The sequence below is a fragment of the Prosopis cineraria genome, unplaced genomic scaffold (assembly GCF_029017545.1).
Source record: "Prosopis cineraria cultivar Desert tree isolate PC_DT_omini unplaced genomic scaffold, ASM2901754v1 PC5, whole genome shotgun sequence".
Classification (NCBI taxonomy): Eukaryota; Viridiplantae; Streptophyta; class Magnoliopsida; order Fabales; family Fabaceae; genus Prosopis; species Prosopis cineraria.
This window is the reverse complement of record NW_026555336.1, coordinates 40,541,038-40,606,249: the sequence shown is the minus strand read 5'-3', so window position 1 is coordinate 40,606,249 and position 65,212 is coordinate 40,541,038. Positions and strand designations below refer to the sequence as shown.

General features: G+C 34.2%; 6 protein-coding genes across 9 annotated transcripts; 1 reads left to right on the top strand and 5 right to left on the bottom strand.

Moving 5' to 3' along the window:
* Positions 1–6,198: 6,198 nt before the first annotated feature.
* On the bottom strand, positions 6,199–8,696 carry LOC129311646 (oxoglutarate-dependent flavonoid 7-O-demethylase 1-like). The gene is made up of 4 exons (XM_054954034.1): positions 8,286–8,696; positions 7,929–8,175; positions 6,885–7,228; positions 6,199–6,672 (listed from the first exon to the last, which is right to left on the bottom strand). The coding sequence occupies exons 1-4, from the start codon at positions 8,532–8,534 to the stop codon at positions 6,421–6,423; spliced, it is 1,092 nt and encodes a 363-aa protein (XP_054810009.1). The 5' UTR covers positions 8,535–8,696; the 3' UTR covers positions 6,199–6,420.
* Positions 8,697–15,835: 7,139 nt separating this feature from the next.
* On the top strand, positions 15,836–18,705 carry LOC129311746 (oxoglutarate-dependent flavonoid 7-O-demethylase 1-like). Of its 2 annotated transcripts, none has more exons than XM_054954183.1 (4): positions 15,836–16,149; positions 16,534–16,778; positions 16,878–17,202; positions 18,183–18,705. In XM_054954183.1, the coding sequence occupies exons 1-4, from the start codon at positions 15,898–15,900 to the stop codon at positions 18,435–18,437; spliced, it is 1,077 nt and encodes a 358-aa protein (XP_054810158.1). In that variant the 5' UTR covers positions 15,836–15,897; the 3' UTR covers positions 18,438–18,705. The 2 variants fall into 2 exon arrangements, with proteins under 2 accessions (XP_054810158.1, XP_054810159.1); XM_054954184.1 differs by having other exon boundaries at positions 16,878–17,291; positions 18,183–18,269.
* Positions 18,706–20,963: 2,258 nt separating this feature from the next.
* LOC129311242 (65-kDa microtubule-associated protein 6-like) lies at positions 20,964–27,400 on the bottom strand. Its single transcript, XM_054953390.1, has 12 exons — positions 26,667–27,400; positions 25,602–25,805; positions 24,584–24,838; positions 23,984–24,199; positions 23,699–23,854; positions 23,448–23,607; positions 23,203–23,354; positions 22,850–22,937; positions 22,705–22,778; positions 22,545–22,619; positions 21,696–22,044; positions 20,964–21,603 (listed from the first exon to the last, which is right to left on the bottom strand). The coding sequence occupies exons 1-11, from the start codon at positions 26,739–26,741 to the stop codon at positions 21,712–21,714; spliced, it is 1,788 nt and encodes a 595-aa protein (XP_054809365.1). The 5' UTR covers positions 26,742–27,400; the 3' UTR covers positions 20,964–21,603; positions 21,696–21,711.
* A 9,449-nt stretch (positions 27,401–36,849) lies between these two features.
* On the bottom strand, positions 36,850–41,066 carry LOC129311227 (cyclin-J18-like). 3 transcript variants are annotated; one of them, XM_054953364.1, is made up of 10 exons: positions 40,902–41,066; positions 40,752–40,828; positions 40,531–40,630; positions 40,337–40,435; positions 40,226–40,243; positions 40,084–40,154; positions 39,873–39,999; positions 39,711–39,771; positions 39,067–39,159; positions 36,850–37,097 (listed from the first exon to the last, which is right to left on the bottom strand). In XM_054953364.1, exons 1-10 carry the CDS (start codon positions 41,010–41,012, stop codon positions 37,069–37,071), a joined length of 786 nt encoding a protein of 261 aa, XP_054809339.1. In that variant the 5' UTR covers positions 41,013–41,066; the 3' UTR covers positions 36,850–37,068. The 3 variants fall into 3 exon arrangements, with proteins under 3 accessions (XP_054809339.1, XP_054809337.1, XP_054809338.1); XM_054953362.1 differs by lacking the exon at positions 36,850–37,097 and adding an exon at positions 38,789–38,948 and having other exon boundaries at positions 39,702–39,771; XM_054953363.1 differs by lacking the exon at positions 36,850–37,097 and adding an exon at positions 38,789–38,948.
* A 4,967-nt stretch (positions 41,067–46,033) lies between these two features.
* Positions 46,034–49,005, bottom strand: LOC129311226 (receptor-like protein kinase FERONIA). The gene has a single exon (XM_054953361.1). The coding sequence runs from the start codon at positions 48,874–48,876 to the stop codon at positions 46,267–46,269; it is 2,610 nt and encodes an 869-aa protein (XP_054809336.1). The 5' UTR covers positions 48,877–49,005; the 3' UTR covers positions 46,034–46,266.
* A 4,338-nt stretch (positions 49,006–53,343) lies between these two features.
* Positions 53,344–57,062, bottom strand: LOC129311894 (type IV inositol polyphosphate 5-phosphatase 9-like). The gene is made up of 8 exons (XM_054954380.1): positions 56,802–57,062; positions 56,476–56,654; positions 56,034–56,141; positions 55,543–55,897; positions 55,059–55,243; positions 54,304–54,412; positions 53,923–54,077; positions 53,344–53,829 (listed from the first exon to the last, which is right to left on the bottom strand). The coding sequence occupies exons 1-8, from the start codon at positions 56,820–56,822 to the stop codon at positions 53,586–53,588; spliced, it is 1,356 nt and encodes a 451-aa protein (XP_054810355.1). The 5' UTR covers positions 56,823–57,062; the 3' UTR covers positions 53,344–53,585.
* Between the last annotated feature and the right edge of the window lie 8,150 nt (positions 57,063–65,212).

The following is a 65,212-nucleotide window of genomic DNA, read 5'->3' as shown; positions in this document are numbered from 1 at the left end:
AAGATTGTGGTGGGAGAGAAATTGTAAGGAATAATTTATTTAAAAAGCCACGAAGTAACCATGCTTTTAATTTTGATTAGTGTTACTTCATGTTAATTGGGTAATTATTGAAAAAATTATGAATTTTGTAATATTATATAATTGTGCAATATTATTATGAATTGTTTGATTATTGTGGGAGGTGTTGGGAGACTTGCTACTGTTGTTATATTTATGTGTCATGTGGTACGCCCCTATTGGAGCTTAATAGGTGGCTTGTAAGGGTTTGGGCTAATCTACCTTTAGCCGAATAATTTAGCACCGAGTGAGGGCTACGGCTTGAGGTTAATGGAGGGATATAAGGATGGTTATTTGTGTGTATTATAATATTTCTTATATTTTGTTGGAATTATATTATTTTTGGTTCCCACTTAACAAGCACACACTTAACTATTTGTACACACTATCATAAATTGGTATTGGTTACTGGGACTTTTAAGTCTCATTATGTGGTTAACAATTTTCAGGAGAAGAGCCACGAGTGACACGTGGAGGAGTCCCAAAGGCTTAGTGGCATAGATCCACTATCTCTTTTGGGTATTTGATTTATGATTTATAATGTTTTATATTGCCAATATTAAGGCTTTTATTTATTGATAATTATATGAATATATAAATGTAATTATGCCTTTCAAACTATTTATATTTTGGTATACTTTGGATGACTGTAATTTTAATATTTGATTTACTTTGGATCTATTAAAATGGCATGATTATGAGACCAAATAACTGGCTTGTTTTGAAAATTGACTAAATTATTTATTTTACTTGTTGGGAGTATAAGGATGGACAAATGTGATTTAACCTAATGGCATGTGGGAGGTAAAAATTTATCTGAAATGTTGTATTGTGCAAGTTTAAGTCAATTATAAAATATTTTTATATTGAATTTATTGATATAAAATGTGTTGGGTGGCTGTAACCCAACTATGGTTGAGTTAAATTATTTAAAAAAAATTTGGTGTGTTACAATAATAATGTTAAAATGTTAATGGCTACAAATACTTTAATTATTGGACCAATATTAAACTACAACACATATTAAGACAGGGACCGAGAAAATAAGTAAAAGAGAGATAATTGTTGGCAAAAAAAAAGTAAGAGAGAGATAAACGGAGACCTGTTTTTGAAGGAAGCTAGTAGAAATTAGTTTACAGTGTTTAGTGAGTGATCCTCATTTTGAATGCGCATAATATCGATTCATGATTTTGTAAGACCTTTCTTTGTAATGAAGCCCTTGTAGCCGTCGACCACACTAACTGTCTTGAACAATGCGATCATTTCAAGGCCTACAAGGCCAATATAACCTTCCCTTCCTAGCCTATAAAATGTTGCTATCAAAATTCTCCCCATTTTTGAGTTTATCGTTGCTTGATACTCCACATTTTTGTACACCCCACTTGTTACTATCTATTCCATCAATTCTCGAGTACTTTTTTATATGCGCAGTCAAATAAAAAAAAAATGCAAAAAGAACATAAAATATAACACTGAAAAGTTGGCCAAAAAAAATCTAAAAACAAGCGCTAGTGACAAGATTTACACGTGGCTTAATAATTTGAATAAATAATTTGAATAGGAACAGTATAAATTCAGTTTGCTTATAAATTATAATAGTTAGGCACGAGTGGAGTGTGTTCAAGCATACATTAGATTAATGAAAAGAAGCAAAGCAATATTGGCTATAGAATGAAAAGCAATTTAAAGCTTACATATGCCTTCATTAATTGGAATGAGTACTTTTACTGATATTGATGATGGAGTGGGGAAGTGAATAATGATAAATGTTTTTTTAAAATGAAATGAAATCTTGAATCTTGAATTTAATCAAAAAGTGAAAGTCGACAAACTGAAACTTTTGCCAAACATATTTCATTGATCAAATTGCATCAGCAAATATATATAAATACTTAATGTAATGTTAATTTAACCTTATTAATTGCAGGCTAGTGTTTTTTTTAGAATTATTCGACAATACAATTTATTAGGAATTTAATATTTTATATCAACAATATATAGCAAGGCACTTATGAATTGTAGATTAGATTGTATATAGCTTAATTTCTAGACTTGATAGTTGATATTATATGCAAAAGCTATATATGAATAACTAATATGACTGAATAATAAAGAAGGGCTAAATAGTAAAAGCAAGGCGAAGAGTAACATGAGCACATGAGAGAAGCTAAGTCAAAAGTGGGAGAGTGGATGTGACCAAAAAGAATAGGAGTACCTGGAGAACATCACCAATGTTGATGATGAAGGAGTGAGGAAAAGGAGTAATAGGAACATAGATGCCGTGGTGTTTGATTTGAAGGCTCTTCATATCGTCAACTTAAAGAAGGAAGGTAAAGGCAGTGCTATCGATATAGCCATCGATGCTAATCTCATCCTACGCCTGAGGACATAGAGGATAGTAATTTATTCTCATTGATTGCCCTCTATCCCTAAATGACCCCTTCAAGTCCTCCTCCTTCATCTCTAGTGCATCTGTCATCCCTCCTAAAATCTTTGTCACCACTTCTTCACTTCCACATTATATTCCTCTAGATCCTCTCTACATGTATCACATTAAATACTCCTCTCCATGTCTATTATACCATGTCATGTAAGTAATCGTGCTCACATACCTGAATGGCAGGGGAATATTGGGGAATATGTGCTTATTTCTCAAGTGCGATGGAAGTATGAAGACATAGAACACATATACCCAATTCAGGTTCTGCTGCTTCAACACTTTGAACATTGGACCAAACCCCTCCATCTCTCTTACTCTCTGCCACAGCTTGTTCTTCTCTTGCATCAAAAGATTGAATGGTTCTCTCACCCCTCTCTTCATCTTCTTTACCAGTTCCTTGCTCACTCCATGATTAACCACTTGTCATGTCACAATAATCCATACATGCACAATACATGAACCCCCATAAAATTAAGATGAAAGTTGTCTGATAATTAATTAATTACTTAGAAAAAGCCCTATTATTGGGGAGCAAGGTGTAATCTGCATAACTCAACTACGTTCATATAATCGTCATGAGATAACAACTCAGAGAGGTCGATGATAGGGACCTGGGGTAAAGAGGGTGTATTGCAAGTGAGAGAGTCAATATCTGCAAGAATGTATCTATTCAGAACTCTGCTTAATGCCTCCTTTTCTAGGGCTTTCAGGTAAGCCATTTTCATCACCTTGTTGCCCTCTGCTACTTCCATGGATGTTTTGTTTACTCGTTCTCTTTTAGACCCATCTTTTGTATATGCATGTCTGTGTGTAGATTCATCTACTAATTCTCTATTATGTGTGGAGGCATTATTGGAATCCATTGACAAAGGGATTATTAAAAGTAAATAAGCACATTATGAAGATCTCGAGAACATGTGGCTGAGCTTGAGAGGCAGCTACTTAATTTCTAGTGTCAAATTTTCTTATTTCCATTAAATTCCAATTAGGTACCACCAAACTTGCTGCCATGTCCTCTAGATTCTTTATTTCATTTTAGTTGTCATCTTGCTTGATCGTTTCCGATACATGCCATTATGAAATGGATTTTTTTCTTTGGAGTGTTCATCTTAATAGAGTTTTAATTTAGATATAACGCTATGTTTTTAAATGAAGTTATTAATTATACTTTATTTTAAGGGGAGCATGGCAGAGACATGAGACTATCTGGTAAATATTAAATGTGGCTTGATGATGACAACCTTATATATATATATCCATCCAACATAGCTGTTACTGTTACTATATGCTCCTCTAGGCTGACTCGGAGAAGTACTCTACTCAATCCTAATGGGTTAGGCTTTCGTCTTAATTGGAATACCAAGCAAGTGCTCTGATTTGGATCCAATTTTAAGAGCGCCAACTATGAGAGTAATAGAACTCTTTGGCTTAGTTATGCCTTGTTAGGTTGTCCAAGTGTGAGTGGACTAGTTACAAGGTCTTGTTATTGAACTTCGAGTTACTTAAGGAGTTACTAGTTTTTTCTGTGATAATCAAAGTGCTATTTATTTGACTAAAAATGACAAGCATCACTCAAAGACTAAGCACATAGACATCAGACATCACTTTATTAGAGATATTGTTATAATTGGTGAAATTGTTGTGAAGAAAATTCATACATCTCAAAATCTAGCAAACATGTTTCCTGATGTTAAGTTCGAGCATTGCTTGCACTTAGTCAGTATTCGCAGCACTTGATTACTCTTTGGGGCTACCTGGCAATTATAAACAATACTAAATTTAAGTCAAAGGAAAGTTTGTTGAGATTTTAACTTAAATCTCTATAATCCTCTATAATTATTTTTATATATTATCTTGGTGTAAATTTATCATATCTCTATTTGATATTTTTAGAAGATATTTATTATTATCCAAGATAATATTTTTAGTTGATAAGAAACTTTTTATATATTTTGTCTCTATCTCCCACAGAAGAAACAATTATTGTAATTCTCATTTTCTATAATGAAATTACTCGCTCATTGCTCGTAGGTTTTTTTGTACATCAAATTGAGGGGTTTTCCCACATTATATTTCTTGTGTCATATTTTATCACTTTCTTTAACTTCTCTATAATTTTCAATTATTTTATCTCGTTTACTTCTGCTAACTGTTTGTGGCCTTCTTAACAAGTGGTATCAGAGACTAGTTTCACCTGGGACCTGTAAGACTGTTAATGCTCATACGGTTGAAGCCTAAAATGGGACTGGCCTTGCTCTAGTAGGGACTTGTGTGCACCAAACCGTGTGAAGCCTAAAAAACTAGGCTGGCCTTAAAAAATAAGAAATTGATGTTTGGGGCATCTTTGATTTGGGGAGCTTATGGACTCATACTTACAGGGGAGATTGTTAGGTTACCAAGTGTGAATTGACTAAAAATGATGTGGGAAGTCCCATATTAGATAAAGTTAGACTTAGTAACTAATATATAATAAAAAGGAAGGATTCATGAACTGGAACCTTGAAATTTTAAATTAAAATATGGCATCCTTCCATTACTCTTGTCTGTCTCTCTTCTATCTTATTTGGAAGAAGAGCAAGTTTTTATGTTTTAGCTAACGGAATAGGACAAGTGTTAGGTGCAACATAAATATCAAAAGGTGGACATAAATAGCTTTTTTTAAGGAAAACTTAATCAAATAGATTTCGTGAGATTACACACACATGAAAATTAAAATATTAAAAAATAGAAGTAGATAAAAAGAGTGAATCTAATGTTCTTTAATTGGAGTTTAGTGTCTGGTATAAAGGGACCACTACTTTAAAAAATAGGAATAAAATAATTAAAAGCACTATAAGTTTCCCCTCACAATGGTTTGTATTTATTTGCATGTCATGAAGCAAAGCCTCCAGCCTCTCCTCTTATTATTTGTTATTGTTAGTCTCATAGCTAATTAATTGGGTATTGAGAGTGGAAAAGCCCATATATTGAAAGTGACAGAACTAATAGGTTAAATCTTAGTCTGAATGATGCTCGAAAACACTGTCTTTAAGAGCTATTCTGCTATACTAAGCTGATCACGTAGCAGCTCTCCAAAATTAAACAGACTCTTTTTGCAAAATGAACAAGAACAAAAGAATGAAAATTCTTAGAATAAACTCAAATAACACCAAGAATGAGATGAAGGAGGAGAAAAACCCCATCTTAAAAGTTCATCCAGAACATGTGGTAAGCACTACTTTTTATAGGCAAAGGCCTCAAAACACTGAGTAATAAAACTAATATAATCACAATTAAAAGTCAGTTATGAAAAATAAAGAGATTAAATAAATATATTTAAGTAGAGGTTATAATAATTAATATTAATTTATTATAATTTATTTTAAGATGCTAGAGATATTTTACATATAATATCCAACAGAAAGTGGGTTTATTATTTTTCCCACCCCCGATCGCGTCAAGACTCAAGAGGATCAGCATTTTCGACCATTAACCACGGCCCAACTTGCCATTATTAATAATTGAGCCAGTTGGTCAAAAATAAAAAAGAACACCTGAGCTAAAAGCTAAGAATCTGTTATGTTTTTAATTCAACATGCTTGGTTGAGCAATTCAAAACAGAAACTAGCTTTCTCTAAAAGCACGTTTCAGAAAGTGTCAATTTTTTTTTTTTTTTTGCAGTAGATAAAGTATCATAGAGTTATACTTGATATTTCCATGGCTTTTGATGAAATCGACAAACCATATGCCTCGCTAGGTTGATTGGGTTGAATAGTATTTGCTTATTCTTGATACATACAAGTTCACACACACGCACACACTACACACGAGTATTGTTTGCTTATTCTAATTAACCACAGGCACATCCTCATGGTGTTTTTTAGGCAATACATATATAGCGTATATAAATCTAACCGCTAGCACGCATCTCAGCCTAGTCTGGATTAATTGTTTTGGATCCTTATGGTATCAAGATAAGACTTTCCAACGAGCTCACGCGAGACAAAACCTTTGAAAAATTCAGTCACACCAATTCTTCTACATAGAGGCAGTCTTTCTGGAGTGACAAGGCTGGGTGCTGGACTTAAATCTCCATCCAACTTGGGACTGTAAAATGTGGCCATAGAGATCCTCTCTTTCTTTGAGCTCACTGTTGCTCTATGTTCTATGCTCTTGTAAATCCCATTCGTCACAACCTGCGTCGCAATTCATCACCTCAGTGTCTACATATGCTTGTGTGTACAGTGGACGTACTTTCCTTCAATTTCTCGCACAAATGAATCCAACAACAATTTGCCAGATTTGTTAGTTGTTATCATTCAGCCCTTAAGTAGATATCTGAGCCGACTTGGATGTTATACTAATAAAAGGCTGAAGTTATTATTTTAAGAAGAAAAATATAAATTACCTCCAACATATCTCCAATGTTGACAATGAAAGCATTAGGGAGAAAAGTAACAGGGATCCATGAGCCATCCTTTCTGATCTGAAGACCTTGGTCTGCTTCATTGACTTGGAGGAGAATGGTGAGACCACTCCCATCAGAATGAGGACTGAGCCCGTTTACAAGCTCTGGTTCGGGGCATGGCGGATAATAGTTCATCCTCATCGATTGCCACCCTTCTTCGAATAATTCTCTCATTTCTTTTTCCTCCAGTCCAAGTGCTTCCACCATTGCCCCTAGTATATTTAATGCTAGCTTTCTCATTTCTGCACTGTATGCCTCTAAGTCATCCCTGCAGTTATTTGTCACTCTCCATATTATCACACTATCCGATTTTTTAGTGTCAATCATTGTTTGACTGATTTGTCCGTGATAATTTAATTAGTATCATTATTCTTCTATTCTTCTCCAAGTATAATCATGCCATTCAAAAGTACGACTAGCTACTTGGTAGGCCGGCATCAAACTAATTATTGTCACTTCCATGCTAACTTCAGTTATTAGCTAGATGTTTTACGTTTCAACCGTACGTGGCCTCCATTTGTGCCCAAACAAACGCTGGCCTCCATAGCACAAACTCTTCTTTCAGGTGAGGAATGAAAGACAATTACTAATCAAGAAAATATCATTTTTCATACTTCATTTTTTGATGATTTAATTTTGATGTATTTCTAATATGAGCTTCGTATGTAGAGATGCAAAAATATCAGCACATGGCATTAATGATTTCGCTTTTATGAAGTGAATGATGCATGTTACCTCCACCAACCGATTGCACTAGTTGCTGCAGCTATAAGACGTAGCACTCATAAGATCTTAAACTTGTATGTAGCAAAACTATATACATTTAGATTGTGGGTTTTCCTCTCCTTCAATGGCTTGAGCGACTTACAAAAGTTAAGATCAAATCAATATGTAGTTATGGATTTTAAAGGTAACATAACACACGTAATAAATTTAATTTGAGGTAATTAAAGATTAGAGAGTAAAGCTAAGGTACTTAATTACTTGAAGGAAGAGGAAGATTGGGAAAGAGGTGGGGCTTTCTGAGAGAAGGAGGATGAGTGAGCATGTAGAACATGTCAGCCCAGTCCAGCTTCTGCTCCTCACTGACCACAAAGCCCTGACCAAACCCTTCCACATCTTCTGCAGTCTGCCAAAATTTCTTCTTCTGTTCCATTGGTAGATTCAAGAATTCTCGGATTCCGTTCTTCACTCTCTCCACCAGAGACTCTTCCACTCCATGATTTATGACCTGTATATATGTATTGATTATATACATATATTTACATTACGCATGTTCAGTGGAAAGACACACACACACTCATGCATGATCGATGTTGAGGGAAGAAGTACAAGAGAGACCTGGAAGAAACCCCAGTGTTGGCATGCGGAGTGGAATTTGTGGAGCTCAGAGGCCTTCAAATCAGGAGATAAATCAGAGAAGTCGATTATGGGAACTTGAACTGAGAAGTTGACGGTGGATGAGAATGGATCTGCATCTTCTTGCTGTGCATCATGATGAGAACGCACATATCTTGGAGGAACTCTGCTTAAGGACTCCTTTGCCAACTCCTGAACTGAAGGCACCGGAAGCGAGCTTCCTAATTTCATTATTTCTCTCCTCAACTTAATCGGCCGCTATCTCAATCTTCCCTTTCCTTATATGTGTGTGTGTGTGTGTGTGTGTGTGTGTTAAGGTACCAGGAGAGGAAGGAACTTTTGTTTTCGAATTTTCATGATCGATGGCGGATGCGAGGCTGCGAGCGAGCACAGAATGTAATGTGAGTTGGCGCCTTAGCGGTGATCATTTAGTTCACGCAATGCAGATTTTTTCTTTTTTTCTTTTCTTTTTTTTTTTTTGTGGACACCTGAAAATTAGTTCAGATGAAATGTCTCGTTGCTATGAATTTCAGCAAGTGTTCGGTGTTTTCTGGCAAATGTGATGTCATGTCGGCTCCAGGAAAAATCACGTTATAATCCGAAATATTGGAAAATATAATAGAAGACTAAGTCGGTCTTTATCTAGAACAAAAAGATAGCGATAATGCGGCTCTTCTCTTTGGGGTCAGGATCGAGAAGAGTGGATAGGCCAAGATGGAGAGGCCTTGGATGTCCCACGACAGAGCATGCATGAGCGCAAGGGCAATTGTCCCCATTTTGGGTCTTCTTTCTCAAGAGACCATTGGGCCAGACTATGGTTTTGACACTTGGAGTTGGGTCCATATGGACTACGACCAGCTGAAGAAATTAGCTGAAAAGAATAAAGCTGTGAATGGAAATTTTAACCCCAAAAAAAAAAAATTGTGAATGGAAAGTGATAAGTTGATTTGTGAATTACAGATGGGTGTGACAAAGACAGCACGAGGCAGTGGTGAAAGGATTCCTAACATTATTATGAGAGTATGCGTGAAGTTTGACCGAGTGTGGTTCATGTGCTGGAAAAGCACTTAATTTGTTTGCTATGTGTCTTTATCACAAACGTGACTTGCCTGCTTCATTATCTTGTTTCCGGTTTTAAAAACTCAAATAAAGCAAGCACGTTTTTTAGTTTGTGGTTCTATGATTCATTTAGGGAGAATGGTTGGCAAAATTCTGTTGGACTCCAGTTTTGCCATATTTTCATGGCCAAGAAAAAGGGCTGGTTCACTCAGCGCTCCAGAAATTAATATTTTCGTTCTAGAATATTCACGTGTTCTAGTTTATGAGCACTAGAATCGGTAATTTAAGCAGGCCGAATTTATTTAGATGACTTGACTAAGCCTAAATTTATAAAAGTCTGAATAGCTAAGCTCCAGTCATAATTTTTTTGGGCCCTTGGTGCATTCATCCTGTCCCAAATACACCAAATTCTTGAATTACTTTTAAATTATTTTTTCAAAAAATTTCAGTTTTTATTTGAAACTTATATTTTATTTTATAAAATACTTTAAAAATTAGAAGACTCAAATTTTTTTTTAAAAAAATTGGTGGGTCTTAAAGTTAAAAAAATATGAAAATATATTTTAAATATTATTTCAAGAAAATTTATGAATTAAAAATAATAAAAATATAACAATATGGACATTTTTTATTTTTAAAGAAAATATCTCTAATAATATATTCAAATATTTCCTCTGTTAAAAAATGTAAGGCATTTTTAACCAAATCTCACCCCCATAAAGTAATTATCTACTTTCAAACTAACTCTATCTTTTTATATTTACATTTATTAAACACCCTACAATGAATATAAAGTCATTCATCAACAGGGGTACGTTTAAAAAAAGACAATGATTACACCTCAAACGACTAAAAATGCCTTACATTTTTTAATATCTAACTTTTTAAAAAATGTATTATATTTTTAAATGGAGGGAGTATATGATATATTCGTATAAAATGAATTAAAATATAAATGATTAATTAATATTTAAAATATATTTTTAAAAAATAAAATTCTGTTCGAGTATCCAAGCCCTAAAAAATTTTACTATGTTACTAAATTCGGCTCTGAATTTTCTTTGGCTTATTATGATGACCTAGTGGGCATCAATATGGTCTCGATCCTGGTTCAGTCGGTCGTTATCAGTGGTCCTATCCCAATTAACATTAACATTTCAGTCTTAATTGTCGCCTATGGTCTCGATAAATGTCAGCTAAAAGCAGAGATGTTGAAGTCAAGAAGGTAGCGAAGTTGATGAACGAATGTGATGGAAAAGAGAAGCTTTTATTGAGATTTAAAATAATATAAATTTAAAAAAATTAAAATTATAAAAGAATTGAGGTAGGATTCTAAATTCACATGTTTTTAATTACTAAAACAATAAACTTTGCTCATATCCAAATTCAAATGCAAATCTACGTGCATTCAAATATAATATTATGTTATGTTTGAATACATATAAATTTGAATTTGGCTTAAATTTTTTATTTAGACATTTAAAAATTTATGAATTTGGATTTTATCCAAATCCAAAATTTATTTTAATTCTGTTATAATTTAAAATCCTTTATAAGCTCTTATTATTTTAAATCTTTAAATATACTCTCAAAATATTACCTAATAATAATAATAATAATAATAATAATCTTTGTTATTTAAATTATCCAAACAATGAATTTTAAATACATCAATTTGAAATCCAAATCCACCCAAACAAACACTACATGAGAACATTTAATATTCATTAGTCACAATTCTCATAAGTGTTCTGAGTGAGAGAGTGCATTCAATTTCCTCACAAATATTATGGGTCTATTTAAAATTATTTTTATTTTATTATTTTAAGAACTGGTATTTTGTAGAACATATTGTAAGAACAAAAAAAGTGTTTTTCTCATCCTCTCTTATTCTCTAGAACAATAATCCTATAATACTTAAAAGATGTTTTTATTTTTTTATTTTTCAGAATAATATTTTATTTTTTACTCTTCAAAATATTTTTTAAAAATAAATTACCAAATAGATTTTTTTAAAAAAATAAAAAATTATTTTTAAAACAAGTTGTCAAACTGGCCTATATGATTTTGGTGGTCAGAAATATTAATGTATATTTATAGTTAATTAGCTCATATTATTCCATGCCCGGAGGGCAAAGCTAGTGATTCTAACCAGTCAAATTATAATTATGATGGTCTTATTAATCCGAAGCAAGAGCAAACAATGATAACACGTGTTAATTTGTTACAACAATCAACAATGCGTGAATCCATTTGTGCGCTTCAGATAAACTTTGTAAGATATTCTCACAAATATTTCATTAACAATTACACACGCAATCATTGACAAAATTCCAGCAATTGATGAAGCAAGGATCTTAGATATTTCAACTTTAATTATTATTTATTGGAATTCAAAATGATTATGATCAGCGCATATGGTAAATTGACGCTCCAGCTTAGGGAAGGGAGTTTATATATAAATAAAAAGTCACAGACGAACCAAAATGTGTGGCGTAACTTCCCCTTTTCTTTTGTTTAATTTTTTATTGCTGCCACTCGTAACAGTGGAATTGGAAAATGGGCTGCCCTAACTTTAGTTGGAAGAATTACGTTAAAATTTTACATAAAAAAATTAATTACTGTTCATTAATTACTGAACTAAACTGCATTCACAATACAACCAGTTGTCAATACAGTTTAGTTTAATTGTCAATAAATTTTACAGTAATTAATTTTTTGCATGGGACCTGATTATAATTCTCTCTATCTTTTATTGGCTGAATTCTTATGGGCATAATTTATTAGATCAAGTTTAAAAGTTTTGTTTTCTTTAAAATATGTCTTTTTTTAGGGTTAAGGGATAACAAAGTTTTAGAAGTTTTCTAAAAAAGGGTGATGAGAATCATTTACCTTGAGAAAGAGCAATGTTGCCTTGTAAATATTAAAAGTGGGCTAACATCACCCTTTTTCCAACCTCAAACTAACATTGACTAATGGAATTTTGAGAAACTCACCACACTGGCAATCATGCTTCAGTCCACACTGGCAAGCATGAGAGGTTAAGATGTAATTTAGAGGAAATTGTAACTTTTGGCCCAAAGGTTTGAATAATTAAATTCAAACCTATAGTTTTTTTTAATATAATTTTAGGACTCACAATCCCATTTTTATATTATTTTTCTCTCTTCCTCTCACGTTGATCAGCGTTTTCTCGCAAGGGGAGATTATTTTCTTTTTCTTCAGGTATGTTCTAACTTTCCTGTTTAGATTAGCATTTAAAAATTTATTTAATTATAAAATTAATTTTATAATTATTTTCTAAATAATATTAGCTTTCTAGTGATATGATTATTTTGTAGGATAGAGTAAATATTTTGATTAGGATTTTTCTATAGGATAGTTAATCTGATGATATGATGGATTAAAAATATAGGTTAAAACTCTTAAGGATATAATAAATATTATAGAATATTTTCTTGAGGTTGAAACTCATGTTTAAGAATTTTTGAGTTAAAATCTAGATCTATATGGTTGAATTTATGTGCAATCTGAGATGTAGGGATAAACCTATGATTATTAAATATTTATTTAAGTATGAATAGGTATTTTTGAGGTTATAGAAAGGTGATTTGAGGCTTCAGGATAATTTTAAAATTTTTAATTTATTTTTGAATAAATTTTTAGAATATAGAAGGATGAAATTGTGATACTAGAAGTGATTTGAGGATAAAAAAATAGTTTATTAGGGTATGAGAATTTTAAAAAAGAATTTGGGAAGTTAAATGAGGCATAAATCTTAAATTAGTGTTAATATGGATTATAGATCTAAGACTTTCTAACTATTTAAATTAGAGTTATTTATTTTAATGTAAAATTAATATATAGTATTGTGAAATAATTATGTAGATTATATTGACAAAGATAGTGGTGAAAAAGGAGTTGTGAAGGGGAACTTGTTATTCAAGATACAAGGTAACCATTATTAATGTGTTGTGATGGGTGTGTTTGTGAATGGTTATGTGTTGTTTTGTTGTTTGGAAAAATTATGAATTATTGAAAATAAATACTGTTATATACTTCTGTGAAATCATTGCCAAGTGGGTTAAAAATTTTTTTTGTTTATCATGATGAGATATTATTGTTCGGATATATTTCTATTTGGATATTTGAATGATACATGACTTGTCAGGGTATTTTAATATATGGTGTTAATGGAAATTTCTGTTCGGTTAATTATTACCACGTGGTAAGCCCTCATTGGACCCAATGAGTGGCGTGTCGCTTGGTCCAACTCACCTTTGGCCGGGTGATTTGGCGTCTGAGCATGGCGAAAGGAGGATATAAGGTTCAGTCATGCAAATTAAACACTTGTTCGGTTTGTTTGAAAGTATTGTTCGGTTAAATGTTTTGTGTGTCCACTTAGCAATCACATGATTAGTTACATCCGCATGCATCATTACATATTAATTTCTGGTTACTAGGACTTTTAAGTCTCATTCCCCGTGGTTAATATTTTTATAGGAGCGAGTCCGGCCGAGAAAGCATCAGAGGTGTAACTATAGTGTATGAAACACCATCTTTTACGTTGCCTCTTATTTTGGATTATACAATATATCTTGTGCCAACTTAGGACATATCTTCTTTGTGAAGCATGTAAACTCTAATCCTTTTTATTAAAAGTATTTATTTGACCAAGAGGATTATGTTTGTCTCTCTTGATTCATGACCTAATTTAAATATCATGCCATGAGGATCCTGACTGTCCCTCATGGTTCTAATTGCTTTTTTGAGATATTTTAAGACCTGTGGTATATTGTCTTGGATGTATCATGGTAAGAAAATTTTCTACCATGATAATGGTTTTAATAATTTGCGAAAAATCGGTTTGTATTTTTGAAGGTGTTACAATTAGCTGGTATTAACAGCACTTGATTGCCCTTTGGGGCTATTTGACAATGATAAACATGATTAAATTTAAATTAAGGAGAAATTTATTAAGATTATGATTCAAATCTTATAATCCTTTATGATTATTTTTATATATTATCTTAATATAAATCTATCATATCTCCATTTGAGATTTTAAAATATATTTATTATTATCCAAGATAATATTTTTAACTAATGAAAAGCTTTACATACATGCATACATATTTTCTCTCCATCACCCATATCAAAGATAATTATTGTAATTCTCATTTTCTATATATTGAAATTTCTTACTCATTGCCTGTAGGTTTTTTGTCCCTCACAACATTGAGAGTTTTTTCATGTTAAATATTTTACATCATCTTTTATCATTTTCTCTATTATATAATTTTTAATTATTTTATCTTGTTTACTTTCACTTGCATGCTTATTCCTAACAATTGCAAGGCTTGTTTGGATTTCAATTACATATAATTGATTATAAAAATAATTAATTAATATAATTAATTTTAATTATAATTGATTATATTATAATGTAATTTGTTTAGATACTTTTTTTTAAATTAATTTTAGATGTGCAAATTATCATAAAAGACATTACTTTTCAAAATTAAATTATTGATAAAGTTATATTTCACATTATTAAATTTGTTAAATTTTATGTAAGAAGTAAAATATATTATTTAACGGTAATATTGAATCTATAAGCACAAGTTTTTTTGACTGTTTGGATAATTTTTGGTTAAAATTGATTATTTGGCTGAAAAAATTGACCTATGCAATCCAAACAGGCTGGCAATTGAGTTTTTTTTCGTAGGAAAGAAGGTTACTTATGAAGATTCTAAAGCTAGGAGATCTAGACTATCAGTACATAGTATGACCAAATCAGAATTAATCTCTCTGCGATTGTCTCTCTTCAATCTTGTCTCCTATTGTGCTTTCTGAAGTTTTAAATTTTTAGCCAGCTAATTAAGCTTTGATAAAAGTCAATTATTTGTCATTTTATGATTTATTATTTAAAAATTATTATTATTTCAATGCATTGCATAATCACCCCTCTCTATCCTATCTTTACGGTCAAATTACATGTATACGAATGAGTATTGCCAATCTTGATCGTAAAAGTTAACCAAAATGTCATATAGAATAAAGTAAAATTAAAGTTGAAAAGCCTATATATCAACTTTTGAAGATAGATTAAATTATACACCTACCTTACGTTGAAGCGCAGTTGCATCTCGAGTTTCATTAGACAACTACATACGTTAAACATTAAAGAGTTCAAATGCAAATTCTCCATAAACTTGGCTATCCATGGAATGAACCATCTGCTGCATTTGTACATTCATTTATTATGCAAACTCGACAAAGTTCACATGGTTCTATTCTGCTACATTAAATATCCTTTATTGGTCAAAATTAGTCAATGCACGAGTTCCTTTACTAATTTTTAACCTTAAATATTTGGCCGGGTAGTCCGAAAAGAACACTCCACCTGCGCGCGCGCACTGCATAAATAGCAATACCATTACCTATACCATCTGCTATACCTATATCGATCTTATATATACATGTGGCGGCTAGAGCTTGCTTCACTAAGTAGCTTATTGCTTTGCTTTTACCAATGGCCAACGTTTTCAGGAGCACCGGTTCAGTTCTAGGGGTCATGGACGACATGGCAAGGATGCCCTTTAATACAATACCACAAAAGTATATTCGCCCTGAACGAGAACCTCTAATTCAAACCCATCGTCACTCCATTCCTTTGCCAACCATTCCCGTATTTGACTGGAAAAGCTTCCTGGATCCTGCAAATGACAGAGACACTCAACTTCACAACTTGTTCTCAACCTGCAAGGACTGGGGTTTCTTTCAGGTTCTGTTAATCCGGTGATTCTTTCCCGTTTCTTTTCTGCAAGCAGTCTGCATGTTAACTTAATCATTTTCAAAATCTAAAATTACGCGTTCGGTGTCCAAGTCTGTCTTCCATTTTCCCTGGTCACTTCAAATTATTAGTTGATTCCGATCCACACAAAATAAAAGGATGGGTCATTATATTATTGATGACTGTCCATGGCCAGTCACCCATTTTGCAATATTCTTTTGTCGATGCATCTTACAGTCACTAAGGCACAGTGGATCTCTCAAGAGAGAGAAGTTTCCGTACATAAATTTGCAAGCCTCTTGATTGCTTCGAAGAGACGCCTTTCCCGTTATAAACGTTCAGGAACTGTGTGCCTGCTGTTTTGCATGTATGCAGGTGGTAAACCATGGAGTGAGCACTGAGCTCCTAGGGAAACTGAAGATCGAGATCGAGAAATTCTTCCAGCTCCCCAACGAAGAGAAGAAGAAGTACCAAATCAGACCAGGCGATGTTCAAGGTTATGGAACTGTCATCAGATGCAAAGATCAAAAGCTGGACTGGGGAGACAGATTCTACGCCGTGATCAACCCTCTTCGTAGAAGAAAACCATATCTGGTCCCAGAACTACCTCCGTCACTCAGGTCTGTCAGTTCAGCACAACATCTCCAACTCTACCTCAACACGTACACCTAATAAATATACATACATACATATATATATATATATATAAACAAGCACAGGGATACCCTGGAGACATACTTCAAGGAGGTGAGGAAACTTGCAATGGGACTTTTTGGACTACTGGCAGAAGCAATAAAGATAGAGATGAAGGAGATGGGGGAACTGTTCGAGGACGGGATGCAGTCGGTAAGGATGACATACTATCCTCCATGTCCAGAGCCAGAGTTAGTAGTAGGGCTCACACCACACTCAGACGCGACAGGGATAACGATACTTCATCAGGTGAATGGAGTGGAAGGTCTGGAGATAAAGAAAGATGGGGTTTGGATCCCAGTGAGGTTTCTGGCAGATGCCTTTGTAGTTAACGTTGGAGACATCATGGAGGTCTGTCATCGTGTCCGTCAATCTCTTTCCACTTCCTCGCTATAATTTTAAAAAATGAATTGCACGTGGTTTATTGCATCTGGCCACAGGTTTGATTTTTCTTGCTTTCAGTCCTCCACTTTTTTAATTTCCACGATCCCCACTTAATCCTGATTCTCAATCATGACCTCTCCTTGTTTCTTTCGAAAGCCATCAAGTTTCATTGAATATATTTCCCACAAGGCCACGACTTGCATGTTAAATATATAAAATATGAAGTGACCACTAATTCATATTTCTGAGTATTTCCCTACATAACAATTCAAGAGATTATTTCTTTCGAAAGCCATCAAGTTTCGTTGAATATATTTCCCACAAGGCCACGACTTACATGTTAAATATATAAAATATGAAGTGACACTAATTCATATTTCTGAGTATTTCCATACGTAACAATTCAAGAGATTAAGTTTATACTAATCATGCCGAGTTTTAATAACCGGCCCACCACGATAGAGCATTCCCCCCTATAGTTAATATATATACATATATATACACACACACGACAATATTGCACCTAGCTCAGATAGTTGAGTGAAGTTTGATTTTTTTTTTTTCATATAAAAAGTTTAACAAACAAAAGACAACATTTCCACCCATTTTCACATTTTTTTTAATCCAGTAAGTGTTCATATAAACAAGCCACCGAATAATAGCTCAGGTAATATGGAATCTGGCTGATGGGGAAAAAGGTAGTTTTCATCACTGGCTGAAAACAAGATATTCACGTATAGATACTCTAAGGAAGATAAACATCACCACTTCAACTATGAAGGCAGAAAAGAACCAAATGAAGCATGTTTCCTCCGCTGCTTGTATTTGTATCTGATTAATTTTGAACTACACTTTTTTAATATGGTTCATGACCTATCCTTGCTTATTCACCTAGCTAGCTATATGATTGTGATGATGATGATGCTCTTGGGTACGTGAATGTGCAGATTCTCAGCAACGGGGCATACAGCAGCATAGAGCACAGAGCAGCGGTGAACAAAGAAAAAGAGAGAATCTCCATTGCCATGTTTTTCAACCCCAAGTTTGAGGCCGAGATCGGGCCTTTCAAAAGCTTGATAACTCCCGAGAACCCGGCTCTGTTCAGGAGGATTCTAATGGAAGATTACTTCAAAGACTTCTTCTCCCAGAATCTAAACGGCAAGTCCCACTTGGAGAGGATGAAAATCAAAAGCGGAGAATAATCAAACACTTGATGATCGGTGCCCTCATTTTTAGGATGAAAGATTTAGCTTTAAATCTACTACATCTGATCTCTGCCACTTTATTGTAAAGCATTAATAATTTTAAGTTTGATGAGCGTATTTAGTGGGCCTTAATTTCCTAGTAAGGATGATAACCGTCTGCTGGCTAGTTGATGTTACGTCGGCGAAAGTGCATCCATTTGTTGAATTAATCACCTGATGAATGTAATTTCACTATTTGGGATCACATGCTTAATTATTTCTGATTGATGCTTTGTGGCGCCGCACTTTATTAATGAGTGCATTTCAAATGCTCTCTCTATTCTTATATATATAAGATATTTTTAATTAAATCATACAAACCAATACAAATTAATTATCTAATTAAAAGTATAATAATATTTTGCTTTTTCCCTTAATTATTATAAATAAAAAATGAATTTTTTTTACAGTAAATTAATGAGAGTATTTATTTATTTTTATTTAATAAAGATATAATGATTCATTCATTAAAAAAAATACTAATAACCCTTTAAATTTTGAGAGAAAAAAAGTTTAAAGGACTTCTTATATATAGAGATGGAGAGGGTATAGGAGAAGTTAACTATTAAGCGTGCTGGTTGTGACCTGTGGAGATCTCGTCCTTGATTAGTGATTACAGTAAAAGGCAATGAAATCCTGGCAAGCGAACCAAAGCATGAGAATCAGAACCCGAAAGAGAGAGAGAAAAGAAATCAATTATCCTTGTCCATCATCTTCTTGTTTTTCAGTGCAGTTCTGGTTTCTTGAGAGGGAGAGGATACGCTTGTCGAAGGAGCATCCAAGTTAACGCAGATTCTCACATAATTGTTGAGAATATCCTTCGTATTGGAAGAAATCAGTTTTTATTTTCCAGACCTGTACGGAAGCAAAAAAAACTACTATTTTAATATATTGATCATCATTATTCTAATATGAGTGTCTCTATCTCTATCTCTTTCTCCCCTCCTAGCTAATACTTTCACATATCCGTTACTCTCATGGTGCCCGCGCCTATTGTGGTTTTTGTCTGTTTTTCCTTTCTTCTTACTGTTACAGTCTTATTTCTTCATTCTTATTAATTACTCAGATTAGAATATATAAAACTCCCCTCAATTTTAAGGCAATCTCTCATAACCTCCCTCACTTTTAAAAATTTAGAAGCATCTTCCTTAAACTTTTTAATGTCTTGACACAAACAAAACTCCAACTGTTAATAACTCCGTTATTTTATTAACAGAATTTGCCATGTCATAGTAATGAAACACATGCACATGGCATTTGATAGGGAAAAATAATTTATTAATTTTTTCAACAGCTCACAATGGCTGAGGAATTTCAACAGTTGCTTCGAAGAGCTAAGCAATTTTTTATATGATCGGCGAGGAACTCCACTCGACGTTGATTGAAAGGGAGGGAAAAAAGCCCCAATGCTTGTGATACTATTTCAGATTGGATGAAGCAAATCACGATTTCAACCATTCTAAGCTATTAAAAAATATTAAATTTTTTTTTTAATCCATGATGCTATGTGTGTTTTATTAATCTAACATGGCAAACTATATTAATAAAATAATAGTTATTAGTAGTTGGGGGTTTTGTGCCAAAAAATAAAAATTTAAGAAGGTTAATTTTATTTTTAAAGATAAAGGAGGTTATTTGTAATTGTCTTAATGTTTAGAGAAATTATATATATTTTAGCCTAATTACTCCCAAGAACCATTATTATAAGGATCTACTGGTGACTTCATATAGATTAAGTAATTTGGTTAAATCATTAAATGCATTTTAAAATGTTAAAATTACTCTCCATGAAATCCATTAATTAAAAGATGTTTAGTTAGGTAAAAGTCGTTGTTTCTTACCAACTAGGTAAAAGTTGTTTAATTAGTTAAAAAAACATATAAAGCATTTAGGGGGAAAATTGTTGCATTAAACAAAGGAGTGAATGGAGTGCTTAGCTAAAATCGTGGCTTAACTGACATGGATAGTTGGAGCATGTCAAAAGCTGAGAGCATATTGTCAAAGGTTCAAACCCGAAACCCTATTGATCAACAAGCATCTATTCCACGTGGCAACCAGTAATAGGGTACCGCTTATTCCTAAATATCTCTCAGTTAACAGCTGCAGTGATCTCGTAAAAGTGAGGACATGACGGAGCGCCCACGCGGGAAAACCGTGAAACATCCGGAACCAATCCATTATTTTGTCACCTTTCTTGCCCCAGGAGATCCTTTACCCATACTTTATGATGGGAAATCATACTGTTCTTTTTCCGGCTCTGCTCACCGCGTGGCAGCGTAAGATATATCATACTAAGAAGACGACAGAGCCATTTATTCAACATCAACCTCAGTTGTCCTCACATCCCATTCCGGCATTCCCAGTATCGGAGGATTCGGTGATACCAACAAATATGGCATTTACCTTCTTTTTTACTCCAAAAACAAAAAATAAAAAACCCACCGCTCATCTTTTTAAAAATATTAACATATCAGAGACAGGTCCTACTAAAGCTTCTAACATGCTTACCATTATTGACTTGTTAGTCTATGATTAGCTCAATAAACCGAGCCTGTTCTGTGATCTATCCAAGTTATGCTTGGCCACACAAGCAGAAATCGTAATGCTTCCACCCAAACAAACTTCCAATTTCCCGGACCAGGAAACCCGGGGCAAGGCGGAATCATCGATAAGGTTACTCTGGGAAGCATAGCTTTGGGTGATCCAACATAACAACACTTTGCATGAGGTATGTAACATGACTTCCCCTACAATATGAATCCTGCTAATAAATCTCAGCTCCTACATAAAATTCTTACCATCACACGGGAAAAGCATATATACAGGTCGTTACATAGATGATGGAACGCAAACAATAAAACCCACAACATACACGGTCAGTAAAGCTATCCTATCTCAGATGACGCGACCACCTGTGAACTGTCCCTCCGAGCATCAATCAATGATTCCCACAAAGCTTGATCATGTTCTTCAAACCATAAACATCCATATATGTGTCCTCAATTGTCAGTGATCATCGCTTGCGTATATCTCCGTTTATTCCAAACACATAACTGTATACAATCCTTCTCATATTCACAAGGTTACGCTGGGCACGGCCAAGAAGATATATAGCAGGCGATCCCTGAACAAGCAAAAATAGTTTCGATATTAAATTTCACGTTTATCTTTGGATTCTCAAGGATTTCAAACAACGAAGGCCGAAGCCTGTAATACCTTCTGTTTTCTTAAGTTAACCCTGGGGAGGGGATCCAGGCTCTGAACCACAGAGAGATGCGTAAGACATTGTATCTTCTTTAGAGATAGCCACAAAGTTCAGAGGAGCAGTAGACAATCTTCTCATCTCAAAATATCCATTTTGGCGTCCAGAGTATGAACGGGGTGTAAGAATTTCAGATGATCCGCTTCCTACTGAGTTACGTCGAGGTGTAGGAGTCATTGATCCATTGCCATTGGACCGGTACCCATTTGTCTTCCTAAAGCTGTTACTTTTTCTTGGACTAGGCTTGGACCCATACATGGCTTCCTTCTGGTTATTGTGTAGATCTTGCAGCTTCTTTTGGTCCTACAAGATTCGAGATCATTCACAAAAATCAACTATATACTGGGGAATGACATATATTAAACACAAATGTCACATAAAATTTAAGGTAAACATAACTTTTGATTCCTGTACTTTACTCGCATTTTGCTTTTGGTCCCCATACTTTTTTTCCCTAATGTTTTAGGTCCCTACACTTTTATTTTCCATTATTTTTGATCCTTCTATGAGCAAAATATATGGACCTTGGAAAGACCCAAAATAATGAAAAACAAAAGTGTATGGACCTAAAACACTAAAAAAAAATTATACAAACCAAAAGCAAAACGCAACTAAAGTACAAGGATCAAAAGTTATGTTTACCTAGAATTTAATAATATGTCATTTATTATCATCTATGAGTGAGTTAAGTCAATCTAAAATACATCCCAACTCGCCAACTGATCACTATGTTCAGAGATCAATTTGTGGAAATGAACAAACGTTCATGTGAAACATCCAGTGTTCAACAATTAGTAACTTACCCTCGATCTTCTCTTTTCTTCTTCTTTCTGTTGTCTGGTCAACTTGTAATCCTCCAGTATAGACACCAATCGCACCTAAATATATTATCGACATTCATGTTCCTTATCATGAAAGAAGTACCACAGGGAAAATAATAATTATTTACATTTCAGGACTCACCCCATCATAAAGAAAATGCGCCTTCTTTTCATCTTCCCAGGCTAGAGTCTTGTAGATTAGATTGTCAACCATGGCTGGGAACAGAATACATAATTACCATTGCTCCAAAATATTGTCAACAGCAAATAGCCTAATGAAAGCTTACCTGGTATTTTGCTTACAGTCACTCTTGCTCGTTCTGCGCGTTTAAGATTAATGTGAGCGCCTCTTCCAGCATTGTACCGATTATCATCCTGAAATTCATTGACATCCTTAAGATAACAAGCTAGATGATCTGACAGTAGCTTTGCTTCATAAAGTGTATCATTCATTCATTAATAATATTTATTTGAACTGCAATACTTATAATGTATCATAAAATTTTAAAAAAATAAATGTGATTTGGCAGAGAGAGAAGGCAAACACAGAAGAAAGATGGCAAAAAAAAAAAAAAAAAAACTGACGGCCTAACTCCCAGCAATGCACTTGTAAGTTAAACAAAATGGAATTTCGGCTTACACGATTATAGTCTTCAAGCCAATTCTCCTCCTCACAGGCAGAAAGCCACTTATCTATCCTATCTGTTACTTCTTTTCTGCTCAAGGCCTCATCTTTTACCTTTGTAATCTGTTCTTCAATATTTGCTAATAGTTCAGAAGGATCAACTAGGCCTGTGAAAAACAAAAACAAAAAAAAAAACTTCAAAAAGGTCTATTCTTTTCAAATTAATGTGCAATAATCATGGGAGGAACCGAGAAACAAACCAGAATCTATTAATGCACTAGATTTCTCAGCAGCGGTGCTTGTATCAGGTTGAATATGAGTCAATCTACATATTTCTTCTAACTCCGACCTCCTTTTCAAAACAAGTTCCTTCATTCGGCTTGCTTTCAGTTTTGCTAGCCTCTCCACTTCTGCTGCTGCCTGTAAAATTGCATATCAATCTTGGTTCTCTACATCTAGGGATCAAATGCCAAAAATATGAATTAAAGGGAATGGAGAGAAGCATTGAAACCTTTTCTATCATTTCTGTGGAAAGAGCTCCTCGATCTGTGATTTCTGATTCTGAAGATCCAAGAATAGAAGTAACACTTGAGAAACCATTCCTCTCTTCTTTTGATGAATCCATCAAATTCCAAAGTTCAAACAGTTTAGCAACAATATCCTTCAGCTGCATTTTCAAAGATACTTGCTTCAAAAATCAAAGATATAGGAGAAAAGGGGGGAAAAGTAAAAAGAAATGGGAAGAAAAAGTTAGAAAGAAATGAAAAAACAATCAAGAGCGGTGTGTATAAAATACCTTCTGGATCCGAGCTTTCCTTTCTGTTTTTAACCTCATGATGGTATGCTCCAGACCTTCCAACGTGCTATTACTAATATTAGTTGATTGTTCCACATCAGTCCCATGCAAGCTTGGATGCACATCACCCACTGTCTGGCCAAAAGCTAATCCAAGCACACCACATAGAGAATGCACCTCATTCACATATTGCAAGACCTTATTAAGGCGGTCAGCCTGCAAAGAACAAGTACAGTTAATGCATAAGTATGTTAAAAGCGGAACACATAGTAATTCATAAGTTTGATCTTCAAATAAAAGATTCCACCCACTCCAAACCGAAGATAACTCACTTGTATATACTGTCAAAGGGACTGTTACGACAAAATGAGAGGTATCATAAAAATTTTCAGCTGCCATTGTGTCCAATGGCTATTCTATAAATCAAAGCATATCAATTCACATGAGACACCCCTAGTAATGAAGTGTAATGGTAAGGGGGTAAAAAAAAGAAAGAAAGAAAGAAATAGCAGATGGTATTGACTATTAACACCATCAGAGACGATTTCTTTGAATCGTGATTAGTAGAAACTACCTTAAAGAATCTCTAGTCTATTATACCTTCTCTTTTTGAAGAGCACGAAGATGTGTTTGAAATTCATTAAGTCTTCTAAGTGACAGATCCTGTTCATCAAGAGCTAATGCGCTGATTGCAGGATGGTATCCAGAAATTTCACCACTTATCTTTTCTATTTGAGCCTTCACATCAGCAAATTGTTTTGATCTTTCCTCATGTTTCATCTTCAAATCTTCAACCAATGGTGTGACTGATGCAAGTTTTTCCTTCAGGGATGAAGATCTCTTCTCCATCTTCATCTGTAAATTTCATCAGATGACCAGATAAGGCAGTCGGATCATACCAAGGACATTTTGTACCCTCTCAAGTAAAATTCAAGAAAACTTGTACCTAAAACAATGTTCTAAAATGCATCCCTGATGATTTATACTTTAAATCACGGTAAAATTAACTCTTGACATGCAACCCAGCCAAGCGTCTATTTTTTAAGTATGGGCATGCACGAAGCATGCAATATGAAACAATAATCACATCACTGCATTAATATATAAAATCTATGACAAACCACGATAGCGCAGCTAATTTTTGAAACTTCGCACAATGCACAAGGAGCCCACCTATTTATTAAAGAAAAAAAAAACAGACTTACTTTTATGTCCAGTTTTATTCTGTTTCTCCCTACAAGGTGACCTTGAAAGGAAAAATGTCGAGAGAATACTAACTGCTACAAAGATCTACTTGCTCAACATATATGGACCTTGATGCATGAAAGCAATTATATGCCTATGCTATATTCACAATAAAAAAATATGATCGAAGCATATTTTGTGACTAATGCACTCGATGCTACCTCGTTCTTTTAAATTTTTTTTCCCTCCAGAATACGCAATTCCTGAAAGTTTACTTTTTGAAACACCATCTTTTGCTAGACACCGTATTCTGGTACTTTTTCCTTCCATGAACATGTTTTTTTGACAGCCAGACAACCGATTACTAAAATGCCAGACATTAAGAGGATTTTTTTAATGGGTAGGATAGAGTCATGGATGGCCATTCTTTTACCGGTGATTGAATATTAAGTTCTCCAAGAGCAGCCATTAGTGTTGCAAGCTCTGCTTCCTTGGCTGCAACAGTCTGGTGAAGGCGTGCTTTGGTGTTAGCAGCCTCGTCAACTTTTCTCCTGTAAACTTCTAAGCATTCTCTCTCAAGTTCCAACAACATCCGGTCTCTATCCACTTCAGTCTCTCCAATATCATTCCATATTTGCTGCAAACACGATGCAATCAATCAACCCAAATAAGGTGAGAAAATAAAAAAGAAAACAAAAGGAAAAGGGTAAAAGAATAACAGAGAAAATGAAAACAAAAGGAACTTTTAAGATCCTATTCATTAATCTCTCTACGTGCGCGCGCGCATTTTAATTTATTTTCGGCTAGGCGCAGGAAGAAATGTTCTAGAAATCCCAAGGCCTGACTTCCCACTTATTCTATAACCCACTAATTACATTTAGTAAAAATGACAAGGCCACAAAAAAGAACAAACAGAGCTCTTCAAACTCAATATTAACTCCAATATAAATCTTTCTAGTCATCATCTTAGAAAGAGGATCACAACATGCACAAATGTAGAAAAGAAAACATCTTATAAAACGCGAACTGCAAACGAGGAGAGCAAAACCAAGAATTAAGATGGAACCCAATGATCTACATCAAATCCATTTAAATTAAACGAAGATATTTCACACAAGAAACCATTAATCATCGAAACAAGTATAACAAAAAATTTGGGAGGGGGGGAGAAGCGTTCTTAATCTAGTTTGTCTCAAGAGTAGAAAAACAGGACAAAGCCTCATGTCCCCTGTATAAAAATGACCAACAGAGACCCAAATGTATGCCTCCTCTATGAGAAATTATGATTTATTGTGGAACAAAAAGTTAAATAGAAGAGAAATAAGACATCATTGGGGAGAGAATTGCCACGAAGGAGTGAAAGAATCGGTATCAAAAACAAATAATTGGAGGCATATCCTTCATCGAGAAGAACAACAGAATCATATGTCGTCTTTGAAACCCAAAAGTCCCGAGACTCGAAACAGTTGGAGTTTTCACAGAAGGAAGGGGGGAAGACCTCGAGTTCTCTGAGCAAAGCAGCGCAGGTAGTGCTGTTACGGAGACCAGTGGTAGGACTTCCAATGGCGAGCATTATTAGGTAGTCTCAGCTCTCTTTCGGCCTATGCAAGTAGTGCTGAATATGAAGGGAAGCCTCTGGTAAGTACAACGCCCGCGTAAACACCAAAAGAAGGCAGCACAAGACTGAACCACAAGTTCCCAGAAACAGAGTCTAACGAGGAAGAGCCTACAGAAGTCTAAAGAAGAAGCAAGAAACTCCGCCGGCAGTCTAGGTCAAGGAGAGGACAAAAGACCAAGAAACATTCGGTGCTTCCATTGCTTCAACCAAGCTCAGGCTAACCAGATCTAAAGCTGGAAGAAGAACTCTCTTTTCAAAATCTTTTAGCCAAAAAAGAAAATTCAGAAAAGATATAACAGGATCTGAAGAGGGAGGAAGGAAGAGAGAACATGGAGGTAAAGTTGCTCAGGAGGGAACAATGATCGTCATGATTGATAGCTGTTGTTGTCGGATTAGGTTCCTAAGAAAAAATGAAAAAGCTTGAGCAAAGCCAAGAGGCAAAGAAGAAGGATAATGCTTTCCTAGGGTTCGGTGGTTGGCTAAAATGCGCCAATGTAGCAGGTAAAGACTAAAAAGGAAGAGTTTCGTTGCCGGGAATCGTTGGATCTGCGCACAATAGCCAGCAATTTGCAGTGGGTGTTATTATTTTCTCTCAGTTTCTTTCATGGAAGTGTGAGAAAGTTTGCATAATTTGTTTCGAGACTGGGGTATAGTCCTCCTTATCCTGAAAACTGCGCGTGGCATTCACCGCCCAACTAAAGCAGAATTTTAGCGCATGACCTGATAGAAGCGCGTGGACAGACGTCCGAAAAATTGACATTGGGGTGACTCAAGTAGCTGTTCTGACGTTGAGGTGTTAGTAAAAGGACAAAGCAAAGAAGGAAAATATATAAACAAATAAAAAGATTAAACAGCATTAAAATGTTTCAGGTGTAATTTTAGAAGAACAACTCTGCAATATTCTCAACATGCTTTGGCACGACTAATGAACGTATGAATGCTTTAATTAAATGATATTCTTTGAGATTCTGATTTCGAGCAGGAAGAAAGGTGTCACGGTGCTTTTCCGTTATAATTTTATTTTTGAATTAAAAGAATACTGGGTTATATTTGTAATTTTCCTGGAACTCGTCAAATTAAAGAAATCAATTCATTTGCTCTGCAACTGCAATAGTATTACCCAAGTTTTTTATTTTGTTACCGTAAAAAAAAAAAAGAAAGAAACTAGTTCTGCACATTTTTTATTCGAGGATGCAACATGATTCTTCGTCTATCCATTGAAAAGAGGCTCGGCTAAATAATTTATTCCAGATTAAATGCATGCCTGTGGAAAAATTAAGTTAAAAGTGAATAGATGAGTTGATAATAGGAAACGTTCCATTCCTGTGTGACAGATGAGAGGTCATTGGCAATAAAGTGCACCTTTTTAAATTCTCTATTTGAATATCAAGAAAAAAAAATGAGGCTCCTATTAGCGTGGTTTATAAAGCAAAGTGCATTTTGCAAAGGCATAGTAGAGCACGAAATTTAAAGGAGTCTAATATAATTATACATGTGTGTCCTCGTCAGGAGTCAATTTCTAGGGTTAAATTACTCCCAATTTGGTTTACAGTCTATTCTGTAGAATAAAAGCTGTCATGCCTATTTCATGTGCGTCGTCTTCAGAAACAAAGCAGAATGGCACCAAAAATGATTTCAAACTCTATTATTATTAATTAAAGTATTAAACATTTTCGACACAATTAGACCTTTTGTCCGTATCATAGCATTCCGCGTTCTTCCATTTACTGATAATCTGGTTTTTGTTCAATATGAAATTGGCAAGCACAGATCCATTAAAACCATGTTGGTATTTGGTAATTATTAATCTCTTGGACATGGAGTCCCGGTTTTTGCTTTATATATTCACCGCGACACTCCGAACTTTCCACCTAATTGCGTTGGATTGAGCCCAGCTCCATACAGCCTCTACTCTCTCTCCCTCTCTGTTTTCTTTTTGGCTCTAATGTAAAAACTCAATATTAAGTCAAAACTTATAAGCTGTCAAGTTTCATTCTGCTCATAATCCTAGATAATGTGATTAAGTATGAATAGGTCCTTCCAGTTTCATTTATAACTATGCCTCAAGACCTCAACGCTTCCAGGGAGCTGAGTGTGATTTCATCTGATAGTTAAAAAACCTTGCCCCTGCTAGCTAAACGAAACAGTGGATTCTATGTTAAATGCTTCACAAGTGTAGCAATTATTAAGGTGTAACTTTTGTAAATTCAGGATATCATAATAGGAAAACACCCCATCGAGGGGGGGGGGGAATCTTCGTTTGAAAGATTGGTAGTATCATACCATCCATGATCCTTTCGTTCTTCTTCTTTTCTATTACTTGGTTGTGCTATAATAAAATAAATTTCAGCCCAATAGCCATATCATCCTAGTTATATTGAAGAGAATTTAATATTTTGGCAACCTTTCCTTGTATTTTACTCGCAGTTCGAAATGTCAATTTTTCCCATTCTCAGCCTTTTGGAAGCCTGCCAACTTTAATTACTGAGTGAGAATATTATCTTGAACAATGTAGTGGAAAAGTGCGGGGGAACAACTTTAGCTCGCAGAAAAGAAGCTTTAATCTATTATATTCTATCATTTTTACTCGTCTATGCCAAATCATTTTTCTTACAATTAAGTTTTGAGTAGTGTTGTACATTTATGTATATACTAGAGATCATGAAAATTAAAGACACGACGTACGCTAAAAGTAAGAAATTGACAGCAAAAATCCCTTCAGCCTTGTTTCTTGCATAATTATATATAAAACTGGTTTTTGTGTTCTTCCACAACATACATACGTGCACTATGATATACGTGACCTTGAGTCCAGAGATACAGTCAATCCGTTGCCACCTCAACATATATCAAGAGCTTTAACCCTTAGTGCATGCATGCCTAAAGGCTAATTAAATATATATAGGATAATTCGCTGATCTTGTATTATACAGATGATAGAACCGTGTGAGCGAGATTTTCAAGATGATGATCATGTATACTTCGTTCGTGTTTTCGAATTTTGCCGCGACATGGCGGTAAAGTTTAGGTGTGGGTCACTAGTCAGTACTCTAATTATGATTACTCTCTATAATCTTGTGATTTTGTTCAATGGGAAAAAATGCACGGGAGGAATACAGACCAAAATAGTAATTGTGTCCAGTCAGCTTTAATCTGAACTTGCATAAATTTGAAGAATTAATGGAAGCCGTTAAGTAACTAGATTATTGTTGAAGTGATATAAATCTTGAAATCGAGCTGTATATGTCTCAAGAATAAAGATGAAACTTGAAATAACTTTATGATCATATACTGAAAAGTTGGGGTCAATAATAATTGAGGCCAAAACTTGATTAGAAAATCATCAGAAATGAAAAAGGTAGGCCTTATAATTACTGGGAGCACCTATTGAAAAAAGAAAAAAGAGGCGGAAAGCAGAAGGAGAGATATACAGAAAGGTTCATGGAGTGCCTAATGAGGAGGCAACTTGACCTGATGGTTGTATGGCATATCTCGCACGGAAACGCAGATTAAGGTTTGACGTATATCTAACATAACAATCACTTATCTCTATAATAAAGCAGTGCAGCAATTATTGGTTTGTTGGATTAGGTTTCACATCAATTGATTGCTGAATAATAATGACTATATATAATAAACATATTATTATTAACAGTATTATATATGTATCATCCCTCTATTATTTTATATGTACATAACACACACACACACACACACAAAAGGCAATAATGCACGGACGAGAGAGAAAGAGAGAGAGACGACAACAACCTCTCTCCTCTCCTCTATTGGGTGAAGCTGAATAAAGAAGCCTAAAGTAGTGATGGTAAGCATTAAAAAAGAGTGATTAATATATGGACCCCCCTCTCCTCTCCTTGACATCCTCATCACCACAATCATTCAAAAGAACATATGCCGCCCTCTCTACTGACACAGTACTTGGTTATATAACTTCATTGGATTTACTCGTTGCTTTTTATTATATCAACACTTTAAACTTGGCTCCTCTCCTTTCTCTGATCAGAAAAACTGTATCACGATCAGTAAGTTCAGTATTTTAACTTTTTCATTGATATTGTCTTTATTTTTTCTCCCGGCCGACTTGCATCCGAGATAGACGAGGACAAGTGGCATAGTGGCAGAAAGGTAAAGAATAATGGGGCTTTGCGCATAGGAAGGAGATTTCAGAATGTTGATGGCAGATAGATATTTGGTTTTAATTGTTGTTGTTCGTTCGTTCGTTCGTTCGTTGTTTTCTTCTCAGTTTTGCTGCATGCGTTGTACTTAGTTCTACATTCTTAATGAATGAGTGCCCAGTTTCTTATTCAAAAAAATAGAATCTTGATGAGTTTTTATGCACATAAATATATTATCAAAATGAGTAGCAGAGGATACATAAGAAAACATAATTAAGAGAATGCGGCACTTTTTCACTGGAAAGAAATTAAAGGGATAGTGGGAGATATTTAATTTGTACCGTTGTTTGCAGTCATGTGATTGTGGGGTACTTGGATTAATGTAAATTAATCAAGAGTGAAAACTGACTCAGAGATAGATAATTAAAGAAAAGGCATGTGTGTGGGCTTCTAAACGGAATTATTAGCCGACAATATCCAATATAAAGCACCAGATTATATTATAGACTTGCTTCAGCGGTTGACACGCATATTTCATTACAGATCTAAATTACTCACCAAACAGCAATCATCACCGTACCTAAACTGAACAATAAAGGTTTATTAAAGCAAGACCATCATTTATGGATATCGCTTTCTTCGTCAACAACAATAAGCTCTAATATTCCAAAACGAAAATTGAGGAGCTATCAAAATCTATGTATATGCAAATATTACTTTTAATTTATTTTTATTTTCTACCCTTTATTTAATGTCATAATAGTTTAAACATTAACTGCCTAAAAACAATTTAAGTTTTAATTCGCTTAGAAATGTTAATTTTGAAACAAAAAATATTAACTAAGCCTAGAAATTTGTATTAGCACTTGTGTTAATTAGGGGCAAGAAGAAGGTAAAAATTATATATGACTTATATTTAGGAATAAAAGAAGTAACGTAAGAGTCAATAAAATTTTTTTGACAAAAACAATTAAAAATCATCATCAAAAGTAGACATTTGTTATTATCAAAAGTGAGCTTTTTGATAGTGACTTTTAATAGTTGTCACCAAAAATAACTTTTAGTAGCAATAAAATGTTGCCACTAAAAATATTTTCATAAAAAATAATTTATATAATTACTATGTTGCTGCTAAAAATATTTTTAAAAAAATAAATATAATTTTAAATATATGAAACAATTTATAAAATTACTATTAAAATTTTTCTTATGAATTATTTTAAAAATTTAAAATTAAGTAAAATCATTCAAAAGATATTTATGAAATTAAATTTCTTATTTTATATATAGAATGAGAAATAAATGATATATAGGATCAATAAATGAAATTAAATTTCTTATTTTAAATTTAATTATTAAATTATTTTAAATTTTGTATTATACATAATCTTTTTCCGACATAAATAGCTCATTTTTTGTAAGAATAATCTTATTAAGCTAGTATTTTAATATGATATAATTAAAATATTGATAAATGATTACTTTTAGTTATAATCACATTAAGTTACACATAAATATTTATTTACATACAAATAAAAAAAAGTTGTGTAGATGTCGCGAGATGTAGATGTCATTGTAGATTATTTGACACATTGAGCACTTAAAACTTAGCTTGGTATATATATGATATCTACTTCTTTCAGTGAAACTCTAATAATTTTTTGACAAGGATGTCATATAATTCTACCTAGTATTTAGGTTTTCATTGTTATAAAGAATAAAAAAAATTATTCCAATTTACCTTGTTGCTATGAGGATGAGAATAAGTATATGTTAATTAGATCCTTATAATTATTTTTTTTCTAAAAGTTATTATTAAAAAAAGAAGGGAAAGCATTTAACTTAAGAGAAGAAAAATTTTAATCATTTATTTATTGATTTTTGAAAAAAAATGTAGAAGACAAGTGTAAAAGATACTTAACATAAATTAATATAATACATATTTATAAATAAATTATATACTTGATTATTTTCATTTAAAAAATAAAAATAAAATTAAAAATTGGTTAAAACGTTTATAAGAAAATTATTTAATAATTAAAATTTGCTTCATTTTAAGTTCATTTTCTAAAAAATAATATTTTTTTAAAAAATTAATATATAGAGTCATATAAATTATTTATCATTTAAATAATTTTTAAAAATAAAATAAAATATATGTATATTTTTTAATAATATATTATTTGATATATATGTATATAATTAAGTAACGTATATTTAATTTTATATATAATAACTATATATATATATTTTCAATTTAGTTGAAAAAGAAAAATAACTTAAGGTTTGAGAAGTTAAGGTCAAAAGCTCAAATCTTAATTTTAACATATTTTGTAATGAATATGTGACGTGGCATGCAATAACAATGTGCATATGACATGGCAAGAGATGTGACAATATGATGCATGATGTGGCATGGGAAAGCACGCACATGGTGGAGGTGACATGGCATGAGGTGTCATATATCATGGCACACAAGGTGATGTGTCATGATGAGGCTCGAATATGGTAGAGTGACATGATATTAGATGATTTGTTTTTTTGGGAGGAAATCTTTTGGCACTACAAAAGCATACTTTGGCGGTGATTATATTTGCCAAAGCAAAAACTATTAGTGATAAGAGTTTTTGTATTAATGTTTTATAACATAAGTTATCGCTGAAAACTTTTAACAATAATTTTTTAACAAACGTGGTCGCTAAAATTTTTGTTTCATGATACGTCTAAAAGGTTTATATATTTCACATGAACACGTACGGCTTCGTAAATGGTAAGAGTCCATATCTTCCAAAATTTTAATTTTTACTGTAGAATTCTCACAAATGAATATTATGCCCACTTTATTTTTTTTTTTTCCGGACATCAGATGATATAATTGTAACCTAATTATAGATTCCAGTTAATCAACTGTTTACTTTGTAAACTAAAAAGAAGTTATCAATTTGTTGACTTTTTTACCTAAATTCTTTCTTCGCTTGTTTAAACTATCATAATTAATCTCAGTTTGCCATGATATATATATTTGACTTCATTAGCGTTTATCAATTGCTCAAAATTAACCGGGTTGAAACCAACCCCCCCCCCCGGGGGGCCTCTAATAAAGGGGCGTAGAATTTAGACATGCCAACAGCTTCATGCAATTCACTCGATCAGAATTAATAAACCGCTTAGTTAACCCCTTGCAATTTGGGTGTTTGTTGAGATTACTTTAAATGTTCAGAAATAGTTATGCATGCTAGCAGTTGCAAGGTCAGAGAGGTGACATCACTGATCGATCAGTTGGGTCAAACAACCTCCCAGAAAGTGCATTTATTAATTGCATACGAATGTCTCTCACGGTGGATCATTGTCCTTCAACTATGAATTAATTATAAGGTAAAACAAAATATGCTTTCACGAGGTTTTCAACCGGAACACAAATGTTTGTATATAAACAAGGAGGGGACAATAGGAATTGAACAAAGATTCTTCATGAAAAATTTCTTCAAGGGAATCTATTCCCCTTTTGCAAATTCATCGTAGGTGTGAAGCTAGAGAGAAAGCTTAGACAAGATTTTAAAACTTAAGGAGAAGAGTATAAGGAAAAAAAAAAAAAAACAAATATTGCTTCACTATATTTCCATTCCCCCGAAAACGTCCAAGCATTGACAGTCTAGCACGCATATACTGCCAGACTGTTGGGAGATTCTGACAACAAAAGTTGTTAATTAAGAGGATTATTGGAGAACAATATAATTTATGAAAATATTACAACATCATATACAAGATAAACTTGATGATGACATGTGTTCCAACTCATACCCTGATCAATATATACGAGTTTGTATTTTACGAACAATTTCATAACTAACGGTGGATATTATAAAACTAGGATGTTCAAGTATGGTTCTGGCGTCGATTCTATAGACCATTTACGCTGAGATAAATATATAAAGGCCATCCAGATTGGAACTAAGCAACTCAAAGCCCAGCTATGGCAAGTGCTGAGCTAAAATTAAAATGATGAGCTGCAACAATTGTTTCGGAGATATTGTATAGTTTTGCTTGCTGGTTGTCCGTTAATAGTACAGTCTTTTGAGTGGTATAAGCTCATATACAGTTTGATGTGTCCTGCCTAGTTATCCAAACGGAGCATTCTTTGTTACTTGTCAGCGCGACAATGTCACATGATTTTCCTGCAAAATGTTTCGAGTGGATATATATACACCAATTTGGAACGCCCAAACCCATTTTGTGTTGCTATTTACCAGAACATGCTACAAGCAAGAAAATGATGCTACTGATATCAAACAAAGAAAAGGACAGATTCATCATGTTAAATGGCTAATATGATATGGTACTTGCTCGCGGATATATTATTAAAAAGGGCATATCTCTTCAACTAGTGTGTGTGTGAAGCACTGTTTTCAAAACCGGACCGGACCGGCTGGTTGGACCGTCGACCGGTCTGGTTTCCGGTTTGGTTCAAAGAAAAAAACCGTTTTTAGAGTTGAGTCGGGTTGAGCCGTTTCGAACCGGTGGTTGGACCGGGAACCGGCGGTCGGACCGGGAACCGGATCCGGTTTTCAAAAACCGGACTGTTCAAAAAAAAACTTTTTTTATTTTTTATCAAATTTTTTTAAAAAAATGACTAATTTTTTAATCATTTGATATTATAGTGTATCATATAGCTTGTTAAGTCGTGATAAACTTAAAATATTTAAGTTTTTTAAGTTAAATAGTAATTTTATATGTATTTCTTATATTTAAATTATTATATACATATATAATTTTTTTTAATTTAATTATTACATCACCGGTTGGACCAATGGTCCAACGGGTTGAACCATGCGAACCGTGAACCGCTGACTTTTCCGGTTCAATGTCCGGTCCGATTCTGAAAACATTACTGTGAAGTGTATACACATGGCACGTCGTGTGGTAGGAGCCACGTATCACAAGCAGTCAGAAAAGTACTCTCTGCCCTCAGTGCATGAAATACCGAATGGGTCCATCTGATGAATCCTTTTCCTCTAACACACGTGTATGCCTCCATAGTTCGGCTTATATATTATTCAATGTAGTGTATATTTCAGTAAATTCAAAATTGTTTTTGCTCATAAATATGATATACATCCCAATCTCCTTTTGTCTCATATATTCATTTATTTTCTTAAAGTACCGCTGTAATTAAATTCCTAATGATGTATGAGTTATGTCGACGTTAAAATGATGAGTATTTAAGAAAAAACAGTACGAGATTTTATAAATAATAATAAATAACATGCCTAACTTTGGTAGCACGTGGGAATTAGCTAGTTGACTAACTCTTGCAATTAGGATCGGGAGAGTATACTAATAATAATTGAAAAAATAAAAAAGAGTCATGTACATAATTGAAATATATATTAATTGAAAACAAATCAGAGAGAGATTGAGGTTGGAAAGGGGTGAAGTGGTGGGTGAAGCTGCTGTTTGCAAGAGATGAAAATGATGAAACGGCAAGACAAAGAATGCAGGAGGAGGATGCCGTTTAGGATCAAATTGGGTTCTATTATTAGTGACAGCGATGTGGGGCAGCATGGCCAAACTGTTGGACAAGTGAAAGCTTTGACAAGTCAGTTACGAAATGTTAGGAATCCTATGTAAAGAAGGCCACATGTTGTTGGGCAGCCATTGCCAGGGCACAGATATATCAGAATTTTTGCTCTTGCAAGAAAATCAGGTTCTTGAAGGCGCAAAGGAGGAAGGGACGGAAGAGAGAATCTGTTAGGCATTGATAAGCACGCAGATCTAGAGACGGCAAAAGAGGAAGTTATGAGTGGACCTCATTGGCCCTCTCTTTCCACCTCATTAATGATTCGTGATTACTACATGCTCTCTTCTATGACTATCAGATCATTATATTACTCATTACTCCACCATTACACCCGCCTTCCTGTGTTCACATTGTTCACGGGAGCCAGTCATGTTCAAGTTAAATCACTATTATTAGTATAGTAGCATGTGTTCCTTACTATCCCATGCGAGTTTCTCCCCTCGTCTGAGTGGCCAGCACAGTTGAATTGGATCAGACCATCAGCTCCTCAAATTTTTCCGCCGCAGCAAGTTTTAAGGCCGAAACTTACGAGAAAGATCTTTTTACGTGCTCCACTTTTTTGTACGTTGAATTATTTGCCGGGCACCATTTTGGCCACAGCTGACAGAATGGAGGACATAAAAAAGGGAATAAAATAATTGTAAAGTTGGAAAATATTATGTGCGCGTTAATAAATAAATAATAATGATAAAAGAATAATTATTATTCAATGATTATAACAGATTTATTAAGTTAATAGTTATTTTTATACATATATCGTCTTCAGTTCAACAGGGGAAAAACTTATCTTCAATTTCTTCGAGCGAAACACCCCCTAAAAAACTGCAGGCAACAAAAGAACACCGCTAATTTTTGACTTGACGCTAGCGAGGGAAAAAAGAGAAACCAATTGTTAATTAGGAGTTGGGTCTGCCACACATGTTGATGCTACCTATACAATATTGTACAGTATCGTGACTTGTTTTTTTGGGCTTTGGGTGTGCTAATTAGCTTTCATAACAACAATGTTAATACTTGAATTAAGAGAAATGTTAATGAGATATATTGATTCAACCACCTTTTGGTACGCAAAAGCAAATTTAAAAAGTAGATGCGCATTCCCGTCAGCATGACTCGACAACCATAACATCTGTGAAATGGGGCGTCTTCATGTAAAAAATTATGAGTATCAGTGGCTTATAATAAAATTAGCCTCACAAGTAAAGGTATACGTCTGTATTTGGGGTCTACAGGTCGCTCTCAACCCTTACTAGTATAAATATACTATATTGAAAATGAAAGTCAATTAACTAAAGGGATACGGAGTTCGAATTAGAATTTGTAATCACCTTGGCATTGTATTGATGAATGGGTTCATGGTCATTGACAGCTCAAACGAAAGTGGCAATGGGAACAAGAAGGAAGGATGGATGGGGCCTGAACGAGAAAAGAAAGGTTTTTGTCTTGTGGTGAGAGCAATAGACAGGCCACCGACAGGGACGAGTCTACTACTACAAAGCGACAGGGGGTTTTGGATTGGACACAGTGAGCGAACTCGGCACTCAATTTCAAAGGATCAGTGTGATCAACAGTGCCTGTGATGGACCACACCGTTCAGAGTAAAGGGGCAAAATAGTCAGCATAGATGGCTGTGCATTTAATTTAGCCATTGACCACACTTCTTTTTTAACATTAAAACAATAATAATTAAGGAGCAACATATCCTTCGAGACTCCTAGTCTTAAACAAAATAATTGTCAATGGCACATGTTTATCGACAAAGGTTACTGTTACTAACTAAAAGGATTTTGGTTAGAACCATGTTTTGATCAAGACTAGCGGTTTGCAAATTTCAGACACCCTGCAGGAACAATAAAAAGTAATTCAAGATTGAAGCTTAAGAAATTGTCATTCTCTTGTTGGCCCGCCAAAAAACCCCTTTTGAAAAAAAAAAAATTGGTTCACTCTCTTCTTTTGTTCGTGTGCCTCATACTGTGCCAGATCGGGTTTGTGTACTGTAATCATGCCCACGCTATGGAAAATGATTGCAAGACAAATCAATATGTTGACTGTTGAGAGCTCTCTGCCCAGTGTTTTCAACTTTCTATAACACTTACCATCAAAGTAGCTTTCTTTTTCCAAAAGATATGCAGGACCGTTCAATAACTCTATGAACTGTTTTAAGTTATAAAAGATTGTCTCAGTGTTGAACTGGTAGAATTTCAGATGTTATTTGGTGAATGAAATATGTTGAAGCATCTGAGTTAAGATAAGGTAAATACATAGTTAATACCACTGTTTACAAATAATACTGAGAATTCACAAACACGCTAGTTGTTATACAAGCTTTATTAGCTTCTTCGTCAAACTCAGTTGCAGAAGTCTGCCCCAAGAATGTTTAGGGCTTACAATGTGTTTGTGTGATCAGGGATTAATAAGTAGGCCTCACGACTGTGAGTTGTGACCCATCGCCTTTCAACCAAAAACGAAAACAAAAACAGCAAAGGACAATCAAAATGAAACCTGTTCTCAATACGTATTCGCATGTATTCAAGACATCCAAAATGATTCAATCTTTAGGTTCACTAACCTTGGAGATCAGAGGAAGGATGGAGTACATGCTTGAGAATGTCCCTCACAATTTTTATGATCTCCTCTTCTCTACATGAAGTTACAAATTTCACTGACAACAAAATACTTCCGTTAGTTTCCAGGTATCTGGAGTTTGCCTATATTCAATTTCACCACGTGAAGTCCATAAATTAAGTTAAAAAAACAAAGAAGAAATGAACAATCTAATTTTATTTTACTACGGATTCAACCGTCAGAAGATGAGGACATGGATTGTTAGATTCATGAATGTAATGACAAAATCATTGTAAGAAACAGGACACACAAATTGCAGCAACAATTCTGAAAGTGGGTAAGCTGGTAGCTGATACTGTAAACTGTAGGCATCTTGTATCATTAGAAAGGAGAGAAATTGAAAACCTGTGTGTAAAAATCAATGTAATAGACAACCATTACCCAATAGGAAACTTCACATCCGGAAAATAGAACTTTTCTCAATTTTCATTAAGAATAACATATGGATACAACACAAATGTGTAAAAACTTAAAAGTAACCTCTGTAGGTGAGACTGGTGAGGGTTCGTAAATATTAAATGATAATTACTTAAAATAATATCTATTAGATCAAAATCAGCCAATGAAATCCGAGCAAACCTTTCTTACCCCATGGAAGAAGTGGAAATTCCGATTTCTGTTTTGGAACAGTGATCAAATAAGACGCAACCTGCCAAAAAAAGAAAAGAAAGAGAGAATAACTTGCCAAAAACAAATAGCTTTCGTTATTATAAATAACTGGAATTAGGAAATAACCAACGAAGATAATACCAAGATTGATGCCGCGAGAGAGCAAGGAGACTTGTAAAGAAATGATGTCTCCTCCTTTTCATAGAGAAGATCCATAATTTCTATGCATGCTTCAAAGTTGATAAGATCACCAACTTTGGCCACTCTTCTTCACTCCAAAAGAAGAGAATTAGTAAACGGAATAAAAAAACTGATGTGTGTATATAATTTCTATCTTGTAAATACGACTCACTGGATCTGCATCCAAAGCTCTTCAAGGAACAAAAAAGCAATATTTGTTGTGCCAATCTCAAAATTCAACACCTTTGGAAGTACCAAATCGTATTAGCCAACCAATTGAGAACAAAATACCCAGCAGGCTTCTCAGTTTTTACCTGCATGAAGAGAACCTCCTGCAGATATCAATATCAGTTATCAACCACCAAGAATGTAGATGATTCATAGTCAACAGTCTCATAGTTAAAAGGGGGGGAAAAGGAACTTACTGCTTCGAGGAAATCTCGAGTTGCAAAGTGTTGATCCTTGATGATATTGTTAGCCAAGCACTTCAAACATCTCACAGAGAGTGGATAAGAATCATGTATCTGCGTAGCTCTATTTAGTGTCATAAAAAGAATTTTAAGTTTACAGCAAATTAGTTACGAAGGCAAAAAAATCCATGAAATGCGTAAAAACCCACTTTGCTTGAAATCCATAAAGAAATCAGCCCAAATAGCTGCAAATTGCTCTCTGTCACGGGATGCAAGAGCCAGCTTCTCGAGCTACCAGCTTCCATGAAACTTCAGAATCGCCAAGTATAATGCAACAAAATCATGGAGCAAATGGAATAGCTATACGGAGTGAAAATTAAAGAATCCAATCGGTGATTAAAATTGTGAGAAACAGGAAGAGGAAGATCACCTGGGCAAAGAAAGAAAGAAACGATCAACAAGCAATGACAATGCCGAGTATTTAACAATGGGAGCGACTTCCAGTTGCTACACGGAGAATAAAAATTTGAAACAAATCGCACAGAAAAGGGAGAAAGGTGGGGGGCAGAGAATGGTTTACTTGAGCAGAGTGGATGAGGAACTCAACGAAGCGAAGACGCTCATCTGCAGAGGGTGCAGACAAAGCTGAGTTCGGGGAAGCAAAGCTTGAAGAAGCGGGAAGGGAAGCCATGGCAAGCAGGCACAGGCTTTGGATCACCAAGTTTTTCCTTTCGGACCCACTCTCATTTTTTGGGCCGTCAATCAATCGATTTGTCTTTGTTTTAGTAAAACCAGGTTTCTAACTCTTGATCTCACTTAAGATTAAAATGGATCAATTTCCACCACCCCCGACTCAACTACTACTAGTAAAACTATAAACTTTTAAACAATATATTTGTGATTAATATCTTGAAATTATAATCAAATTAGTGTATGTTTGGGTAAGTCATATTTTATATCTGGAAAACATTTCCTAACATATGAAATGGAAAATATTATTTGGTTATCAAATAAGTGAGGAAACGTGCTTTTGAAAAGCATTTTCTAACATGATTTGAATATATATTTAAAAAATATTCAAACACAATTTTATTATAACAATTAATTTTTATTAAATGAACTTTTGATCAATTAATTTTTGCCAGAAAAACCAAACATTTACTTAGTGTTTTCAGATATAAAGGCAATAATAATGGAAATCAGAAGTAATAATTTTTCACTAGAATCAATTTATTTATTAGGGAGATTAGAAATAATTATAATAAATAGAGTTCATTCTTGCAAAATTATATGCACTTCTTTAAAAAGATTAATAAATATACAATAATATGATAAGTAATATTTTATTTATTTATTTATTTTTAGAAGATGTAATATTTTGTTCCTATAATCTGAAATTGAGGTGAAAATGTTAAACGGTAGATGGAAATATTATGGAGAAGAAATTGGGCAAACTCAATGATACAGCTAAAATTTTAAAAATTGAAAAAAAAATTATAATTTTACAATTGCCACATAATTAAATAAATAATAAAATTACAATAATAAGGGATTGCTTTAAAGTATGTTTGACTCAAGAAGAGAAGAAGGAAAAGGAGGGTTTTAATTTTAGTTTAATTTGGTTTTGTTAGTACGAAAGGAAGGAAAGGGTTTTTAATGACTTTTTATTTTGTTTGAGAGGAAGACGGAAGTAAAAGTAATAACTAATTTATTATTGTATCCTTTATATGTTAATTTTTAATTATTTAATTTTATCATATTAATTAATTATATTGATCTGTACACGCAACTATGCAATAAAACTTCATTATATGAAATATGAGTCTCATGTTATAGAAAACACAATTTATTTCTTTTTAAATAGATTACTTCATATATTTATATGTAATGGAGGAGGACGGAGTTCGTTGTTCAACCATGCACTGCAAATTTTATAGTTATTTATATTTTTCATTCAAAATATTTATCATTATTTTTCACATATTATATTTTATTGTTCTAACATTAGACATTCAAAAAAATTAGAAGTAATAGAAATATTGAAAAAAATATAAGAGATATATTGAAAAGAAAAATGAAAAGAAAAAAAATTATGAGGGCTATGAATGAGAAGGGAATGGCAAGAGAAATTTCATGCTTGAACAAGGAGATTTTTTTTTTTTTTACTATAGGCATATATGAAACACAAAAAAATTGGATAAAGACAAATTAGTTAAAAAATTTAACTCTCCTTTACAAAAACTTCAATTTAAAAGACACTGAAAAGAGGGAAGGAAATATTTTACCTCTCCTCTAAATTTTTCAAATCAAAATAAGAGAAAGGAGGCATCTCCCCTCCCCCCCAATTTCCTCTAGTTGATTACACCTAAAGGTGTATTTGGTTCAAGGAGAGGGGTGAGAATTTTAATGATATCTTATTTGATTTAGGAGGGGAGAGAAAGGAATTTAATAAATATTTTACTATTATGTCCTTATATATTATCTTATTTTTTTAAAATTTGTTCCTTATATAAAGTAAAATTTAATTATAAAACTATTTTTTCCTAAAAACCCATTAAACTTCCTCAAATTTAATTATAAGCTAATTATATAATTTAACATTTGTAAAATAAAATTCATTCAATTAAAAAGCTTCTTTCCTGGTCTTGGGAAAAAAGAAAGAAAGAAAACCTCCCCCAGGTGCTCATTTGATACCCAATTATTAAAGTCATCATGGTGGAGCGTCAAGCTCCAAGTCCAACTTGTAGAGTTGGGTCAATCAATTGAAGGTACTTGCTCACGAGGCAATCAAGAAATGCAATGAGTTCAGGACACAGAGAGATGATGTTTTACGGGAAAAGCATGATGCTGAGAGTTCGAAGATCACAGTGAGATGATGGAGTAAGTGCCGACACAGAGATGAATCTGGGTGAGCCGACAAGAAATCGAGACATGTGAAAAAACATGATAAAAGGTATTTAAGAAATATTACCAAGCATCAAAGTGTAAATCACTCAAAAATTTTAACTCCCCCCCAAAAACATCTCAATTTAAAGGAAAGTAATTAAAGCAGAAGGAGAGGGAAAGGGCATTTTGGCTCCTCTCCCCTCCAAAAATTGTCAAGCAAACGAGGGAAGGGGACCCTCTCCCCTCCCTCTCAAAACCCTTGAACTAAACAATTCTTAAATTTAAAAAAATCTAAAATTGACCAGATACAGACCTAGTTGTGAATTTTATTGCCTGTTCATGAAAATTTCCTATGAGATCCGATGATGAAGGGGGAAGACCAGGTCAAGAGGCACTTCCTCTTTGTTCTGAATATGTTAACTGTATGAGTCCTTGCTTGGTGATGTATCAAATTTATGAATTAACCTTATAACAAAATTACATTACAATGGCCGATGACGCATCGAATATTAGTGCAGAATGTGAACGTATATTCAAGCGTTTTGATATGAATAATGACAAAAAAATATTGCTGACAGAGTTTGAAGAAGCCCTCAAAGCCTTAAGGGCAACTTCACCTAAAGAAATCCAAGGTCGAATGGCAGAGATCGATAAAGACGATAATGGTTATTTTTCTTTATAGCAATTATTTGAATTTCAACAAGCTAACCCTAGCTTGATGGCCGAAGTTTTTAGGAGGCCTCTGATATTCTTCTCTTACACTCTAGTATTTTATGGAAATTCTAGTATTGACGTCTTGTAACGTACTAAGTTTTGTCTCTGTTCCACGTTCTTGTGTATTAATCTTTCTTGCCTTTTCTTTTCTCTCGTTTCTTCTCTTTGCTTAGCAATTAATACATATCATTATGGACTGTGTTAGTCTTTCATCATATGCTCGTCATCTTGAGTTGGGGGGAACCATATTTTGGATTTGCAAAAGTTAATTTTCAGAGCAAAACAAGTTCAAGGTGTTTCTGATATACGTTCAACCAGCTGTTTTCCGTTTTCCAACAGTTGGCAACTTTTATACTAGATTATTCAATACCATCATTAATTTGTTTACTTTTATCATTTATTTTAAATAAAAAAGAATTAAAAATTCAAGGAAAAAAATATATCTTTACGGTAGTTATGTTGAAGAGGGCTGGTTGAAGCGGAGAAACTCGAGTGATTTGTTTGGAGAAATGTCACTGTGAAAGATTTGTCTAAAAGGTAAGAGTATTCAGTTTAGATCCATCTCGATTAGCTTGGTATTGTTTAGATCATATCAAGACGGGTCTTGTCCCGATCCAAAAATAATTGAGACGAGACTTTATGGAACGGGATAAAAAAGAGGTTCGAGACGGGACGGGATACGAGATTATCATCGAGACATCCCATCCTGTCTCGAATATTATATATATTATTTTTTATTTTAAATATATTAATTATATTAATATAATTCATACTTATATTAATTATAATTTCAATACTTGTAATTCTTATTTAAAACAAAATTTTTTTATATTAATAATTTTAATAATATGGAGTAAACATGACGATATCTTTTTTATAATTTATTAAATATATTAATATAATTTATTCTTATATCTATCTATTTAATAACTTTTATTTATAACATATTTCTTGCTTTATTTTTAGAAGAGTAATTAGCTTAGTACATCTCTACTAAAGTAAAAGAACAATGATTTGATGTTGTGCTTGACTTGCCTGTTGTTGTTACTCTTATAGCAAAAAGATAACTTGTATTTGCTATTATAATGTGTAATTATGATTAATATAATTCAATAATTAATTTTAAATTGTTGTAATTTATGTACTTGTGTTGTTTTAATTTTAAACTTAATAAATTATATGATTTAAAATTTTAATAAATTTTAAACTTAATAAATTATATGATTTAAAATTTTAATGAATGTTATTATTCAGATCTTTCTCTAATATTATTCTATTTATCGGAATAGTGAGATGCCTCGATCTTGTCTCGATCCCATCCCAACTCTGAATGGGATGAGACGGGACGAGACAAGGGATCAAAATTCAGTCTCGATTTTTTTTTTAGGACAGGACATGAGACAGCGATGTCCCGATCCCGTCCCGTTCCGTGAACGCCCCTACTAAAAGCCCATCTCCAATATTCTGCCATCAGCATGTAATAAATTATTACATCCCTTTTGATTTTCATTTTTCCTAATGTTGGGTTTGATGAGTATATTTAATACAGTTATTGAGTGTTTGTACAATTTGAACCATTAAAATTTAGATTAATAATTTTAAATCCATACTTAACTTAAAGATAAATAAATGAGTGAGTTTATTAAAATTATTAATTTAAATTTTAATGATTCAAAAGTACACGCACTCAATGCCTAATAAAATCTAAATTCCACTTTTCCCTCATGCTCGGATCTACGCGGATACAAACAGCTTCTTGATTCCATGAATTAATGACTCTAGCTCTTTTGAACATTTAAACTTAAGATTCTCTCAAAATCTGACAAGTAAATATTAGCCTGAGGCTGACTCTCGGAAGGAGCCTCCAATTAATAATTCGGATACTATTTACTCAGACCCGCAGCAGAAGGGTGCATGCCTGTTATGGGCAACAATTTGATTTCAAAATTATGAAAGGGATATGAGCATAAGAAAGAGACGGGCATGTCCAATTGCAATGCAGACAGTGATATTGTGGGTCTAAAGGTGTTAATCTACTTTTAGAATTTGAACCTCGCTGGTTGCCACTTTTTATCTTTAAGAAAGGCCTTTTCTTCATCTCTAGTCGTGAAATTTCTAATTAGTTCGAATCAACTGCACGATTGATCTTGAAACTGTGACTTATAACCATTAGCAGAGGCTAGGTGAAGGATGAGCTTGAGCGTAATCCAAAAGGCCAGGGGATGTCAATACCCTGTTCAACTTACAGCATACTCTCTCTCTCTCTCTATATATATACACACACACACACACACACTGACTTGTTGGATGAATGGGAATGAAGAATCCATCAGTACCTTATCAAGTTATCGTGCCGTCGGATGGGCAAGCTCAGAGAACACCCCTGCAGGAACCAAAGCTTGGTCCTCTTCACTACTTGTGATGGTTACCTTACTGCTGCACCTGGACTGATCCGTCGTGATGGATCCGGTTGAAGTCGAGAGTTGCACTCCACTTTCTTCATCTCTTGTAAATCGGGTCAGAGTGGTCTTGTCCTCACTCTTTGGCTGCCCATCATCTCTCGGGATCTCATCCTCCGTGCTCCCTTGTATCTTCCACACAGTCTCTAAGCCCCTCACTACATCCCTCATCGATGGCCGGTGCTTCCCATTTTCACACAGACAAGCCAATGCTATTTGAACAAACTTATTCAGACACCGAGGTGTTATGCTCCCCTTCAAAAATGGATCAACCACCTCCCCAATCTCTCCCTTCTCGTGGCATTTCTTAACCCACTCCACTATGTGTCCCTGCTGCTTCCCCACGCTTCGAAGTATGGGTGGCCTTCCACACAAAATTTCAAGCAAAACCACACCGAAGGAGTAAACATCAGATTTCGGGGTTAACTGCTGACTCTCGCAGTATTCTGGGTCTATATACCCGATGCTGCCCTTGACGGCTGTGGTAACATGAGACCTGGACATCCCATCTGGCCCGATCCTGGACAATCCGAAATCCGAAACCTTAGCTACCCAATCCTCGCCTAGCAAAATGTTTGTGCTTTTCACATCACGGTGGATCACTGTTTGCTTGTCCTCACCAGTGTTGCTATGAAGATAGAGCAGCGCCTTTGCTGCTCCGATGCAGATCTCCAGCCTTCGCCTCCACGAAAGCGGCTGCTTAACATATTCGTTAAGATAGTCTCTGAGGGTCCCGCGGGCCATGAATTCATAGACCAGGATCATCTCCTTGCCATCATAGCACTGCCCAATGAGATCAACCAGGTGAGGATGGCGAAATTGCGACAACATGTTGATCTCCGTCTGGAACTCATCGTGCCCTTGTTCTGAATCTGCTTTGAGGCGTTTGATGGCGACAGGGGTTGATGTCCCGCCCATGTTAATATGTCCTTTATAGACTTCACCAAATCCTCCATGACCAATGATTGATAGTCTATCGAAGTTGTTGGTGGCAGCTCTGATCTCTGCAATGGAAAAGTTACGGCACAAATCCAATGATTTCTTAGCTGTCCTGTTCTCTGAACCTCTGGTCCTTCGCCGAAAAATTAAGAAACTGATGACAGAGAGTACAATGACACCTAAAGCTGCACACGCAATGGCAATCATCATGGGAGTTTTTGTATTTTTCTTCGAGGTTCTTGATGGGTTGCTTGGTGAAGAAGTTGGGTCTGGATTTGGATTGGGCCCTCCAAGATTGTCTCTACCATCAATGATCTTGAAAATTTCAATCCCATTCAATATGACATCGTACTTGCTTTTTCGGAGCCTCTGCAACTTGATTGAAAGGTTCTGCCTCTTCAAGTTTCCTTTCTTCAAGAAAACAGCATAGTCCTTATAAACAGGAACTCGGCTATCTTCCCCCCAACCAATCACGTCGGCATGAGACTCAGCCAAAGTGTCAGCTATGAATATCTGGAAGACTCTTTCTTCCTCCTGGACGTTCTGATCCAACTCACAGAAGTGGAGTCTGATCATATAAGCAAACATTGAGTCCACTTTAAACTCCCAAGTCATTGTATCTTTAGAGGTCTGTGCAGTTAAATAGACTTCCTTTGGTGCTGCGTCTTTAAGAAGATTAACTGGGTATATCAGCTTTCTACCATAATCATCATTTAGATTTTGCAAGGTTCCCATCACCGCATCGCCATAACCAGTTTCGTTATGCCAGTAGCGAAGCATACCATCAGTGTCTTGGTTAGCTGTAATCTCATCCCCACCAACATTGATTCTGTACACCATCTCCAGAGCAGCGTTGTAATCAACTTGAATCTGATTACTCTTGTCAACTAGCTTCAGCGCTGGGCCATCAGCTTTTTTGTAATAAAGATCGGCGGGCATGGACACAACCTCAATCCCATTGATAAACGCGTAGGCGTCTGGATGATCACTGCTGGGAGTGAAAGTGATTTTTAGCCTGTGACCAGGTTCCACGTTGATACAGTACTCTCTGAACACTGTTGATTCTTCGACATCATCATCGTTATCAGCGGTCAGTGAAGCATTGAAGTCCTTAAGAAGGGTGTGGTGTCCTGCTTTAACGGAGAAGAGAGCATTGGAACGATCAAATTTGGCATATTGAGCTGGGTAAAAGAAGAGGCGAACAAACTTTTGGCCAGCAGTGACCTTGAAGGAATAGGTGAATTCAGAAGGAGACAGGCGTGCCGTGGCATAAGGAACTTCCTCCAGTTCAGGAGGAATCGGAACTGCAACGGCAGCGATTGAGGTCTGGCTGTCTTGGCCAAGGGAAAATAATTTGGAATCGTCATCTGGTATCCATCTTCTGTTATCTGAAGTGGTGTTTGAATTGTCCGAGGAGCCACAGTTGATGGCAAGCTTATCATCTGCAGGATTGTAGGAAGTGACCGGGATGGTGAAGAGATGTTGAGAGTGAAAGAAGAAGAAGATAAGAGAGAAGCAGACGGTTGGTCTTTCAATGTTTCTCAAGTTCATCACCATGGTTATTGGGATTGCAGATTTGAGGAGGTCCAAGCAAAGAGGGTCTTTCAATGTTAAGACGAATGATTGAGGCTACGGGGCATCTTTTTCTTTAATTTGCTTTCTCACTCTAAAGCTGCATGCTTTTTCTTTTGCTCGTCGTTTCTCTATTAATAATGCTTAAACAAAGCTGACTGACGCGGAGAAGTGCTTTAATTTTTGCCTTTCGCTTATAACACTAGGTTGATTAGATTGGCGTGCTTGACTTAGACCTGTACTAGCGGTCTTGAAATATCTTTAATAGTTTATCAGGTCAGTTTAATTTGTAGTGTGAAATTTCGTTACGGAAGCGTTCAGATGCACCCAAAGTTGAACACGGTAAAAGCTATACAGAGACGAGTGTTTTTTGTCCTTCGCTGCCGGATGTATGGAAAGGAGGAATGGATTATAATTAAAGCGTATGATCACCTAACGAATAAAGAAAAAAAATCTGTCCAATACAAAATGGAAATACTGTGAAAATACTAATAATGATAAGTAGTAACTCCATAATTCAGTTGAAATGCTGCTACTTGATGAGATCTAAAAGATGCATTTTAGCTATATAACAAAGGACAGAGACAGGAGAAAACTTTCTCCGATGGTTGCAATTACAAAAATATACACAAACCTGATTGCTTAATGCTTATGGAAATCTGGGTAGAAGATAATGACGAGAAGGAAGAGAAGTTTTGTGGAAGGCTGAGCCGTTGGCGACGTCTGTTTGGATGAGAAAGATGGCGATGGGCCTTGAATAGAGTTGCCACACCTGTCATTAGACATGCTCAACAGCCCTCGGAAGATGCCATGGCATGGGTACTCTATTGGCATCACAAACCGAGTCTGACGCTCGTGTATATCACAAACTTGCCAACTTTCCCTAAAAATTTACTCAACCTTCTCCTCCCGAAACTAATCAATTTGTTCTTCCACTTCCTTCCCGAGCTGAACAATTTTCCCGAGCAGCTGCTCATCTTCTATAATTCTTGCTTCTCAGACTTCTATGAAGTCGATAACACTTAGCTATATATAGAGGTTCGTTGTTTACTATGTAGCATCTTGTTAATGTTTTTGTGGAGAATCCATGGGGACAGATTATGTCAATTGCAGGTGGTGGTAGTGGTTGTTTATCTAACATACGAAATGGAAGCATGTACATGAGGAGGATCGATGAAATGATTCTTTGTACGGTTTCGTCACCTCATGGACTTAGATTTCAAAGCTCTCACTTCTTTAATTCAGAGAGGCTAAAATCCTAGCGTGTCATACATGCAAGGTTTTGGAAAATTATCAAGGGACATTGAGTAATCATTCCGAATCCAAGGCTGCTGAGTAATGAATATGTTCAGTGAGTGTATAGCATAAGACAAACTGCACCACCTTCAAGAATTGTGCTTTCCAGTATTCATACGACACTAATTTTAATCATGCAAACAATAATCCTATACCAGCGCAAGCATTTCTCCCACAGCCCTCACTACTGATATTAATGAAGATTCTACATTATCTGTTACAATTTACAGTGGGCATATTAGAATTAGAAATAAGAATAATATTCAAATATAAACAATAATTCAACAAGATTCTGGCAGTCATAGTAGCAACCCCAACCAGTATACAAACAACATCTTGTCGCTCCTTGTTGGTCAACAACGCGGACTGGTAAGGAGAAGCAGAGTCAGTTTTCAATAAAAGTGAATTGACAATTGACATGCAACATAGGAAAGGCTTTAATATTAGAGAGGCGAGTCCAATAATTTAAGAAAAAGCAAGGTTGTTACAAGAAAAAAGAATTCCTTTTTTTGGGTGGTTGGAAAATGCAAGAAGGAAATCAAACGAGGACTAGTGGTGACGCGGAGTCAACAAAGAGAGATCTTTTTCAAATCACACCCCAACATGACTCCAGGCTTTGTCACAATCCCGGCCCATAGACCATAGTCATGCCCTGCCCAGCCTCAATGACTTGGGCTTTGTTTTAATGATGGCTGCAATCCAATGCCCGCATTCCATACCTACTAGTTTTGGGTTAAAACTAGTTTCACTAGTTAACTTGAACTCGGAGATCAATTCAAGCCTGCATGAGAGCTGCGGCCGACTAAGGTAGCAATGACAGGTTAATTGTGAGCGGGTCCTAGAATGTCCACAAGCCAACTTCCTCCAGCTGCATCCATGATCCTGTTTAACGAGCCCCGAGGATCGCAAGATTGAAGGATCTTTCTTGCTCTCCCAATTAACCTGAACCAGCCAAACCAGACATGCAAGCTAAACTTGCACCTCCTCGTAGAAGCCACTCGTCACAGTTATTGCCTAAGCAGCGTCAAAATGGTGAGAATGGGAGGCGATGATAGGGATGAGAACACGTTTTAAAAGACGAACTGAGGATGAGAGAAGGCTTGAGATCCCGTTGAGTATCTAGAAAGCGAAGTGGTTAGAGAGCTGTTGAGAATGGCTGATGAAGAGTCAGTATTTGTAAGCCACGGAGCCAACTAGTGATGCTGCGCTCGTAGAGCATGCCATCAATTGATACAACGAAATGTGGCCAAAGGTGCGCAGCATTATTTCCTCTTCATTCTGTCATATCTTCATCACCCTGGCCAACACCAACATGATTCTTCCCACCAACTCTGGCTGCAAGCTTCTCATTAATTATTATCCAAACCTGCTTGAGTTAGCGTGACTGAGTTCTTAATTAATTAAGCGGCAAGTTTGTAATCAATTCAATACTTCTCCGACGGCACATTTCAACATATTGCCAATCTCGCATCCGATCGATCAAATCGCCCTTTAAATCAATATTCAAACACTTACAGTCCCACAGACAACCAAATTCAAATGAGCAATGATTGCAAGATATACACATAATTCATGTTTCATATAAATACATAATTCAAGCTAGTTGTCCGCGTGGCAATTGAAGACGGACTTTTGAAAGACAATGCTGGCGTTGTGAAGCAAGTTAATTGGGTTGGATATATTAGGTTCTCCCGCGTGCGCCAGTGATTCATAATCCTTGGATGCAGTATTAATTGTAGTATCTCAATTCATATAAATTAAATAAAATTTAAATAAAGTATAATGTGTATATATTTAAAGAATTCATGACTGCTTGAAATATCTTGATTATCTCAAATGTAGGCAAATGCATAATCCACCGGATACTTGTAGTTTGCAGAAAGTTCAAAAATAATGAAAAAAGTGAAAAAACTATCGTGTATTTGTGGTTATCAATTGATCGACTTACATGGATCAAATCAGTAATCGCTTTAATAAATAAATAAATAAATAAATAAATTATCTCACATTATTTTTGATCCGGTCAGTTAAGAGATAGAGAATAATTGACGACTATAGGTTGTAAATTAGGCCTCTACCCATTAGATTCACTTATGTGGTTCACTTATTACGATTCACTTAAAATTACAAAGACAAACTTATTTAAACTTATTAATTAATATAAATTTATAAATAAATATTTCAACAAGCAAATGTAGCATCGATCACAGTAACAGATCATACCTCCTTTGGCAGCCTTTTTAAAAAAAAAAAAATTTGTTTTCAGTCTACAAGGATTTGCACGCGCCTTAAATTTTATCGGCCAATACACCATACTATTTTCTTCTGGCAAGTTGCATTTATAAAATGATATCTTCAACTTCAGCTCATTCAGATTTATCTATATTTAATTTTTCCCCTGAAGAATTTAGAACATTAGTATCATCATCGATTTATTATATCATTAAAAATGAAAAAAGAAAATCTATCTAAATTTGCTCTTTACTTGCACAGAGGACAAGAGAGGGTGGTGTTCCTTTTTCCAGTTGCTCTGATGCATTAGCATGCGCGTGATCACTAGGGCTGATGACCATTGTCCTCGCCCAACTTGCCCAATTATTGCTTATATTATATTGTCTGTAGTTTGAAACCCCTTAATTAAATGCGATCCATGACTTGAAGATGAAGAGAGTGGGACCCAGGATATTTCATTCTTTAATTTGATTAATACTGAAGGTCCATGCATGATCAGATGAAAGAATCTAATCCAAGACATTTGCTCCCTCCGTTTCTATATATATATATATATATATATAATTATATTACAAAGTTTAAAAAAATTAATTAACCATAATAATTATATTTAAAAATAAAAAATTAGACTAAAATATCAAATGTTAATCAATATAAACATGTATTAATTATTTTTAATTAAAATAAATTGTGAGAGATGATTTAATAAATGTGTAATAAATATTTATTGAAATAGCTGATTTTACTAATATAAAAAAATAAGTAAAAAGTAATAGTTTCTTTTACAAATAAAAAGGAGTATAGTTAATTTCAATTAGAAGGTTGAAATTTGTTAATACCATATATACATGCACTAACTACACACATAGAAAGTTTGATTATTTCATAATGAACAATTTAATTAGTATCCGAGAATCCAGGGCGTGGAATACAATTAACCTTGGATAAAAAAACTAGATCTATAAAATAATAAAGCAGCTAAACTTCGCCATACATCATCAACAAAGAAAAACTATAATTATATTATCATCTGTCCCCTGCATTGACAATTTACTCCTCTTCGTCTCCCACTCTCTCCTCTTCTCTTGCCCCATTTTTTTTAAGTTTTTCAGAATATATATAGCATTAAAAATTTAATCATGTACGTAATCACACAAATAATTGCTCTATAACCGGAAGCTTGATTGCTTTTTACATAATAACTCATCAGGGGTGGAAACTTGAATGTGGGATTTAAGCTGCTCAAATCTCTCTGATAGAAGCAGGCTATGCAAGTTCTTCAGTGTTGGTATAACCTTCACTTCTGCTCTGAACATTGCCTTCACGGGCCTGTGGTCTGACAACTTTGATTCACTTCTCGTGTACTGAAGCTGCTTCAAACCCTTGCCATACCATATTATCCGATCGCACCTGATTAATGAACAGCGCATAATTAAGCACAGAATAATAATCAAGTCATAGTTATATTCTTAGTAGTGTCCTAATTATACTTCATATATATACCATGCAGGAGCTCTCCTCTTCTCTGCCCCTTTTCCATGGTAACAACATCCATAGTACATGTCTGAGTTGAGACAGTACTTGTAGGTTGGCGCAAATTTGATTGTTCCCTCATGCCACCCTCTTAGCATGCTCCCACTCATTAGCTCCATCCTTAGCTTCATTTTCAATCCATGAAAGTCAGAGAATTTGAAAACTAAATTAAGAGCTTTGACACTAACAAAGGAATATAGGAAAATATTCAGATACAGACAAAAACGATCCATTAATTTTGAAGTTCTACAGCTGGGCTATGTCAAATATGCTCGGATATTCGCACTTCATATATTTATAATATAGATTGAGTTTAACTTAATTTCCTCGTCGGCGTGTATATTTGTTTACCTGATCATTTTCTAGTAAGGAATCCCAGTGTTCTCTTTCAACAAGTAAGCGTGTCGTTTCTTCTGGTAGAGAAATTCTATAATTTAAATCTCCAAGCAATATTACCAGGCTGCAACAGACAAGGAATATAGTGCGGGCATTAAATACGTCTCTAGGCAAAATATAATCAAGATAGGTATCAAATTAAAAGGCTAAGTGCGAGTGACCTTCAAACTAAAGGTGAATTAATTATCAAGTTACCATGAGTTCAACTGATTTAAACTATACACATAATGAATCTTAACGGCTAGAGGCTGCTAGCTGATGGAAAATTATCTCTTCAAAATGGCGGTTTATCTAATTCACAGACCCACTATATTAACAAAACAATTTCCTACCAACTTCTTCAAAATTAAATAATTTAAACTAAAGGTTAGTTACAAGCAGAACAACCAACCAAGAACGGATATATTAATGTTTCGGCGGCCTTATATATTAATACAAGTTCAAGTAGGAGAACAATAATGAGTTTTTTTTTTTTTTGAAAGAAGAACAATAATGAGTTGATTAAGCAAATTAATGAGATATCCCAACTTGCCAAAAAAATTAAAGCAAATAACATATTATTTATTTCCCACCTTCTTATTCAAGTTTTATTTGTTGGGAAAGGAACCTATAATAATAAACAAAACAAAAAAGAAAAGAAAAGAAGGGAAAAGAACAGAAAGAGTCATTAAAAATTGGTTTGGACGGTTTCAAAAATTTTATCTACTCACTCATGATCAAGAATCTTTTTAGGCAAATTAAGCAAAGGGCCTCTCGGAAAGCTTGTCCTGGAAAAGATTTCAGACACATTAGAGTTTCTAAGCTTTTCATCTCCTTCTCTCCCCCCAGAAGCCAGATGACTGCACACATAGCAGAAGCTTGTTTCATGTAACTGAAATCGTACGGACACAGAACCCTGCAAATATATATATACAATGGGATTAGCGCTAACCAATAAAAATTTGGATTTCCTTTTCATTGGGTAAACTGATGAATTAGTTCTGTTGATGTAGACACTGGTGGTGACTGATGCAGCATAAACTATATGCAAACGCGACATCATATTAACCTTAAATTACATCAAAACACATAGCGCCAAGTGCAATTATATAATGCTGTGTTCTGTATCAATACCAGTATAAACGTGTATTTAAGTGTAAATTAAACTATGATGATCATTTTGGGGAAGTGGGGTTATTGCATCTGTGAGGTCACCTTGTTTCCTAAGCAGCCCATGATGCCACAGCCTACGCATGAGACACTTGGATGCTGAATGAATGGACGGAGATGTCTCCTAACCCACACAGATATTAAGATACCAACCATTTGTTTGCTAATGATACACTGGAAATCTTGTGGGGCTATTTTATTGTACAGAGCTGGAATGTCCACCTCCTCCTCCTTATTATTTTTAATATTATTATTATTCTCACCATTATTCCACATATCCCTACGATCCCTTATTCTCTTGTTCAAAGCTTCTCTGATCAACGAGTTCCATTTCATGGAGATCTTCCTGTTCTCAGATCCGAGTACGTTTGATGCCTTAAGAGGCACTGTTTCTTGAAACCTGGATATTGAAAATAATTAAGAGGAACCAAGACATCAAAACATTAGCATATAATAATTTCAGAACAGCTAATCTCTTCATAATTTTTCATGTGCATCCCATATATGGATCTTAGAAGCGGTTTTTTGGGGCATACCCAAGCACGTAGATGTCACAGGTGGTGCCACCTGTCTCCAACAAATCCTCTATGTTCAAATCTTCATCCGGTGCAACCCCTCCTACGTTCCACGTGCTAACAAACATCCTATGAAAAGCATCAGAGCAAAACCATATCAGAAAAAGGATTAGAATTGGAACAAAGCATAGCAGCGAAAGAAATAGCCCAGATATATATAGTCAAGTCCTTCATAGATTAATATGAAGGGTGCACTAATTAAAGATGTCATTCCCAGTGTGGTTTCTAGAGAAATCAAATATAGGCTGAAACAGGCAGTAGTGAAATACTGCCACCTGTTATTCATAGAGCTGTGTCAAACCAGAATAGATTTGGTAGCGCCGGCTTTTTCTGAAAGATACCAGGTAGCTAGCTAGGAATAGGATTATTGAATTGAGAAGAGAGTATATATTTGGAATCTTACTTGTAATTTTGAGTATCCTTGAGATCGTTAAGATTGGTGTTGGAGATCAGAGTCGACTGATCATCAATGCTTGTGATGCCCAATAATGGTTCCAGGTTAGTTGAACAATCTGCCACGAAGTTGTTGCTTCCCAATCGCTTATTCAATATCTTACTAGCCACTAATCTAGGCCACATGACCTTCAGAGAAATGACATAAACACACAAATTCACGTTACTGAATGATTATATATCTGAGATGATACCTCGTAATTAAGAGCGAGGGGCACGATGAAGGAGACAGAGAGCGGGAGAGGGAGAGGAACAGGGAGGGCGTTAGATTCTTACTTCTCCTTGCTTTGTCAGCATGGCGAGGAATAACAGCACTGAAAGGGTAAAATGAAAGGGCTATGAATAGATGTAACGCAGAAGAGATGATGATCATGCTGATGAGGAAGGCTTTCTGCAACTTGAGGAGCAGGAGGAATGCTTAATACTTTCAATGTGACGTAAAATATGATACACCATTGGCCGCAATAACCCAGTTGATTCATATACAATTCAATATATTTATATAGCTCGGAAACATTTTGTCTTATCATAGGAGCTAGAAGAGCAGAAAACATGGGTCTTATAGCTGATTTGAATTCTTCGGTATTTACCAAAAAAGAAAAAAAAACGGAGCAGAGATGAATTAAAGTAATGATGTTTAAACAAAAGAAAAGGGGGGTATATATAAGAAGACTAAATGGGTAATAATTGAGGGAATAAAATGAAGTCGGGGGAAGAAGTGGGAACAAGTGGGAGTGTGGTCCACGGCAGAAAGAACAAAGAAATAGTTAGAAAAAAAGTGGAGAGTAACATTTGGATCGGATTGGCTGGCTCATGAGTCGGCAGCTGACATGGGAATAAAAAACATATATTATTTTAAAATTATTAAAAATATATTAAAATAAAAAACATGAATAATTATTAAAAAAAATAACATAATTATTTGCATATCTTAAAGATGTAGAAAAACATAATTAAATGAATTTAGATTCATTAGATGACTTGTGTTTATTGTTTCAATTATAACTATTGAATTTTATCGATAATTAAAAATTATTAAGATGTATTTCTCTCTAAAAATTTTAAACAATCCCCCAATGATCAAACACTCATCAGACAAGCTGTAATCAACTAAAAAGTTGAGATTTAATACTTTTTAAATAGTATGTACATGACAGACACATAATATATTCATTAAGTGAGTGAATTTAAACCGCTCATTGAGTGAATGAGCTTAAGATCCAAATTCCATCCAATCAAACCAAATTAATTTTTTTCCTCTAAAAATAAATCAAACCCCAATGGCCTAATTTTTGTGTACGAGAAAAATGAAATTTAGCTAAATGCCATTTTTCCTAACTAAACTGCATTTTAGCAATAAAGTTTGTCTCTCGCTGAGTTTGTAATTAAAAAATGACTTGTTAAATTTAGTGAGGGATTGTATTTTTCTCTCTATTTACTCGCTAATCTTTGGCGAGGGCCATATCCCTTGCTAATACTATTTAAAATTCAATAAATTTAGTGAAAAAACTAATCCCTTGCTAATATATATATATATATATTTAAAAGTGGTGATGCCACATCACCCATATATGTGTGTCAACTTGTGACATGTCGCTAGCAACCTTGTTCCTCATCAACTACCATGTCACTTGCTATCTTATGCCTAATCACCCGCCACATATGCGATAACTCATGACATATCATTGTTCACCTCACGCCATGTCACTTGCTCTTTGCCATGTCACATATTCATAATGTTTATGCCAAGGCCAAAACTTGAACTCTTGACCTTCTACCTTTCAAGCTTTATGTTTTCTTTTTTGGCAATTAAACTAAAAAACACCTACAGTCATTACATGAGAAATTAAATATATATTATTTAAGTAATTAAGTAGGGATAAAATCCCTTGCTAATTATCTTGTTTTACAAAGGGATCAGTAATCTCTCGCTAATTATCTTATTTTAAAAAGGAATTGATAATTTCTCGCTATTTTTCACACTAATTATCTTATTTTAGAGAGGGATTGATATGTCCTTATTATTTTCCTCGTTAATTTCAAGTTGAGCTATGAAATCAATATCCCTCACTAATTTTCTCACTAATTTGGTATTTTAGAGAGAAATAAATAATCAATTGTTAAATTCTCTCACTAATTTACATTTTTTGTAGTAATGGTGAACCAATTTATTTGACTTGATTTGATTTTTGTCCAAAACTTAACCAAATAGTAGGAAATTTGTAAGCATTTTTATAAGCACTCTTGGAATTTAGAGGTAAATGCCCTAACCCTGGTAAGCCCTTGGGACCTAATTTCCTTATTTTCTTGTAAATATGCATTTAATTAGTCAATAAAACAACTAAGTGACTCCCTTTTTAATAAAATTGCAAGTGAAAATTAACAAAAATATTAAAAGTCATAAGTTCTCAGACCCAACTTATCTAAAAATTTCATTATAAAAAAAATTGAGCGTATGAACACCAATATATTAAAAGGAGAAATTTTAACCTTGAAGTCATACCAAGAGTAGTTTCAATATATAGAGTACTTCACAAATGCCTTCACTATGTAGTTTAATTAAGAAACCACGGGTCTTAGACTGCGTTTGGTTAAAAGGGAGAGGAAGGGATAGGGGGAGGAGAGAGGAGGTGGAGGGGAAGGGAAATTTTTTAAAATTTGCTCTCCCCTCCTCAACCAAATAAGCCCTTAGAATAAAAAGTTAGAGAAGGAATAAAGAGTGATACGATAAGTGACGAAAATGAAAATGATCGTTGCTTCTTTGTGAACGGGAGGGGTTTGCTTTATTAGTTTGCTTTCTTTCCCTCTTAATATAATCCCCTTTTTATGCCTTATTTATAATTCATGTGCATGGAATGAACATGGCTAGCTTGGCTAAAGCAATTCATTATTATTGTGTGTTGGATTCTTTATGTTAAATATTTGCTTAAGGATGGTCTGCTTTACCCCAAAAAAAAAAAAATTTGAACTACTTTGTTAAACACATTTCATGTTTTATATGTTATTCATGATTTATCTTCTAATTTAATTTTTAAATGTGAGATTTCTTTTCATCTCTAATAATGCGGGCCTTCAATATAATGTGCATGTACTGAATTGTTTACTACTTTTAAAAATTGCGATTATTTTTGTTATGAACTTTAGATACAATTTTCTTCTTCATATAGAATCTCAGAAGTTGAGTCAAGTTATTGATAACTTAGACATAGCCAAACGATTTTTTCTTTAAACTCCATGCAATCAATAAATGAAAGTATGAAACGCGAATATATGACTTTTGGATATATATATATATATATATACATACATGAACTCATTCATGTGTATATATATATATATATATATGAACTCATTCATGTACACCGATTAATCCTCGTATATCTGAACGTTTAAAAAAAATTCCATTAAAAAACTGATTGGCCTTTTGATTTCTGTTGTCATTTTTTATTTTCACTTTTATAATGTAGTTTTAAGAATTTCTTTTGAACACAAAATAAAATAAAAATCCATTTGATTAAATTTAAGAACAATTGTAAAATTAAAAAATAAGTTGATAATGAAAGTTGCAATCGATTAATGATGGTGGTTTATAATAAAAGTTTGTCAAGCTGAATGTATTTTCTAATAATTAAATATAGTGTATTTTTTAAAAACAAAAAAAAAAAGAAATGAAAACAACTTCAAAATGTTTTCATTTTTTTATTTTGAAATCAATTAAATTCAAACACTTATTTAAAAAGTTTCTTTAATTTTTTTTTTATTTTTAAAAACAGAAAGCAAACATACCCTGAATTACTCGTATTTGTTTTTGAGCGAGCAACAAGTGAAAATTGGTTCCGATCTCTAAACAAGGCCTAATGTTTTGGAAGTGCCCTATCGGCTACTAATTAATTAATTATTAAATGTATACAAGAAGCCACGCGTATGTATAAATTGTAGTCTGTATACTTAGTGGCCGTTCATCCCTCAGGGGACAAGGTAGAGCCATATGCATATGGTAACAGAGTGAAAGATGGAGACAGCGCTACGGCTAGTATTATGCTGCGTAGTTGTCATTCTATGTTTAAATTCTGATAAGCCATGTCCATAGAATAATTTCTCACTACTGTTATAAGTTTATCTTAATTAAGCTGATGAAAGCAAAGCTCCTCCCCTGCATTGTTTGGGGAACGTGTACAAACATAGAATGAAGCATGACCTGCTCCCATGTATGTGTTGCATCGAGTCTGAAAAGTCATCTGCATATACGCACGCTCTTCACGCCACGGCTTATGATGCCCCTCTCTTAATAAATATCTAGAGGCAAAATCCACCTATTTATTTGCCAACATAAATGCAGTTAGAAAAAAGTTACTTTAGTTTGACTTTCCATTTGTCAAAAAACGAAAAGAAACAAGGAAAGCTCCCCGGGGATGCCGGCACGATTTCATTGGCCGTTGCTGCTATTATTTATTCTCTCGTTTTCTTTGAAAGCTTGGACTGGCTACTGCCAGAACCTTGAAGACATCAGGGGTGGTTATTAAAAATTTTGGAAACATCACTTTAAAAAATATCACAACAAAACTTATTTGCGGACAATTATTAATAATAAATTTCATTAAAAAATAAGTTTATATTTTTATTTTAATGACAATTCTTTTTCTTTTTGTGATTAAATTTTTTTCCATATTTTTGGATATGATCCTCTCTTAAATTCTATATTCACGTAGAGTTAAACCACGACGTGACTGCCCAACATCCATCAACAATTATATTTGAGCTTTTCAAATGAGCTTTTTACCATATCTCGTTATAATGCATGCAATATGCGAGACTGCGAGTTACAATTTTAAATAAGTAAACTGCACGATTTCTTTTCCAAAACAACCAAAGCTAAGTACGTCGTTTGTGAACGATATATAACATACGGTAATCTAATAAAATTATTTCCCCATGATCTCTTTTAATCTAGGAAGAATGATAAAGAGGTCCCAAAAGATTAATTAATTTAATTAGATCATAAATGTCAAACTTTAAAAATTTATAATTAAATTTCTTAATTTTACAACTATATTGTGATGAATTTATAACTTATTTTTTAAATTTTAACATGGTTGAAGAATAAAAAAAATATTTTTTTTGTTATAATTTAAAACAAAATTTACAAATTCATCATAACAAAATTACAAAATTAAAAAATTAAATTATAAATTTTTAAAATTTAGCACTTGAAACTTAACTTAAATTAAAAGATTTTCCTATCATTATTTCTTAAATCTATATTAATATTCTACTAGCTCTCTAAAACACATACTCCCTTTATTTAATACTATAAAATATTTTTAATTGAATTATATATTTTAATGAGTGAGTTAATTATTTTTAAAATTATAAAATTAAAAGGCAAAAATATTTTAAAATTTTTTTTAAAATCTAAATATTCTTATCTTTTAATTGAAACTATTTGTTTTAAAACTTTAAGGAAGGGAACAATTTCACCTCATTATTTGTTAACTGTTTGTTTGACCCTTATTTGGCAGGTGGCAACCACCTGGAATGTTCTAAAACATTAAACAAAAACAAATCCAGGTGTCATGCTTCCCATCTTCGTCCTTCTTGGGCCAGCTCCATCTTCGCAATTTCTTGTTAGCAAATCAACTCAAATCTGAATCTGAAGGTTCATGTTTTCTGCTTTGTGACTCCAAAGTTGATGGATCCACACTCCCTTCTTCAACTAGATGGTGAGTTATTCTTCTTATTGTTCCTCTAGTTCTTCTTCCGAGATGTAGAACCCAGAAGGAAAATCGAATGGCACTAGGGTTTAGTGGGTTCAGATTGATGGTGCTAGGTCGAATGGCACTGCAGTTTGGTGGGTTCAAATCGAAAGCCGATGTGGGTCGGATTGATGATGCTGGATGTCATTGGGGTTTGGTGGGTTCATATTTCTCGCAACAGAATGCTCAATGGATCCAATCGGACTTGGTCGCTAGAAGGTGGACCAAAGGGGTGAACGTACAATTTGTGGAATTTGTCACTGAAGATGATAGGGTCGCCGGAGTTTGAGCCACTTGCGAGACTTGTAACTTGTCGAATCGAGATATAGAAATTAGTTTGTGACCTGTTTCTGAAACGACACAAGCTCCTGGTCCAAACTAAAGTTTTCACCCGCTTCTTGTGGTTTATCGACAAATTTTTCTTTGATTCAATTGTTTCCTTTTTTTTTTTTTAGTAGTGATTTTTTCTGGCTTTGATTTTTATTACTGTTTCATTGAATCTGGTTCGTTGCTTTTGGGATGGTGGCTACAAGTTCTTGCAGTAGTTCTGACTCTAATGAGGTTGGGAGATTGCTCCATCTTTGCATAGATGTAGTTAGTAGATAAGCGGATCAAGCAAAATCACCACTTGCAGGGATGAAACCTAAAGCAATGATGGTGATCATGGAGGTAGCGGGGATGGTGGTGGTGTTGGGGGAATTTGGACTCGAGAGGATGAAGATGGATTCCAAGGTCTTTGACTTTGATTTTGCACGTACACGAGTTCACGGCGGCATGGGCGGAGAATCTCAATACTAGGTTGGGAGGAGGAGACCATGGTTGGAGAAATGCGGGGATGGGTAGACTGACGTGGAGAATGAGAAGGTGAATGGGTGCGTGAGTTGGGTTTGACATGTCATCCACGAGGAACGAGCCACCTACTATTTTACTTGGTCAAACAATCTCGTTTAAAAGTCAACGCAAACTTAAGATGACGATGGGAAAAAATTGCACCCTTTTTTACAGTTTTGGGGCAAATTGCTATAACTAAAAGGGAAGGGCATTCAGTGCTTTTTCAAAAAAATTTAAAAGCATTTTTACCCTTAATCCAAAATTATACATCCTTTTTATATTTGTTTACCTTTATTGTCACACTAGGATCGTAATCTCTCTGAAAAAAATCACTAAATATAGGAATCAATATGAAAATTTAAAAAATAATAATTATGAAAATCTTTTTAAAAATAAATAGTCTATAATAATTAAAATAAAATTCGAGAGTCAATTATGTATGAGGAAGATGCTAGGTACCCCACATCACCTATCTATAAAAAAGTTACTCTAAATGATTAAATAAAATTAATATAGCCTTAAATGAAACAAAATAAGACAATCAAAATAAAAGAATGAGAAAATTTTAATTTAATTTTTTTACAAGTTGGACTTGACGTAAAATAAAACCCTAAGATTTATATACCCTTTAGAGAAATCAAAGCCTACATAATTCATGAGTAAAAATACGTGTTAGTATGTTAGCATTTTTTGGAAAAGAAATTTTTTATTTTTTAAAAAATGGGTTTTCAATTGGATTTATATCTTTTAATTTATAAAAGAGACTTATTCCTTTATTTGAGAACAGATTTTTTTTAAAAAAAATAGATTGAAATTCATAAGGAGATTCCAAAATAATCTCACATAGAAATTAATTTATTTTATACCTGCAGGAATTTCATAATTTCACATAGTATATAAATTATTTTTTAATCTATTTATTTATAACAAAAAATCTCTTCTTCTTTTTTTAAGAATAGATTTTTAAACAAGTCAATCAAGCATTATGATTGACGTGCCTACAATAGTCTATTACTACACATAACATGCCAATCTGCTAGTTACCCTGCAGAAACTTTAAAAATTTCACACGGCATGACTATTTAGGAAAATACACAAGAAAAGTCTCAAAGTAGGTATTAGTGTAATATGTATTAGAGGGGAATACAATAATATAAGTGGCTCAAAAAAAAATTAACAAAGTAAGAGATCAAACCTTTGAGATTTTATTACTTTTGTAACAATCTTAAAAAATATTTTAATTTACATCCCATAAGCAACTACAAAAGAAGTGAATGGTCAAAACATGTGCTTGGGTGCGTGTGTGCTTGTTAGAACAAAACCCCACACACACACACACATATTTTTCCTTCTACCTATGCGAATGAAAGGCTACACTTGGGGTAAAAAAATTGGATTTAAATATTTGAGGTTAAAGCTGAATGAGAGGTGGAAGAAAAAATAGAAAACGAAACAAGAGAGGGAAAAGACGAAAATAAAGGAAGCAAAATTAATGAAGGCAATATTGAATTAAAACCAAAAAAAGAGAGGGATGAAAAGCACACACAAACATATGCATATAGAGATGGGGGAAGCATGCACATACAAGACCAAAAAAAAAAAAGATTGACACATTTTAGCGAGATCAGATTCAGAGGTGGGGAAGGAAAGAAAAAGAAAAAAACAAACAAAATAAAGAAAGAGTGAGGGAAGAAAGGAACCAATAAGGCACAAGGCACCCATGGAAATATATATATATATATATATATGGCACACTAGAATTTTTGAAGTGGGAAAATGTAAATCAAATGGATCATTTAAATCATTATTAATCCTATACCCTTTAGCCGTAACATTTTTTAAGATCACATATGTGATTTCAAGTGAGAGGATTGGCTTTTCTGAGGGTATTATAGAATAATGAGCAATTGATATTTTTTTATCTAAGGCATCTTTATCTATTCCTAACCTCATATTGTCATGAATGGGGATGATGCAAGAGAAAAATATCTTCTACTTTTTTAATAAACTCTCTTCTCAAGCTCTTTTTTCTGCCTTTTTTCCTCTCTTCATCCACCACCTTCCTCTCTCTTTTATAGATGAAAATTAAGGCTTTCATTTTTA

Bases quoted from the DNA above. Each gene is read 5' to 3' on its own strand.
- LOC129311242 (XM_054953390.1), bottom strand. From the start codon at position 26,741: ATGCTCGCCATTGGAAGTCCTACCACTGGTCTCCGTAACAGCACTACC. The intron at 23,608-23,698 runs GTTTCAATGCTT...GCAATTTTACAG, and splicing joins CCACAGAAATGATAGAAAAG to GCAGCAGCAGAAGTGGAGAG. The intron at 22,779-22,849 runs GTAAGCTTTCAT...TTCTGTTCCCAG, and splicing joins GACTGTAAGCAAAATACCAG to CCATGGTTGACAATCTAATC.
- LOC129311227 (XM_054953362.1), bottom strand. From the start codon at position 41,012: ATGGCTTCCCTTCCCGCTTCTTCAAGCTTTGCTTCCCCGAACTCAGCT. The intron at 40,829-40,901 runs GTAAACCATTCT...TTCTCCGTGTAG, and splicing joins TCCTCATCCACTCTGCTCAA to CAACTGGAAGTCGCTCCCAT. The intron at 39,772-39,872 runs GTATTATCTTCG...TTTTTTTGGCAG, and splicing joins CTCTCGCGGCATCAATCTTG to GTTGCGTCTTATTTGATCAC.
- LOC129311894 (XM_054954380.1), bottom strand. From the start codon at position 56,822: ATGCTGACAAAGCAAGGAGAA. The intron at 56,142-56,475 runs GTAAGATTCCAA...TGCTTTTCATAG, and splicing joins AAGGATACTCAAAATTACAA to GATGTTTGTTAGCACGTGGA. The intron at 54,078-54,303 runs GTAAACAAATAT...TTGAAAATGAAG, and splicing joins CCTTACTAGAAAATGATCAG to CTAAGGATGGAGCTAATGAG.
- LOC129311646 (XM_054954034.1), bottom strand. From the start codon at position 8,534: ATGAAATTAGGAAGCTCGCTTCCGGTGCCTTCAGTTCAGGAGTTGGCA. The intron at 8,176-8,285 runs GTCTCTCTTGTA...ACATATATACAG, and splicing joins AACACTGGGGTTTCTTCCAG to GTCATAAATCATGGAGTGGA. The intron at 6,673-6,884 runs GTAATTTATATT...ATTGCGACGCAG, and splicing joins ACATTGGAGATATGTTGGAG to GTTGTGACGAATGGGATTTA.
- LOC129311226 (XM_054953361.1), bottom strand. From the start codon at position 48,876: ATGGTGATGAACTTGAGAAACATTGAAAGACCAACCGTCTGCTTCTCT.
- LOC129311746 (XM_054954183.1), top strand. From the start codon at position 15,898: ATGGCCAACGTTTTCAGGAGCACCGGTTCAGTTCTAGGGGTCATGGAC. The intron at 16,150-16,533 runs GTTCTGTTAATC...GCATGTATGCAG, and splicing joins AGGACTGGGGTTTCTTTCAG to GTGGTAAACCATGGAGTGAG. The intron at 16,779-16,877 runs GTCTGTCAGTTC...AAACAAGCACAG, and splicing joins GAACTACCTCCGTCACTCAG to GGATACCCTGGAGACATACT.